This window comes from Aphis gossypii, chromosome 2 (genome assembly GCF_020184175.1).
Source record: "Aphis gossypii isolate Hap1 chromosome 2, ASM2018417v2, whole genome shotgun sequence".
NCBI lineage: Eukaryota > Metazoa > Arthropoda > Insecta > Hemiptera > Aphididae > Aphis > Aphis gossypii.
The window spans coordinates 67,466,507-67,538,595 of NC_065531.1; the positions used below are offsets into that span (position 1 = coordinate 67,466,507).

Below are 72,089 nucleotides of genomic sequence, written 5' to 3' on the forward strand. Positions count from 1 at the left end.
AAATGAAATCTTTCTGATAGTATATTATTATATCACACATAATATATCTTTGGGTTTTTGCCGTACATAATATTATAGAATAATTATATCATTATAATATTAAAACTACTGTAATTTAATATTAATTTTCAAGTATTATAAATTAAAAATCACAATAAACAGATATCTACCTACTACCTACGTATACAGTAATTACAGTTTATTCAATATTTACTGCCAACGTTTTTCTAATTTTTAAAAAATGTAGGGTATATACAAACCCCCTAAACTCCCTCCTGACCAACAGTTACGGCCATATAATACCATAAAATTGATACTGAAATGTTTAAAAAGTATAACATCATTATAAAATAAAAAATATCAAATCATTGGCATACAATTAAATACAAAATAAATGTACCAACGAACGAAACACAATTAGGCGTGGTTTTTAGTTTTTACAATCGACACGTTTAGTATGAGTAAAAAATCATCTTAAAAAATAGTGAAAATAAATAATTATAATAAACAATAGGCGGCGTAGGGTTAGGTTAGGTTCCACAGGAAGTTAAAACATAATACATTCACAATATGTATATTGTATAACTCCCGGTTTCTTTTATAGTTGGTATAATACACTATAGATATCCAGAAAGAAACAGAACGTGTGTGCGACCCCAAAACGTTCAAAGACAAACACAGTCCAAGAATATAAATATAAGGTATAATATAGATAGGTCATAGGTATAATATAGATAGGTATAATAATATGTAAAATAATAGGCTCTTAAAGTCCTAAAAAAAAATATATATAAATATATCCAATAATAACAAATCACCAAAAAACTAAATGCACACAATAAGTCAATGTTTATAGTTTATAAACACAATTTAAAATAGGTATTGCACGGATGAAGAAGTTCAGGCAGATGGATTTTTCTTCATGAGCGCTAGATCAGCTTCCATCATATCGTAGACGAGTTCCTAGAAAAATACAATCAATATTCGCATGACGCGAGTGTTACAAATTTATTATATAAAATAACATCGACATATAAAAGTCGATTGACAAAGTGTGGTCGACGTTTACCTCGAAATTTACTTTGGGGGCCCATCCGAGTACAGTTTTGGCTTTGGTGGCGTCGCCCAGCAAAAGTTCCTGAAATCGTATAAGTTTTTTGTTTTTGATTTTTAAATAGTATTAAGCCAAAGTTTTTATTAAAATCGATAAAATAAATATATTATTATAATACTATACGTAGTATAACGTGTATTTGTATACGACGACGATTGCCTTTGTTATTTTATGCCCAGCGGATGTATTTTTTTATATATAAATATAATATATATCTACAATGACAAGCGGGGACCCCACATTGCAGAAATTGTAAACAAAGCTAATGTTCTTTTATATTGCCGGGGAATAATAAACAAGTATACATTATATTCATTTGTTGTGCTGTTGAAAAACCGAACGATTATGTTATTTGAATAAACACATGCCAAACACAAACATTCTACACTACCTATATATATATATATATATATATAAATACGCCAGACAGACAATGAACGAGATGAACACCTTTGCAAACAATGCATTTTTTCTTGTTCAATTATATAAATTGAAACATGTAATACAAAAAAATCTACTATACTGTAAAAAAATAATACAGAATATAATCGTGGATAATAACAGTATAGTTTTGTGCAGTTTTATCCAATCCCCAACCCTTACCTCTCTATCATATAAAATGCTATTAGTTATTCAAACAAATATTCATTGATGTATTATAACAATAATTAATAACGTTAAAATGTATAATTTAAATTTAAAGCGTTAAACATTTAAAAATTTAAATCTATGAAGCATTGGATCTAGGTCTTTAAAATTAATTATAGGTACGTTACTTGAAATATTTAAATACAAACCTAACAATACGTCAAGGTATCAAACCAATATCATTTACATAGATGATGAAATAATAATTTTTAATCAAAAAAAGGCGGACATGCTAATTTAGTTAAACCTTAACTTGATTTCGAGAACACTAATAATTTCCATTTTTACTGTCTATTATTAACAATCAATTATAATAAATAAAACATTCTCAATCAGTAAAACAAACGTAAGGTTATTGAAATATTACAAGTCATAAGGTATTATTAGGTAGGTACTTCCTATACTACCTAGTACCTACATAATATTATATGGGTAATAATATTTGATTTTAAATTGAAATTAATTAAATTTCACAATATAAGAAAATTTTTTTTATATAATCTCTGAACATAGATATTATCTGGGGTATTTAATGACATAATGTTTACGACATTTTTGATATTTTTTAAATAAAGCTGAAAAAAATTAAATTAATAATAAGAAAACATTATTACCATAAAAAATATATCCATTATACATTTTTTATATACCTATATAATATAGTGGGTGATTCTTTTAACACTCAACAATCATATTATTTTTTTGCCTCAAAAAGTATAAACGGTTTTGAAAGTATTTTTTTTTTTAAGGCAGAACAAAACAGCATTATTAAAAAAATCTATTTTTATCTTGTTTTTATCATAATTTAAAAAAGAGAGTTTTGAACTTTAAAAAAAAATAAGCTTTTGAATTTTTGAATGAAAACAACATTTTAACTTTATATTTCTATCTACATTAGCATAATAAAGGGGATGTGCTTATAGGCATTTACTAATAGCCACCAATAAACTGTAAATTAACATCGGTAGAATATACTACAACTATATTACTCGATATAAGGTAGTAAGTACATAGTATAAGAAAAATAAAGCTATAAAAATAATTAAATTGATTAAATTTCCATTTTGTTTTTTAATTTATTATTTAATTACCAACGCTGTAAATGTATGAATTACAAAGATATATATATTGAAAAAATAAATCGTATAAGTTATAAATAATATTGATTTAAATGAATGCATTGGTAATTATTCACCTGTACTTTTATTTTATTGAACATTTTTTTTATGCTATAAAAAAATATATGGAGTGTGATTTTTGATCTTCATGCTTTTTCTTGGCACCATTAGACATTTTATTCACATTATTTCTATATCTTAATGTTTTCTCGAAGCAATTTTCTGATAATGATGTATAAAAATCGAATTAATTAAAAATTACGGTTAAAATAAGCGGAGTTAAGTGCTTCACAAAGTGTTAGTCTATTACTCTCCTCATATTTTGCTTTAACATTATGTATACTTATAAGTAATAACTAACTACTTAGTAATCAAAATTCGATTATTATACATCAAAATTCTCAAAAAAATATTCTGCATCGGAATATAAAATTAAAAATGTTATCATTAAAAATAATAGTAAAAAGTGTAGTTTTATAAAGACCTCAAAAAATGTAATAAATATTTTTTCAGAAACATTTATATTTGCTGAGATATTGAATGTTAACCACAAAATAATCACCCTATATAAGCTAGTAAATAAAAATTAGATAAGTTTTATTAAATTATAGTTTGAATTTAAATTTTGAACATAATAAGATAAAGAAAAAAAAACAATACATTTTATTCATGTTTATTATAAGATAGTAATACTTAAACATTTAAACTTGGTTTTTAATTTGAGTTTAATTATATATTATCTCTATATTCAGTCTAAAATTACTATGATTATTAAAATTCTTCTTGAAATAATAATAACAAAATATTTAAATTAATTAATAAGTAATAAATATTTCAACTACCTATATTTAACTACATTTTACTAGGACTCTATACTAATTTATAACAATTATAACTATACAATAATTAGTAAGAATAGTAAATAGTTGCAGATAATGTATTTAAGATTTATTATTATCAAAAAGACGTGGGCATATATTATTATTCATAAATAATATATTTCACATTTTAATATTTATTCTTATCATACACAAAAAATGCATAATTGTAGAATCAATACATTCATCACTCCGTTCAAAATCTAAAAAGTAAGCAAGTGGATACCACTCTGCAGTACATTAGGTGCTTAAGAGAATGTCGCACCTAACCCGAATGTGTTGTATCTGTCTGATACATACGTAACATAATTAAATACTGTTTTACGTGGGATGACTTTTCTCCCTTAATATTTATAACAGAATTACCAAAATTATAAATCGCATTGGAAAAAATTTTATTAGTGTCATAGAGTCTTAATTATTTTAATAGTAGTAACCAATAATTTTTAATAATTAAATGTAAAAAACCCAAAAGTTCTCAAACCGATAACTTTAATTGAATTCATATTATTAAAAAAACTAAAACACGGCAACACAAATAAAAATCTTCGCAATGCGATTTAAAACTTTGCTAATTCTGATATAAATATCGAGAGAGTAAAGAAATCTCACATAGGTTATACGTAATAAACAGGGATAATGCAAGCGCGTTTGAGTCTCTGTAATAAATGTTTTAAATTTTGATTCTATGATCTATTATTGCATATTCAAAAAATGATTCTTAGCGGAGACAATCTATCATCCATAGCCCATAATATCAACAAGTATTTTTGAAAGTTGAATTTAAACTTCAATCAGTCATGAAAAATTAATTTTACTTTCAAATAGAAATTTATTCTTTTTGAAAAACCTATAAAGAACCATGTTTTAAATTTTCAAATCTTAGATAAAAACAAAATATGTTTTATAAATTTCTAACTATAAAATAATTTGTTATTATCGAAATTTTGTCAAACTAGCATGAACTTTAAATTCTTGTAAAAATTATAGCATTTATACATTATTAATGGTTTTCAATTAGGAAGAAGCATTTTTACCTATTTATAAATTTCTTTAAAAAAAAAAATAAAAAATTTTAATTGCATATATATAGCTCAAAAAATAATCAAAATAATACCATGTATAGAAAACGATGAATTGATGAAAATTTTAAGTTTTTTTAGATTTTAACAAAATAAATATATAAATTTTGTTAAAAACTGGTTTAACATAAAAATTCTTAATTATCAAGAAATATGTACCTGGAATTTTTTAATTTTGACCTCCTCCCCCCCCCACAAAAAAACATCGAAAGTTGATCTAATTTACCAGAAACCACTCTTAAAGTTAAAAATTGCAGCATTTTTACTGCCAAAAATGATATGATAGCAAGAAAAAAAACATCATTGTAAAATCAATGCATTCATCTCTCTACTAAGTATATAAAATAATCACTAAATGAAGTATTGGATAAAAAATAATACCTATGTTGTTATTTTATTTTCTTCAGCATGCTGTATTACCCCATTACTTCATACTTGTATCACACAATTACCGTATTATTGTTATATATTATTATAATACTTGGTTGATAATTATCATGTTTATTTATTACATACAAATAGTTTTAGATTCAAAGGAAAAAAATTTTCATGTCCTTCTTAACTAAATTTAATGCATTTATTAATCAAAATAAGGTTTTAGCAAAATATAACTACTCATAAATGATTCCATATAACAATACACCCTATCTATATTAATATTTTTAACCCTATACCAATAAACTGTATTAATGTATAAATGTATTTATTTTAAACATACAATAGCATTTATAATGTTATACAATGCATAAATATTAAAGTATAGTAGTAGGTACAATAGATACATGCCATATGATTGTAATATAATAATAGTTATAACAACCTCTTAAATTCTCAATTGATGCATGTAGTCTGAATAATAAGTAAATATCATAATACAGTAGTTAATATAAAAAAAAAAGTTTAACTCCCATACCAAGGATATCAAAGATAATACAATTTATACTATTATATTTTAGAATACACATTGCTGATAAATTTAGTACTTACAAATATTTAGTGGAATAAACATTAACTAAAATCAATTACCTATATATATAATTGTGCACAAAAAAAAATATATGTTAACAAAGTATTCGAAATTTCCCGTGCACACACTTAATATGATTGTTATCATACATGATTTTATCCCCATACTCAAACTTCTAAATTAAATCTATTTAAACTAGAAACTTTTTTCTTTGCAAAAAATAGACAAACATTAAAGTTATTTTAAAGAAAACTTTTGTTGACTTTAGTTTTCTGTTTGTATTATTAAACAATCAAATTGATTACTTAGAACTTTAAATGAAAGTTTATTTTAAAATCTCTTATTTTGACACCACTACCAGAAACTGATCCTTGTTGCATATGCCAGTAAGTGAGTTGAGAAAATCTAACATTTTATTTAATTTTTATAAAAAATATAATAAAATTATTTTTAAATGTACATAATATTATTAATTATAAATACTATTTATAATTTATAGTATGAAAATGAGTGCCTATAAGACATGAAATACCTACTTAAATAGGCAATTTTGATTTTACATTATTACATTATAGTAGAATCAGCAAACTAGGATTAAAGATACTATTTTTTATAAAATGTAATCAATATTATCAATCTATCACATCATCATAACTATATGAGATTGATACAAGAAAATACAAATCTATTATTAAATATGAACAAAAGTATAGTAAAATAAAGTATTAAACAGTAAAATTTAAATCAGCATCACTTTTTAGTTTTTTTCCTTTATAAAAAAAAAAAAAAAAAAAAGATAGAAAATAGAAAATGTATAATCAGTGTATATTATATTACAATGGGTAAAGGAATTTACAAATTTTTTCTGGGTGTGACAGCATAAGAGGAAGGGGAATCTATTAATACTACTTCTAGATATGATAATTTAAGTTATTTTATATATATTATAGAAAATATTAATAAGATCATGTAGCCACTTCCGTTTAAAGTAACAAAGAGATATAGTGATAGAGGATAGCTTGAATATGAGAGGGATTGAGTATTTTCAGATGTTTTTATGAAGTTTAATATAATAATAGTATTGCATCCTTTGTGTTGGTATAATTAGAATATTGAAGTCATGGTATAAGGTTCTGTTGCTAACATACCAAAATACATTTGTTGGGAGTTAATGATTTATAGATTGAAAAAATTGATTGAAATATGTTTAGGTTAGAAAATTTTGTGGTTCCCAGAGTTTAATACATAGGTAGTAAGAAGTATACATAGTAATAACAGAGTGTATTAATTAGATTTATACTAATGTTTTGCCTTTTAAAAAGAATTTTGATCAAATAAGTTTGCTTAATTTATGAACTCTTAGATTTAAAGATTTTATTTTTATTTTTATGTAGGTAGGTCGACCAGGAAAGTTAGGTGCGTTTTCTCAGTTATAAGTGAGAAATTAAATTTTAATAAAAAATGTTTGTACAAAATATATACTTGACTCAAATCTCTTTACACAGTTATTACAACTTTCATTAATTTTAAACTTCTCCAATAACTAAAAATATCTGAGTATTTGTTTAAAAATTTAATGATTAGAGAACGAATTTAATGCAAATTGTATTTTTTTCTGAATGTCCTAAAACATTGCTTTCCAAGCACAGAGTTCATTTCATACATCAAGGATTTAAAAAATTTAACTTTTATTTTGCATTTTATGCATTTTTAAGACTTTTTTTTTTTTTTTTTTTTTTTTTTATTGTTTTTACTATATCTTTGTCATAGTTTTTACTTGTTTTACTTAATAATTGTTGAGCTATTATAGTTACATACTAAAAGCTATTATAAAAAAAAAAAAAAAAAAAAAGACTTTTTTTTGACTTTTTAGAGCATATTTATGTTTTTAAGTTATTTTTAAATAGAATGGATAAAATTTGATAAAAATTTAGTTAACATTCATTTTAAAAGAATAAAAATAAATATTTCTTATGTTTTTACCGATCAGATAAATGTGATGCCAGGCAAAATTATTGTTGACACGTGTAGACACTAATGTATGTACAATATACATACATACAACAGAAATTGTAAATTTTTTTTTTGGAAATAATTTTCAGAGTAAAAAGAAGATACGAAAACTAGAAGTTGATGAAAATGTTACAATTAATTAATACCTAAGAATAAGAATTTATAAAAATATAATTAACCAAATTTTTAAAGTTAAAAATAGTTTTAAGAGCATTTTCTTAGTATTCTGTTAGTAGAGCATTCGTATCCATTCTCTAGCAATGAAAATAAACAAGAGAATAAGTACCTATTAATGTATATAAGAAGTTTCATATTACTAATGCATAATACAGCATAATTGTATGATATTTATTGGATAATACTGATTTATTTTTATTTTTTTCGAGATTTTTTTAATCCCTATCTTTAATTAAAATAAATGTATAATATATTATATAATAAAATAGAATTAAAGTATTAAAATAATCTACTTACAACTTCCGTTGGACGAAAATATTTAGGATTCACTTTAACACGTACAACATTGGTAGATTCTTCTTTCCCCACTTCATTTAACCCTTTTCCTTCCCAAATAATTGTTTTACCAATGTGCTTAAATGCTTTTTCTACGAATTCTCTAATACTGTGCATTTCACCAGTAGCAATCACAAAATCTTGAGGTGTATCTTGTTGTAACATTAACCACATTGCCTTTAAAAAAATAAAAACACAATAAATTGTCAAGTATTAACTATTTGACACTATGAAAAATATAGAATTTTACATAAATAATATGTATACAAATAATTATTGAATCTACTTCTAATACTTTTAATTTCATTAAAAAGAATAAATTATCTTACTTCAACATAATCTTTGGCATGGCCCCAGTCTCTCTTAGAATCTAAGTTTCCTAATTGAATACAATCCAATGAACCAATTGCAATTTTTGCTACCGATCTGGTAATTTTTCTTGTCACAAAGTTTTCACCTCTTCTAGGACTTTCATGATTAAACAGTATGCCATTGCAAGCATACATATTGTATGCTTCTCGATAGTTTGTCACAATCCAATAAGCATATAATTTGGCACATGCTAAGAATTTAAATTCATTTAACTATTGTTAATAACCAGGAACCACATTTTGCAGAAAATAAGGCTAAATATAATTTTAGTACAAAAACATTGTCATTAATATAAAATAATACCATATGGAGATCTAGGGTAAAATGGAGTAGTTTCTTTTTGAGGTATTTCAACAACTTTTCCATATAATTCTGAAGTAGAAGCTTGATAAAAACGTACATTATTTTCTAGCTGACACGCTCTAATGGCATCTAGTAACCTAAGAGTCCCAACACCATCTACTTCAGCTGTATATTCACTTAGTTCAAATGAAATCTAAAATAAAATTAAAAATGCTATGAAAAATTACAAGATAGCTCCTTTAACAATCTACCTTAACATGACTTTGAGCAGCCAAATTATAAACTTCAGTTGGTTTCACCATTCCTATAATTTTCACAAGACAACTACTATCAGTCATGTCACCATAGTGAAGTTTCATTTTGCCTTCCATATGTGATTTAGGATCTAAGTAGAGATGTTCTATACGACCAGTGTTAAACGTGCTTGAACGCCGTATAATACCATGAACTTCATATCCTTTATCTAACAACAATTCAGCTAGGTATGATCCATCCTACAATTAAAATAACAAATGAATAATACAATATTTACAATAAATATATAATGAATTTATATACCTGACCAGTGATTCCTGTGATTAATGCTACTTTTCTACAACTATTTATATCAATGTCACCGTTTTCCATATCAATACAGTATAGTCAAGTTTAAATTAAATTCAAACTTGCCAATATACTTTTTTTTTTTTTTAACTACTTGAAATAGAAAAAATATTTATTTTTTAAAATGTTGGTGAATCAAGTTACGTTTTAATTTATCAGAACACCCATTACCTAGTAATTTAAAAAAAATAAAAAAAAATCCAACTATAGTTAATTTATAACCCAGACATCCTGTAATGGGTTAATTTATAGTAAGTTTGTTGTAATTAAAATAATTTATGATTTGTATAAGTTTATTATTAATTGTTTAAATTTTATAGTCGAGAAACATAGCAGCAGGTATAGAATACAAACAATAAATTATAATATAATGTTAATTAATACAAAAATACTATAAAAAAAATACTATAAATTATAATACATTTTTATTAATATTATTATTATTGTTATTAAGTGATGAGATACTGATGGATACTATCATGGCGGCTATAGAGATAATCATGAAGTCATCATGAGGATACTAATTTTACAAAGGATACTGATAACACCACTGCAAAATGGAAATATATATTTTGAGAAATGAGAACCACTGACTGTCCACTGTACAGTTCTGTTGTTAAAACTACTTATAAGTCCAATGTTATCTTGATAAGCTTTTATTTGGGAATAAATAGTAAATACTAATAGAAAATATTTCCTTACATAGAATTTTGACTTTTAATCACAGTAATTTTAAATTATAGTCGTTTCGACTATAAGTAGTCGAAATTTAGAACACTGTGATACTTTTTGGTACCAAATTTAAGATTGACGTGCAAAAGAACTCATTATGTGGACAACAGTTTGGCTCCATCAACAAAAGTAAGTATTAAATGCTATTGATTAACTGTTTACAAACAATAATCTATAAATTTGTCGAGTTGAACCTACTTTAAGTTTAAGTTATGTCTTATCCCTCGTTAGGTTGTTGGCGACATGATTGATTTCCTGCTGAATTTTAATATGGGATGGATTCGCCAACATCTGATGTGCTTTTGCTCAGTGAAGACGACAGCGGTCTTTTGGTCAATGGTTCGTTTTCAAACAGTTCTGCCAGTAGCAGTTCTAACAAACATTCACCGCAATTTAAAGTAAGTTTTTATGTGACTATTATATTATTATAAAGTAATGTTGTGTAGATATATTTATTTGTTGTACACAACTAAAGTTTTATTTCATTACCTGTCAACTACAATATTAAGTACAATTTTTATTTTTATAAAATTAATATTTTACCAAATTAAGTGTATTGTATAAGTTGTATGTTCAATATTATTGTAAAACTATTACTTACATTAACACAAAATGCTCAAAGTTATATTGAAACATGATCTTTATTTTAATTATTTTAAGTAGGTATCTACCCATGGGCGCCCATTGGGAGGGGCAAGATAGGGCATTTGCCCCCCCCCTGGACAAAAAATATTAAAAACTTGTAACTCAATAAATATTACCAAAATATAATTATTATCTTTACATTTGAGAATTTTTTATTTTGACCCCCCCTAAAATTTTACTTATGGGCGCCCATGTATCTACCTAATAATTATAATACAGTATTTATAAACAAGCTGATGAATAAAGATTTATTATATATAATATATAGGTATCCCTTTATGATTTACCGATTGCGATATCTCCTAAAATAATGGAAATATCCTAATTTTGTTATTTTTTTTATACAACTCACAGGAACAAGGATTATAAATATTTCATATTTTAGTTTAATTTAATGCTTTAGTAAAAAAATTTAAAAATATTTTTTTATTTAATTACTTTAAAAAAAATCAAATTCATTTTATAATTTTTAATAATTTTTCTAATTTCGAGTCAAATTGTAAATTATTTAATATCATAATACCCGTATATCTAACATGTGGCCCTTGGGCTGATGTAGCGGGCAAATGATTTCAGTGTGATCTGCAATACTATTTTTAAAACTAAAAAAAAAATAAAAATCATGATGTTAATGAAAATAAAATGTTAAAATGTCAAAATTTTCAGGAAAATAAACTACAAAATGGCTATCTTCGATTTTTTTAAAGTAATTAAATAAAAATTATAATTAACTTTTTTGCCAAAACATCAAATTAAATTAAAATATACAATATTTGTAGTCCTTGTATTATCTAGTCTTAAAAAAAAAAAAAAAAACAGAATTATGATGTTTCATTCTCAAGGAACAGCTGTATGTATATCCACATTGGTAATAAAGTAAGAGCTAACATTCAATTGATTAAAATATAAATAAATCTATAGTGAATTTAATAGTATAAATCATAAAATTTAACCTATAAATAATTTGAAATGATTCCTACGTAGATCTATTAATTTTAGTAATAAATTTATAACAAATTCAATTAAAATCTTGATTAAAGCTATGTTTGCCAGATATTTTTACTATTTTTTTAATACTTTACCAAGTTTGATATTTACTTACCATATTTTCATTTTTTACCATCTCTTATAAGTTATAATTCCAGAATATTTTCTCAATACCTCTGAATGCATTTAATCTAATTTTTTTAATAATTTTCAATGTTATTATTACACGTAAAGTATATTTAAATATTAATTGTAATTTGGTAATATTAGTATAATTAATATATTACATTAATATATGCCTATTGCCTATAACCAATTAGTTTTTATTGACCTATTATAAAAAACTTAAGTGTTTTTTTAAGTGGTTTGTATCAGTACCTAATTATACTTTTACTGGTTTATAAATATTTATAACAATTTTAAGTTTACATATCATTTGTGTTGTATAGAATTGCACATATTCTAATTATAGTATTATATATTTTTAAATTATTAACTAATCTTTTTATAAAATAATCAAAAAATAAATGCATTTTAACACTTTAATTAAATGTGTATCTAATTAAAATAACAGTTATTTTATAATATTATTGTTTAATGCCTACTTGTATTTTTATCAAAGTTCCAAACCATTACATAATATTTAATGATGTTAATACTTTTTAACTACTTCATAATATTTTGGTATTTTCAATAGAATTTCAAATATCTAGATATTTATATTTAGTGTATGTGTAATTAGTAATTACTTATAATTATTCAATATATTTAATTTAATTTTTAGTGTAAAGAATGTGATGATGAGTTATCATTAAGTCAAGAGGATTCTCTAATTGACGATTCTGACACATCATATACACAACAGTATAATACATTGAAGAAATGTCCTAATGTTCAAAAATCAGAGAATCCAATTCAGCCTCCTGTTGAATTTCAAGACCATACAAATTCTATTAATGTTTACTCTCCTCCATTTGAATTTAAAGACAATCAATGTAAACATATTCAATCTCCTGTCTACACCAATGAATGTATGATTCGTGTTGAAAAATATGCAGAAGGTTTTATAAAGTCGTTGATCATTGACTCGCTGAAACACTTAGATCCATTGCATGATACTAGGTAATATTTTATCTTTGGATATTGAAAATTGTATGTATAATATTATTATTAATAACAATACATATTTTGTTTTGTTTTAGGCACATTAAACAACAAAAACTGTATCATAATTTAGGTATTTATTGGAAAACTAATTATCGTTTACCAAATGGATCAAATAATTCTTTGTTATCAACTATTTCATCGTCTCATAACTCCTTATTTAATGTAGTTTCTTCGGATGATTCAAATTTTATATCTTCTGCTGTTTCACATGATGCTCTTAATAGCGATACATATACATTACCAATTGATAGTTCCCCATTTAATGTCGCTTTTCGACGACCGTTGAGAAAAAAAAGAAAATTTCGTGATCAGTGCCATTCCATACCAGTTAGTAAAAAGTAAGCATCACAAACCTACCATTATTATTTTATTTTAATAATTGTTTTCTAATTCAGATCAGGCGAAAAATGTGTCGATGTTCAAGAGCCCATACACATGACTGTAAAAGATGTACGAACAATTCTTCACAATATTTATAGTAATACAGAAGAGTGTAGCAAACCTGAAGTTGCAAATGTATCAAAATGCAATGATGTACAAAACGATCACAACAAAGAGAACTGTGTTAGCAAAATATCATCGTCTAAATGCAAAATCAGAAAAAAATCATTTATGGTGAATATTAAACATAAAAAAGCTAAAGACAATAGCACAGCAGAAGATATTGGTGGTCATAGCTCTAGTCATTCAACAAGAAAAATCTTTTGTTCATCTCCATTTATTTCATCGACAAAATCCAACTTTTCTTTTAGTTTAAAACAAACATTTTGTAATATTTTTCGTTCACGTAAAAGTACATCAACAGACTTGGACCCGGAATTAAACCCAACAGATACTGTCGTTCTTTTAGATGTAACTAAGGAGGCAACGTTTGAAAATCGTGCACTTCCACCTGTACCTGATGATGGGCCCAGAGATACATATGAACGTGAAACTAGTATGGATTTTGCAACTAGCATTGAAAAAGTGAAAGATGTAAGATTTGCTAAAATTTTAATACAGATAAATCGTAAATTTTATTTTATGTATGTTAAAATAATTATAGTATGGATGGTATTGGGGTCCAACATCGGGAGAAGTTGCAGAAAAAATACTGTCAAATGAACCCGATGGATCGTTTATTGTACGTGACAGTAGTGATGATCATTATATATTTTCATTGACATTTAAACTGAATGGTTTTGTTCGGCATGTTAGAATTGAGCATGATCAAGGTAATAATAAAGATAAAATTCCTAAAAAATAATTTTCATATTTAATTTTTGGTTATAGGAAATTTTAGTTTTGGTAGTTGTACAAAATTTAAAAGTCATACAATTGTTGAATTTGTTGAAAACGCAGTAGAACATTCTCGTAGTGGAAGGTATTTGTTCTTTTTGCATAGACGTCCAATTCTCGGACCAATGAGAGTTCAGTTACTTCATCCTGTTTCTCGCTTCAAACAAGTCCAAAGCTTACAACACATGGCCAGGTATATTCTTAATAAAAATATTTAATTAAAACAATGCACAATAAAAAATGAATTTGATTTAATAGAATTTTATAATGAGTTATTAATATTAAATAAAATGTATTTATTTTATTAGGTTTGTCATTTTGAAGATGGTACGACGAGATTTGATCCACAAATTGCCATTACCCAGACGACTGATTGATTATTTAAATACACCTCATTATTATTGTGAACAACTAGGTAGCTCTGACAGTAGCCAATCATCAACTCCTACTCCAGCTGTACATTTAATATCATTTACACCACCTTAAATTTATCAATTTATCATTAGAAATTTATATTATTGGTAAAAAAAAATATAAATATATTGTCCAATATATTGACTTTTAGCAAGACATATTTAAAAATGTAACAATTAAAACCAGTCATAACCATGTGTATTCATATTATTTCATATACAGTAACAGTTAAGTAATTTGACAACTCAACTATTTAAAATAACAAGTTAAAAAATAATATCATGAAACAATATGTAATACAAACCAAATAATTATTATTACATAATATTTAACATCATGAAAGCATATTAAGAGCTTAAATTAATTTTGAACCATTATTTATTTATTTTTTAATCTGGAATTCTTTACACCAGATTAGTTTGATCCTGTTAAACAGACTTTTAGTTGAGTTTATATTGTACAATTATTTATTTTTATACTTGGGCAACTAACAATATGTATTAATTTTGTAATAAGGCCCTGTACTTAATTTAGTAATAACTTTTGTCGTTTTCCTACTAGTTAATCAATTTAACTTAAAGATGAATCATTTAAATTGAATAATTACTATCTAAAATGACAAAGAAAAAATTGTATTACTCATAATACGTTCAGCAATAATATAAGAAAATGAATGAAGATGTTAGAAAATATAATATTTATATCATTCTTTATCTCTACAATTTTATTAATAAATATCTGTAGGTTATATATTATCATATTCAAAAAATTGTTTAAATTCATTGAATAGTAAATGAATTAACATTAAAGTTCAACATACATTTTAAAAATCAAATTGTTTTTGCTATACATTTATTATAGTACACAGTTTATTACTTAACTGAATTTACAACAATTTTAAAACTTTAAATTAAAATTCTCTTAAAATAATAATTCTTAATGGGTTTATTTATTCTCAATTAATTCTTACAGAATTTTAAAATACCATGATACATGTATTGTTTTTTTTTATAAAAACGCAACATTATAAACTTATAAGAATTAATTTCAAATGCCTTAAAAAATTAAAATTATTTCTTCGTGTTCTTTAATGTTATCCTTAATATTTAAGAATAAATGTTAATCAGAAAAACAATTAATATTAATTTCTATTTCCTATTTAGAACTGTATATTTTTATTTTATTTTTTGTTACCTATTTTTAAGTGATTCATTGTGATTTTAGAGTTAACTCTATTATTTTAATAATTAATATATAAATGTTTGACTACATATTTTTTTTAGCTCTATGCATTAAGCATAAGTCAAAGACTCATTGTGTGAAATAAGTGACTTGTAGATAATATAATACTAATTTATGTTTGATGATTTTAATAAAATAAAAACCCAACATGTTTTACATGTTTTATCTAGTTAAATTATTTGTTCTTTTTTTCATCGCGAACAAAAATTTTACTTTTCTCTTAAATTATCTCTGTGACATGATAAACTGAAGGATAGAAGATGTCAAAGGATTTATAACAAATCAATAATCTATTTCATAAACTGCAAGTATTTTTATTTATTCTGTTGCCACCATATGTAAACATTCAAAAACTGAACCAAATTTAATATTAAAATCCAGTATTGATTAACACATAAATATGTATAAAATATAAAACTCATAACTCATATTTCAAAATTTAACTTAATAGTGTATGTACATGTGGTTATTCAAATATCATTATTTATAACTAGCCAAATGTTTCAATTAAATTATTTTACCTATCTGACCTCATTCATTTGGTGGTATTCCTAAAGTTTTTCTGACTAACTCTTCAGCTTTTTTATTAAATTCTTCACGATTCTCACGCCACATTTTAGCCGCATCAACATTTGCCCCACTTTCATCATTTGGCTCTAAACAAAAAGAATTCAAATTAATACATAATGAAATAAATTAATAGTTTGTATATAATTACCAGCAAGCATACTAATAACAGATAAAAGAATTTTTTCAACGCTCTGTACAGGACTCCATCTTTCATTACTGGATTCGTAACCCATGGGATCATCCCCAGGTGCATGGAGAATTGAAATACATACACGCCCATCTGAATAAACTAAAATTTAAATAATCCTATTATTATCTATCCTATTAACTGATTCAAATGTTAAAAACTAATTTTAACCCTTGAATAATATTTTCTACCAAACATAAAACAAACTTCAATTATACTCGCAATAACCCTCTCAACCTTGTTACTTTACAAATCAAAAATATGTCCTTCATATTATTTTAAAAATATAAATATTTGGTACTAAGCTATAATACAAAATGTTTCACTTAGTAAATAATATTCATGATTTAAACTCTTTATTGCATACAAATAATATAATGATCTTAATAACAGATGTATAATTTAAGATTAAGAATGTAGAAAGTTATTTCAACAACAATAAGAAGTTTATATAAAAATTATACTTTCAAAAGAATTAAAATCAAAACAACAATTAAACAACATTAACTACTTATAGATTTTTTTACATTTCTTGACAAAATAATGTGCATACACTACATTTAAAAATGTTTCCTAATATTTTTTTTAATAAATTATAATTTTGTAATGGACCAATATTATATACATCACAAATTATACTTACTGTTTGGATGAAACATTTCACAAGTAAAACTCATTTTTGGTGGACTCAATGGATAGTCAGATGGAAATATAAGTTTAGCTGGAAAAACACCACCTTCAAAACATGTACCTTCTGGCCCTCTACTCATAATTAAATTATTTGTTTAAATATTGAGAGTGTACTGTTTACTGACATGATGACATTATTATAACTTACGTAATTAATGCTTCCCACTCAAAATAATTTTCTTCAGTGGTTGGTCCAGCAATAATCCCTTCCGGAGGATTTAATGTCAGCTCTAAAGAATAAATTATATTACAAGTTTTGATAGAAATTTATGTAATTTATAGTTAAGTGCATAGGTAAATAAATTTTTAATATACGTTTATATTCAGCCATAAGTCTTCTTAAAGCAGATCCAGCCATCGCAAACAATTAGATGAATTGTAGGGTGTAAAATAAAAGACACGTTTCAATTTCGAATGTTTCAATAATCACAAAACAAAATAAAAAGGAATCGTTTCGTAATAAAATGAACGGCTAGAATAATTATTATTTATTAATTATTAATCCAAACTTACCAGTTGGGCCAATTTTGATAACAGTAAAATTGATAATAAGTATTGATGACGATGGTTAACAAGCCCTATTATATCTATAACCGTGTTAACAACAAACTACGATAGAGACGAGACGCAAGAAATACTTGACAAAAAACTGTTTTGCGCGGGTAAAACCTCTAAAAATCGAAAAGAATAGTCTTATCTAATAAACTCAAAACTAAGACCCAAAATTTTAAAATATATTATTTATCTAGGTACTACTAATGTTCTATACTTCTATGTGTACTTATATTTTCAATTTACCGATTGATCTTATAACGCAATAAGAAATAAGAATATTGTAAAATTGAGGTACATAAATAAATTATAAAACATCATTAGAAATAGAAACTGAGCTGACGCCGTCTTCGCACTGGCGTTCAGAATAGTGTTTCGTGCGGATAGCATGATTTGTTATTGAATTTCATTAATTACAGGGACTTATTTCGGACTTAAATGAATGAGTAAATTCGAGGCAGTAGTATTGGAGCTTTTATTCATTAATTATTAGTATCACTCGGCAATTGATACAACGTAAAATGTTGAAGGCTCGGGAGCAATAGTAGCAATACTATTTCAAAGCTAAATAGAGCCTCAGTACAAATCGTTTGCACAGGAAATTTATCCGGAATCGTGATCGGATACGCTTAACGTCTCATTTTGAAAAAAGCTCATTTCTCGATTAATTAAATTAAAATTTTTTTTTAGAACAAAACTGTAGGTTCTTTATTTATAAATTCATCTCAAATATTCAAATCTATTTTCATATACGTATGCACTTGGACATTATAGATATTCTACAATTTTAAGTATATTGTTTTGTTTTAAGCCACTTTGGCTTTTTTTTTACCTACCTACACGAATGAAATATTGTTTTTTTCCTAATTTTATACCATATTGTGCACCCATGTTTTTGTCATTCAAAATAAAAATATTATATATATTATATAAAAATGTTGATTAAATAAAATATTTTGATAAAAAAATGTATTCTTTTCTTTCCTACTATAAATTTAACAAGTTTAATTTTTTGCGTACATTCGTTATTACTTATTAGCTATAACTGATGTTAAAGAACGATAGGTATAATATTATGTTTCTTTACCAATTTTTTTTTATAAAATTAATTTCATAAATATTGAATTATTTTTATAGTAAAAATTATTATTTGGTTATATTAAATATTAATTTAAACTAACTTTACTTATGATTGTGATTATTTCTTTTTTTTATTATTGCAGTCTATTTAAATTGAAAGTACTAAAGATATTAAACAATTTATCAGCAAATAATGCGATTTGAAAAACTTTAATGGAGGTTGTAATTAGTCATTGGCGCAACTAGGGGGGTGCACAGGGGACTTGAGCACCCCAAAAATAATTTCATTTTCTAAAAAATATTGTAGTTATCATAGAGTACGCAGTTTATTATCGTAATCATTTTATTTATCTTTGTTACTATTTTTTTTATAAACTAAAAAACACTGAGATAGATAAGATATACTGGAGCGCACACTCGGCCGTAAAAACGAGCCGTCGTGTTTGACGTTACCCCCACCACCGAAGGGCAAAACATTTCATTTTTACATAGGAAAATACGATGAATTTGTAAATAACAATTTATTTTCGTTCTTAATAGCTGAGATATTTACTTAAATGCCTATATAATCTCAAGCCTTTTCGTTAGTTTGTAATTTGTTACAATTTTGTATACCTAGTACCTATATTCAATATGGTTGTCTCGTGTTCAGCTTTTGGATGTACTAATAGGCACATTAAAGGTGGAAGTATTTAATTCCACAAGTACCTAAATATTAACATTTTATACAGTTTTATTTGTGGCCAGGGGCCCGGAGGTTTCTTGAAGCCCCGATGGTTTTATAATTTTATATAATTAAATATTTAATCAATGAGAAGCGGAAAAAATACCCACGAAAAAAAACCCAAACTACAATCACACCGGAAAAAAAGCCCAAGAAAATAAAAGTGCTATCATTGTAATCTTATATTTTGAAATATTTTATAAACTGTGGTTGATTGTTGATTATACAATGGATTTACAATCATATAATACATTTTTAATAATAAATAATAATATTTTTTAAATAATTTTATCATATAATTATTTAATAGAACATAGGAAAAAAATATTAAAAATACAAAATATTCTCGTTTGTGGTAACATAATAATAACTAATAATTATAATACGAGAGATCATAGTCATAATAATTAAATAATATAATAATAGTAAATTGTTAATTTAAAAAATAATTTTCGATAAGTAGTCTATACAATCATGATAAAATTCAACAATAACCTCTAGGCTATATCTATACATAAAAAAATTAAAATTAACTTAACTGTATAATAATGATAATTAACTATAAAAGCTAAGTTAAAACAATACAAAATTTAACTGAATAAGTTATATTATATTAATAAGTTTGATTGAACAAAAATAACTAACAAATTAAGTTATTATACCTACCTAAATATTAATATTTTATAATATATAGATTTCCACTTAATAATCCTGAATTACTTAAAAAATGGTTGATTGAAGTTAAAAGGAAGAATTTTATACCTACAATGTATAGCACTTTATGTAGTGAACAACTATTTATAAACAAAAATGTCCATTGTAAATCTCAAAATCCCTGCTTGATCACTTTCCATATGGTTATATCTTATATTATAATCATGGTAATACAATAAGGTAATGAATAATTACTACTACATTTAATTTGTTAAAGAAATAAGAAAATAAATTAAGAATTATGAACGAAAATAATCATAACTACACGTATATCGTATGTAAAAATGAAATGTTTTGCCCTTCGATGGTGGGGGAAGCGGGATTCGAGACGGCTCGTTTTTTGTATCATTGCGGGAATGGCGAGTGCGCGCTCCAGTATATCTTATCTATCTCAGTGCTAAAAAATAATTGTTTAGACGGTGATTAGATACGTTTATGATAGTAGTATCTGAAATTATATTGATAATAATAACACGTGACTCTGAATACAATACTTATTACTTAATATTAACTTATTTCTAGTTTTTAATTTAAAATTCAGTTAAAGGACATTTTTAAATTTTAAGATTTGCAATGGCATCAATTGAAGTTGAAAGCAACGATGATAGTATAATCAAAAATAAAAAACGTAAGAGCGAAAATGGTGAAAAGAGTAAAAAAAAAAAGAAACTTCAAGAAGCTGTTGAAATAGACGAAGGTTTAGAAACTGAGAAAGAAATAAAAACTGTTAAGAAGAAAAAAAAACACGTAGAAATAACAGAGCCGGAAAAAGTTGAGGTAACAATAAATAATAGTAATGAAACTTCAAAAATTACTGAAATCAGTGACAAAGTTGATAAAGTTAAGCCATCTAAAGTACGACAGTTGCCGACTGTCTCCATAGCCGTGCCTGGGTCCATTTTAGATAATGCACAGTCTCCAGAATTCAGAACGTACCTAGCAGGACAAATCGCAAGAGCTGCATGCATTTATAAAATCGATGAGGTTTGTGTCTGTGCATTTTTATTAATTTATCGCTTGACATTTTCTTACTTATTATTTTTTATTAGATCATAGTTTTTGATGACGTGGGGGAACAAACTAATGTGATGGTATCCAATAAGAAAACGGAAGGTGGTTCAAAGACATGTAAACAATTGGCTATAATCTTACAATACTTGGAGTGCCCTCAATATTTGAGGAGAATATTATTTCCAATTCACAACTTTTTAAAATACACTGGAGTATTGAATCCACTTGATGCACCTCATCATTTTAGACAAGAAGACAATGTCCCATTTCGGTAAATTTTTTATTTTTTTATTTGAGCTAACTCTTCTATAATCAATATCAACTTATACATTTCACTTGGTAAATTTATTAAGTATAATTCAATTGTTAAAAATATTAAATGTCCATCAATTTGTGTAGACATGTAATTTGCAGTTATTATGTACATTTCAAGTTATAAATAACTTTAAGCCATTTTATTAGACTATATAAATTAATAATAAGAAAAATTCAAAATTTGAATGTTTATTAATATATAATTAACAGTGTCGGCCTTAGGCCGAGACTCTGAGCTTTTTTTTTTAGTTTATAATAGTGGTGGGGGGGGGAGGGAGGATATACACTAAAATAAAAAATAAAATAAAATTGGGGCCCCAGAAGCAAATTGTGGCCAAGGCCTTATACCTGTCAAGTCGATATTGATAACTAAGATAAACTTTTGTTCCTGCCATATTTCTGTGTATAATTAATAGATATTATATAAGAAGTATTAAATGTATTGTTAAATTTACAGAGAAGGCGTAGTGTCAACACTTCCACCAAAAAAAGGTAAAGGCTGTAATGTCGATGTTGGTCTTAGAAAACAGGTACTAGTTGACAAATGTCTGCAACCATATGTACGAGTTACTGTTAAACTAATACCAAACTCAGATGATTCTAAACGTCAAAAAGGTATTGTTGTAGCTCCAAGTACTCCCAAAAATGAATCTGGTATTTATTGGGGTTACACAGTAAGGAATGCTGATTCCATAAATGAAGTATTTACCAAGTGCCCATATCCTGGTGGATATGATTTAAAAATTGGTACATCTGATAAAGGCATTGATATCGATCAAACAGATCATACACAACTTGGCTCTTTTAAACATGCATTGATATGTTTTGGAGGAGTTCACGGACTCGAAGCTGCATTAGAAGCTGATCAAAGTATTGATGAAGAAAATCCGTCTACTTTATTCGACGTTTATTTAAATACATGCCCAAACCAAGGTTCTAGAACTATAAGAACTGAAGAAGCTGTTCTTATTACATTAGCAGAATTACGTTCAAAAATGAAACTTGGATAAATTATTTACATAAATATTTACTTCATTTGATTGTGTAAACCTTTAATAAATGTATGGTTTTCTTTACATTCCTTGAAAATCTTTATTGATTATTGTTATTTATTTTATTAGTTTATTACTAACTGTAGGTAATATTTAATATTACAATACCTCATCTTAAACTGTAACATTTCATAGATTACAGACACGCTTATTAGTGACTGTTTTTTCTAAAACGTTCAGATTACATTCAAAATTATTAACAACCAAAAATTTTGCTCATCTTGTAGCTTAGTATACACTATACAGAATAATTATTAAATAATACATTTTTTCTTATTTATTCTGTGCTGAAATTAAACCGATTATTTCCATACGGAGTAAGTAGCCAGTTTATATTATGGGATATTATGGCTGCACTGGACTGTTAACAGGTCTTTCATTTTTTTATTATCTATAGAAAATCCGAAAACATTGATATTAAACTCGTGGAATCGTGGTTGTTGTTTACATCAAACTCATCACAGAATATATGAATTAGCATATAATATCTGATATATATTAATTACTAATAAATTTGTGATAATATTTATTCTATTTCTGTTTTTGAAAACTTTAGTCAAAAGTCTTTAACTACAGTAAACTGTATTCAGTCTACTGTCAATTTGTCTAGTCCTGTTAGTGTATAGTTGATGGATTCACGTAAGACGTATTAATATCTACTTCATAAGCCAATACAATGCGTATTGACACTTGTTATTTTTGTTCGTCCAAAATGTACCCAGGACATGGAATGCATTTTGTAAGAAATGATTGTAAGGTATGTCAATTACATATAATATATAATATCCATTTAGTACTCCATTAGAACACTTTTACTCACAACTTAATTGTGTTTAGGTATTTAAATTTTGTCGCTCGAAATGTCACAGAGCATTTCAAAAGAAGAAGAACCCGAGACGTGTACGATGGACCAAAGCATACCGCAAGGCTGTTGGTAAAGAATTGGCTGTTGATCCATCATTTGAAATTGAAAAGAGACGTAATATACCCATGAAATATGACAGAGAATTTTGGCAAATGTCTAGTAAGTAAACTATGTACAGTAAACATAGTTATGAAGTAACTTCAAATTATAAATTCTAGAAACATTCATTATACTGTCTGTTATATGATCAACAATTATGTAATAAAATTAATGTAATAATAATTGTGTAGTGGAAGCAATCAAGAAAGTCACTGAAATTCAAAAGAAGCGTCAATCTACCTATGTAATGCAACGATTACGTAAAGGACGTGAAGTTGAACAGCACAGAGATATCAGAGAAGTCCAAAGAGATATGTCACTGATTAGATCACCTGCTGCAGGTAATATAAGATTTATTATTTAAAATCAATATGACTATCTCATGTTTTATGTAATATGTGATATGTCTATTCATTCTGAGGAGTTAGTTATTGTCTTACATCACTGTTATTGGAAAATTGTAAATTGTGTTACCAATAGTATAGATTTAACATTAAACAGTATTAGTACCAATGGCAACATAATTTACAACATTCTAGTTTAAAAATCTTAGTGTATTTTAAAAAAACTGAAATGCTTCAGAAACCTCTATGAAAATAATTTTTATAGATATTGAATTGTTATTTTTAAAATTAGGTATTAATTAATTTATTGGTGCATGAATACCTCTGTAGGTAAATAATAAAAAATATCCGAAAAGCAAAAATTGTTAAGAACATTTTATTTGTGATTATTATTATAGTTATTGTGAATTCTAAACAGTTTTTTTAGAGAACCTAGAACTTAATAATCTTTACTGCACACCATTCTTTTATAAGTAGGAAAAATGTATCAAGATTCTTTTATCTGTAGGATTTATTTTGGTGTTGATCATCAATTAATTTAAAACATTAAAAAATCTTGTCTCAATATTTATGATTTTGCAAAAAAAAATATTTAAAATCGTATAATATTTAAAACTTTTTTTTATTATGTATGATATATTAGAAATTTCAAATAATGGATAAACTCTAGTATTTAATATAAAAAAAAATGTTTAAATCCGTCAAAAAACATTCATTAATACTTCTAACTTATCATTTTTATATAATTTAGAAAACTAAAAAATTAGCATTTGTATTAATTTTACATTCAGTTCAATGTGTTAGAAGACCTATTATAATCTGTATTATGTCAATGTATAATTGAAAAATAATAATGTAAGATTAAAAAATACTTGTTTGTTTTAGGATTGAAACAACGTTTGTTAACTGAAGAAAAATTGCTAGAAGAAGAACAAGAAAATGATGTAGAAATGATTACTGGAGAAGATGAAAATAATATTGATCATAGTAAATTATCTTACATTAAAATATAAAATATTTTATATTTGTAACCTGTTTAATGAAATTATAATATGAATCTTGCACTAGTTACCATTCTTTAGATGTTCTTTTTTTTCTGCCCACTGTCGAGTAGATTAAACCAATAGCAGAGACTTCTTATGTCTGAAATCAATTATACATTTTAAATTTACGAGCCTTTTTGAAATGCCTAATGTCTCAAAGAATACTTAAAACTAGTGTTAGTGTATTCTATACTTTCAAATCCTGTCAGAACAACCATGAGTAAAATGTGTATTGCATGTATAATTGGAAGCACACTTGTATTCATGTTTGACTTGGGATGACAGAATATGTATAATTATTCTATGTTTCAAGTATGAACATAATGAATAGTGTTTACAGATTGATCATCGGGGAACTCAAAGACTGAGAGTCATTCAAAAGGTTTCTGAGTTTTAAGAAAAATCTTAGGTGTAAGGATAAAATAATTAAAATTGATACGTAAAATGTATAATCATGTACTGTTATCTAACCCTAAAGTATTAAAAAGATTCAATACCAACCATTTTTAAAGTCCAGTGTAGATAATATTCTTAACGTTAATAATATAATAAATGTAATGTATTATGACATTATGTAATAATTTAATATTTTAATCTAAAGTAACAAAAAATAATACATATTGTTAAAATAGCAATAGAAATGTATTATTAAAATATTTGCTCAAAACCGTATCTTATAGATTTTTCATTGAATTCAAATAACACCTTCAAGTATATGATACCTATACACTATATCAGGGGCGGTCAAATAGTCGTCTCTGACAATTTCAAAGTTGATCATGTTAGAATTTATTTTTAGGGCCACACGCCCTATATACTTCTTAATAATTAATAATATAAGTTATTCAATAATAAAAAAATTTACTTTGAAATTCGATTCTCAGAGGTGAAGTATATGTTTAGTGGATTGTGACCAAAAAAAGTTTAACTACCCCTGCACTATATCATATTGTTGTTTCTTTCTTAAGTAATGATAAAGTACCAAGCAACAACTGACACCAGAACAGTTACCTATTTTTCTCCTTTTAATCAAGGTACTTATAGTTATAATACATATTACGACAAATATGTTAGTATTACATGCTACAAATATCGTTCAGCAACTTTTGATATAAAACATTATGTATTGTGTGATTAACAGTTAATATCTTTTATTCTCTTTACAGAAAATAAGAATACAAAAAACAAATACCTACTCTGAGTAAACTATTAAAATACATAATATTACTTGCATAATCTAAACCTAAGTTGTTGTGTAGCTCCATAGTAGGTAACTCAGATCGCAAGAAAACAGTATTCATAGGTACTGATAAAATGATTAACAACATTTGAAGATCTAAATACAATGCAATACAACAATTACCTACTTTGTATTAGTTATCAAATTTATTTTTAATACTAAATTGTAAAGAATAGTCTATAATCTATATAATATGAAAATATACATTTATATAATAACAGCAGCTGGCAACAATAGTACCTACAAGACAAGTCAAGTTAATATTCATAAATAATAAAAATATTGATACAAATATAAAATAAGAAGTTGACAACAACACTTAAATTAAATACATTATTTCATTATACAGGTTATGTTTTTAATACATTTTATGTGGCAATTATTCAAGGAAAAAACAAGTTAATTTATAATCTAATAACAAAGTATTAGTCAAGAGGCATAACTTATTATTTACCTGTTTCTAGTGCAACAAAATATTCTACCACAACATAAATACTTTAATGTGAGTAGGTAATAACATATAATATTTATACTACTTTACATTATGATCTTTTTTGTACATGATCTTTCAAAAGCTTCATTATGTCATTGTCAAATTCTTGTGGGGCCGGTTTAGATCCAATAGACCAAGCATATAAGTCCCATTCGTCAAATTTACTGTTAATCAATGCATCATACTTTTGTAACTGATCACAATTGAATGTCTTTAAATATTTGTCAGCAAATGAGGTAAAGATTATACAATTTTCTAATATTCCCCTTTTTCTAGATTGATAAATAAGACGGCTTCTCATCAAATCTAGTTCGGAATCTGAAGATATATTAGTATTACCAGTTAGGGCGTAATTGCGATTCTTGATGCCCATTAAAGGAGAATATCTCTGTAATTATAAAATAAATAACTGTTTTTAATGTTTTTGTATTCATAAAATATGAATTATTGATTAAACCAGTAGGTATACAAACCATCAGGGGGTATCTAAAAAACAGAACAGTTTTATTTAGCATGTTTCTTGTTTTTTTCTTAATTTGGTAGTTTTTAATTTAGCTCAATTGTTCAAAAATATTTTTCCTTGAACAAAATAAGATACATTTAATTCATTTGTAGCACAGAACAATGTTTGTAGGGACGTAGATTCCAATTACACCATTTTCCGTAACTTAAAACTTTGTCTTTATCTGAATTCTGAATTTTATCATGAAGGTGACATCCATGATATCACCTATCACTAAGATTACTACATAGAGCATATAATATATATATAAGTGTGTATTTTATTTTTAAATATCCACGATTAAAGATATTAAATTGTATACAACTTATTACGTATGTATTATAATAATTAATATGTACAATAGTCAATTAGACAATAAACATGTTATTTTACATTTGTGCACATCTATATTATTATATACAAAACAGTGAATAATAAAGAATATGCAATACAACAGAATAAATTAAATTTCATATATTTTATGGCTCGGCTTTAGATAATAGATTCTTTGATCTTGATTAAATATTTTACAAAAATTTATATTTCATAATATCAATTGAAAAGTAAATTTCACGAAGTGTTCAGAATTGTTTACATTTTTTCACTGTTTTCAGAATTATTATAATACTAACTTTTAATATTATTATATAATAAATTAACTTCTCATCTCATAAACATTCATAATATATTATATGAATAAATATTAAATAAAGTTTCCCCCGTGGATAGTTTTAATCATGAACACTTAACAAGTATAATAGTCCATTAGTTCATGGTTTAAAAATTAAAATAATAAAATATTTACATTTTTCATTTCACTTTAACAATATAACATTAATAAAAATCCACTAAAATATCCTATTCCCAAATCCTAATGTTGGTCACAATGTTTTAAAGGTGATTTGATAAGGTAAAAAATATTAACTGATTAAAGGAAGAACTTAATATTTTACGTTTTTCACAAAGTTAATTTTTTTAATTTTGCTCATTGTAATAGTTTCTTAAAAAAATATTTTATATTTTTGAACGTTGAGTTAGAAAATTTAAAATGGCCCACGCGGCTCCTTATAAAACTATAACTGATCCCGCTATAATTCGGAAAAAAAATGAATTACGAAAGGCTGTATCTGAAGAATACATAAAACATACATCAAATCCTTACCGAAATATAAAAATGGAAGGTGGAACTTTGGTATGTATTCGGTATTCATAACTTATTTCTCAAACTGTTTTTGTTATTGATATTGTTTAATTCTTTAATTTTAGTTTGATGTCGGTATTCAAAGATACATGTCTATGAAAGCAACACAACATGAGTTTTTTAGGCCTACACCTAAGACTTCACTTTTAGGTGTACTAATGATAGTAGTGCCGTATGTGAGCTTGACTTATTTCATTAAAAAAGAACGCGTAAGTGTTAATTTAAATATTTTTATTATTATTTGTTTCAATAAAATTATTTAAACAATCAATTTTTCCTATAAGGATCGCCGAGAAAATTTAATTCGAACTGGACAAGTATCTTACAAGGACAGAGGATTCAAATTTGCATAACAAGATTTACATTTATATGAATATTTTTAGTGTTATTTTGGTAACATTGCCATTGTTGTTTAGATTTATTAAAATAGAAATGCCTGTAATAAATAATTAACTTAACAATTTAATTTCAACTTTTATCATATTTATATACTTTTTTTAATGTCTGTAATGTAATCATGTAAAAAACAGATATTCATTTGAGTTCAATGAAATATATAGAAAAATAAATTAACAGTAAAAATGTTGTAAGAAATGTTATTAATTAATGTTTTTATTATTATTAAATATACCTACATAATTAAAATAAATCATCAAAAAAATAAAAATGGGGAACTCTTATAGGTATACTTGGTTTTGAGTATACCTTAAACATTGGATGGGTCACTATAATCGATAAATATTGTATATGAAAAACGATTCTAGTGTAACTTATTTGTTATCCTATATTTCTAAGGATATTATAAATTTATATTGATATAAGTCAGTGGTTTTCAAACTTTTATTATACACTTCAAAAAGTTTTCACGACATTAACCTTTTTTAGATGAACAAAATTGTTTTGAATTTATCATTAATTAATTTTTTTATATCACAATTCAATGCAATCGGTAATCTATAGAAAAACCGCGGCACACTAAGCCGATACTCGCAGCACCCAGTTTGAAAACCACTGATATAAGTATCTAATTTATTTTCCAGTCATAGTGGAATTAATTTTATTCGTCTGCACAAGAATTTATTTGTTCACATACATCAAATTTAAATGGCTTTATTCAGGTAAACGTAATTATTTTTTTTTAAACATGTTTCCAATAAAAACATTTGTTCAAAATAAAACATTTATATGAGTTTTTATGGTATATAAAAGTATGTGGTTTTTAAAATAGAATTCTTTTAATATGATTTATTAAAAATGTTGCATAAAAACAGTTTTGTTCTTTTAATGGTTTATTTTTTGACATAACTTGTCAATAGTTTTTGACTTAAATGCCACATCACAGATACTGCATGATGATAAACTTCAGTATGAAATTTCTTATGAATATGAAGTTTATAAGAATTATAAAATAATATTTTACCTACATTTCATGTTTAAGACATATCTAATAGATATCTTGACCAACTTTCAATGAGTGATGAATTCTGAAGAGTAGTCATTGTTAAAAACTGTTCCTTTAAATTTGTCACTATCGATAAAATATTTTTTAACTCATTTCTATATAAATTATGTTCACTTTTTTCCAGTTAAGCATAAAATTCTAACTAAATTTTTTTTTTTAATTACTTTATAATAAAATAATTAAAGAGTTTCCCAATGACTTGTATTTGTTTAAATATGGTAAACAGGGCCCCCACATACAATTTTGGGCCCCTGTACTAAATGTTTGACCGGGCCCTTTATAAGACTTCCAAAAATACAATTAACCATCTATCACAATTTTTAGAAAAATATTAATTTTTTTATTATACCACGGGCCCTTAAAATAGCCGGGCCCCTGTACTCAAGGTCCATCAGCCCCCCCCCCATGTGGGGGCCCTGATGGTAAATGATTTTTGATAAATGTTTTCAAAATACAACTAACACAAAACTACAAGTAAAACTTAAAACTCTTTTAACACTCCATACCCTCCAAGATAGCTTTGATTTAAGTAACATATTTAAGTTTAAAAAGTTTGTATGATTGAACTCTAGCTGGATAGTTAAAAATGTAAAATTTAGATAAATTGCTAAGTAAACATGACTGTATAAAGTATAATATCATGTCGTTTAAGCCTAAAATTATTCAAGTGGTCACTCAAAAATAGTGTTAAAATAAAAAAAAGATGCAGAATTGAAAAAAATAAAAGGTTTATTAAACAAGTTTTTGAACAAAATTGATTCTAGTAAGTACATACTTCATACTAATAAATAATATATAAATCTTGGTATTTAATTATAATAAATTGCATTGATTAATATCATTGTTCTTATTTAGTTTTATTTGATACCTACCTAACTATTTATTATTGGTGCAAAAATATAACAAAATTGACATCTATTCTATATTGACTTACTGTTCTCTATGCCTCGATTCCCAGATATGGTGATTGCTAGAGAGTCTGTATAATATTTTCTAGGCTCTCTAGTGATGGCTGTTGTTGACAGTAATCAACAGTTAGACTCATCTGTTTGATGTTAGTTTTCAAATTATAGATTATGATTTTGAATAAATAGATAAATATTAAATTATTCATATTTTCTTTTTAGATAGCTGAATATCTGAACCATTGCTTAATATTTAGTGCTGGTGTGCAGCACAAGTATACAACACTTTATACTTATCATCCATCAGAACATATACTAGATATTTGTAAATATTTGTCCAAATTTTATCAGTCAGATCCAAAAATTATTAAACTCATGAGTCATGATGCAATTATTGTTACAAATCAAACCAAGTGTAATACCCCTCAATAATGATATATTGATATGTGTTGTGGCATTACCAAAAAAAATTAAAAATCAATACACCAAGGATTTAAATATAATTCATGTAAATATTGATTTTCTTCTACAATTTTTGATTTGATTGCTAGTAAATGAACAGAGACACATTAAAATAGTTCTTTAATAAGTTCAAAGAATGCAATCCAGCCTGTTCAAATATGAGAGTATTTATTACAGATAAAGACATGAAAGAGCGTTCTGTTATTAAATCATTGTTCCCAATCATCCTGTGATACCCCTATTCGACACTACACACTTTCAACAGAGAAATCACCCGTGAAAAATTAGTTATAACGCCAAATGAACGAGATAGTAGTAAAAAGTTGATAGAACAGTTATGCTACTGCAAAAATGAATACCAGGAGATACATACTATATTTTTAAGTCAGGCCCCACATTAAGTCAAAATGTATTTTGAAAAGAATTGGCATGATATCCGCGAAAAATGTGTTACCGGATTAATATTTCAATATGGTAACTTCTTAAATACTACAAATAATAGGCTCGAAAGTTTTAGTTTGAAATTAAAATCGGTCATACCATTTTTCACCAAAAATCTCTAAATTTTTTAATCAGTTTTTTGTAGTTATTAAGTGTGTTCGGTTAGAAAAAGACAGTAAAACAATTAATTTAATACAAAAACTATCAACTAAAGTTGCGTATGTATAACACAGAGCCTATTGTTAATCTGGTCGTATAGAAACTATAAAAGTTAATTAATACTTTCTCTAGTAAACAATATCATTTCAAAAATTAAAATAGCTGACCAGCCCAAGGAAATCTCAGAAATAACAATTATTGAACTACTGAAATAAAAAAAGATAAGTATGATAGTGGTTTGACTTGGTTTAATGTAAAATATGATTTAAGTATTAAATCTAAACTTAAGAAATCAGATTGGTATTTTTTTTAATGTTGAAAAAAAAAATACTGTTAACTGTTAATCGACTAAATCAAATTTAAAATCTTAGTCAGTTTGTCACTTTTAAGTAGATGACATGCATTACACGCTTATAATATATCATACTTTTCTTAAAAATCGTGCAAAAAATTAAATTTTTAAAATTTTTTTTCAAAAACATATTATAAATAAACCTTTGGTTATATTTTATAAACTAAGTTTTTTTTTACAATATTTTTACATTTAAAATAAATACAAAAATAAATTAATTTCACATAATACATATGATACAAAAAAAAAAAATAATAATAATAATAAAATAAATAAATAAATAAATCCAAAAAAAAGGTACAAAAATTATTTTAGATTATTTTCTACGAGCATTTTGTACTGTAAATTGCAATACGTTTGCATATTATAATCATTCATATTATTCTACATAAAATTAACAATGAATTGTGTGGTTTCAAAAATAATCATTTCATTAAGAATGATACTTTTATGAATTATCTAGGATTAATAATTAATGTACATCAGTCAACTGATCAATATCATTTTACAAATCATAACACAATTGTTGTCATACATTTAATAAATTGTATAAAATATCATGCGAGGAATGTATACAAATATTAGTAATCTATATGTATTCTTAATCAACGGATGACGCAATAAAAACGATTAGGAACAATTTGTACATATATAATAAATATACATATTATATATATTGAAAACAGAAAAAATAGTTGTTTCTTATTGTCGTAGTGATAAATTGTAAATTGTTGTTTTTGTTGATTGTATCATTAACTTATTTTTTAAAACAAAATAAATAATGCAATTTTTTGTTAAGTTGACTAGAATTATTTGAATCTTAACAAAATACAATTTGAACCGAGCATCGTGTTGCGATTATAATGTACTAGGGGGGTACACACAATTAAATCGGGACAGTATTTTTTCTAAGGTGTAAGGAGTATGAAGGATTTTCTTCATTTAATTAACTTAAAAACTACACATTATATAATAATAAAAATAATATTTAAACCATACAAAACAATTTTGGTTAAAAAAAAACATAAAAAGTAGTTATTCAACAATAAGTCTTAATTAAGACTAAACTCATTATTCATCAGTCTTTTAAGCTTACAAAGAGAGCTACCCAATCACATAACTAACTCTGAAAGTCAAATTATAATTGTCATTATAAAATATCTAAAATATACAATGAATTGAGCGTTTTACTAGCAAAAATAATTAATCAATTTGTTAAAATTAAAATTAAAAAACAACACAAATTGCACTATTATATCAGTACCTAGTATTATGATGGCGTTTATGCCTTTTTGGTTGACGGTTGTTGTGATGATGTTTTGATGACGATTTATGCACACAAGGTTGTGCAGATGCGCTCATCATATTACCGTCGAGCTCAAGTTCAAATTTGGCTGTCACTATGCACCTGGTTGGTGCAGAAGTCTGAGTTAATCCTGTAGGTACAGACTGAGTTCGTTGTGGTGCATCAATTTCAGATCCACTGTCTGTACTATAGTCTGATTGGCTTGATAGAGATGGTGATATTGATAATGACTGCTAAACAAATTAAATAAATATTACATAAATTATTTATAAATTAATATTTAATGATTTTAAGTAAAGAAAATTTCAATAATTTTATTAAATAAAATGTAAAGTATAGACAGGCATGTACACAGAAAAATATTATAGGAAGTTATACGTTTTAATGGATATTCATATCTAAACAAATTACAAATTAAAAGTTATGTATAAGTAAAAAATATTTTTGTAAATGATTTTGAAGGAGTGTGAACCCCCAAATTATATACATACCCGAGTATGGATAGTAAATTAAACAATTTAATGGAGTTTAAACATTTTTTCAGATTCAATAATATGTAACTTTATCTAATATTATAAGTAGATATACGATATTAATGAATTTTGCCTTTTTTTTCTTTTATTCTATATAATACTATTTTAGTTAAAAATTTGTTTCATGGTCCCTTTATTCAGAATATGCTGATTTTATTTTGCATTTTTAGTCATTAATGTATTTTTAAGGGCATTAAAGTATTTTTTGGGGTCATTTTAGATATACTTTTAGATTATCAACATCGTATCTCTAATTATAAGCAATAATGTTTTTCCCCGTAAATGTAAAATATCGGAGGTCACAGGATAATATTTTAATTATATCACTTATTTCTGAGGAATTTGAATTTTATTTTGAAATTTTCAACGTTGCAAGTAATATGTGTCTCCAGCTTAAATTTAAAAATTTAAAATAGATTCAAAGTACAAATACCAGGAAGGGAAGACAATTTTTGATACATATATTATCAATGCCTGATCAGTGAGAATCTATGGAACTTACTTGTGACTTGGTCTTTTCCATATGAGCTATAGATGCAGAATGATAGGAACCAGATTCTTCAGCAATGGTGGACAATGATCCATCTCTAGGCACATAATGTAGTCCACCATGTGCTCGAGACGAACTATTTCCTTGGTGTTGTTGATGATGTCTGTGATGATTCTGCTGTTGATGATGATGAGTTCGATTAGATGGCGGTGGAGGTACTGATTGTCTGATGCTGGTATAACGAGCCCGTTTTTTGATTGGTTCTGGTGATGGTGTGCTTATACGGTCAGCATACTTCAATGGTTTTATCTGTGTAACAAGTTTAAATAGTTAATAATTAACAATTATTAAAATGTCTTATTGTTTTTTGTATAAACATTAAACATACCTCTGGTGGTGGTCCATACATAAATAAGAATACTGGTAAACACACAAGGCCATTAAATAACCCAAATACCGTATTAGCAATTAATATGAAAAAATATAATCTGAAATTAAATATTAAAACATTAAATATTATATATTTATAATAAAATAAATCTCATTTTACCTTGATACATAATTATTTTGGAAAACAAGCATTATAACAGCGATAACTAACGTAACTCCAGATTGAAGGATGATTTTAGACATATGATCTACAGAAAGATGTATTCGTCTGTGTCTATCGCCTATACTTGTAACAAAACTCTGTTGAATAAGAACACATGATTAATATCAAAATGCATTATTAATGAAAATATTCTGATTAACTTACCAAACAAAGGTGTATTGTGAACGCTGCGCCAGTACCTAAAGTACCAATTACTAATACAACGGGTATGGCGCTGAATTTTATGTAGGCAAATCCCATAAAACCCAAAATTTGAATAACTTGTGTAGCAGACATAAATAATGTTATAAGAGCGGCTTGGATATTGCATAGGAACAAACCACAGATTAAAAACAAAAAAAAAAATGCAAATGACATGGCCACTAATAAATACTGATTGAGTTCTTGATATTGTTCCCAATAAACAAAAGGGATGCCTGATGGATAATTGGGCAGTCCACGCTCGTCAAAATTTTTACATATGCCACGTACTGTAGATATAAATTTTGTTATTACAGAAGTTTCGTACAAATAACTGGCATAGAAGGGCATTTGAGCATAAATTATTGGAGATGATTTTACGATCTGTAAATCAAAATCGTTGGCTACGTGTGTCCAACGACGAGGTTCTGGACGGATATTAGCTTGAGATGCACCATATGCTAGTATATCATTAGATACCCATGCAGTCAATAGATTATAAAATGTTTCTTCATTAATGATGCCATTTTCATTGACCAGCCTGGCATTCATAACTAATGATTTATCAATCGGATTATCACTGTTGCCTGTTTGGACAAGTAACTTATAACCGAGAATACCATTTTCAGTAGCACATGACTCCCATCCTTCTTGACTTATGCATTTTTTTGCCCAATCTTTATCAAAAGCTTTTTGTAATCCTACAGAATAAATTATGTTAAATACAATATTCTTATAACTAGAAATAATATTACTAATGGGTATAAATTACCTAATAGCCATTCTTTGAATAATGTAAGCCACATCTGAGGTAAACCACCGTTATCATTTTTTAATATGTTAGGAACACGCATGAATGCATCGTGATATTCATACAATAACTTTTGATTCGTTGGATACTCAAAATCACCTCGTGTTACTGCGTGCATATTATAAAATCCAAACATCTGACCATATGTTCCAAGAAACTTTTGCTCATTAGTACCATTGGGCACCATTTCAGGTAATGTCAACCCAGCTTGAATTCTGGTAATTCCCCACACACTAATTCCCAATACCGCAATGAATAATAATATTACACGTATACGACATGCCCCGGTTGTCAAATACTGAACATATTTTTGAGCAATATCTTTAGGCTTCCAATTACAAAGATATGTTTTTTTTGTTATTGGAGTGTCCTCACAATCTGAATTTGGATCTTTGAATTCTTTCTGATGTACGATAAAAAAAAAAAATTACAAAATATTAATTAATAAATATAAACACAATTAAGTACTTTAGTAACTAACCAGTAATAAATTTGAAGATGCTAGAGTAGGTTTTTCAGTAAATTGACGCATTTGTCCATCAATTGTGCTTGCTGTTCCGAGAGAATTATTATTATTGTTAAAAAATGGCCATCGTAAGTCTTCAGATGGAAAACAACAAAATATATCAATTCTTGCACTTCTTCTTCTACGCACATCAAAGCTTATAAGAGATGTAACACCAAATAGTGTGGTAACCAAAACAAACATGGTCAATATAGCGACTTGCAGGCAAAATGCTCGTAATGCAGGAATTGGCACAACAGCAGCAACAGTAAAAATTGCTATGGTGATTAGAGATGTCATTATTATATTTGTTCCAGTAGATTTCAGCACCATTCCTACTTGTTTTTTACCGACGTGACAACTATATTTTTGAGTCTAAATTAAATATAAACGTGTTAGATTATTTTTTATTTACTTTTTAAAGTAAATAACTTACAGCTTCATCAAATCCATGACTTGATACTCGTTTATAACTGAACATCAATAAAAACATATTATTTACTCCCTGGGCTGTTGCAATTGAAATAACAACCTATAAGTTATAAATTAATAAGTAAATAATCTTTATCTATTCTTATTTTTATTAATAAAATTTATTCATTATGTATAATTCTATAAAATATATATACTATACATAAATATTATAAATAAAATAAATTCTTTGACTTACAGCTATAGTAGCAGAATGTATTTGAATTCCAATAAGACAACAGAAAGCAATACCAGATGCAATTGATAAAAGAATTAGCAGGAGACTAAACAGACCAATGATTGATTGAGACCTGACAGGGTCGAATAAATTTATTTGCATAAATGAAACATAAAGTAGCTGAAAAACATATAATTTACTATGATTATTTTGATTTATTTAAAAATTATATGAAAAAATTACCATTATTGCACATCCAATATAAATAAATTTAGGGTCCAAAAAATTAAATTGGTTAAGTAAGTCTTTTAGTAACATTGTTGAAAATGTATGAAAATCATATGGAATCATTGTTGCAGATTTAAGCACTTTTTTGACTTCCTATAATCATAAAATCAAATAATTACAACTAGTTAAAAATGTAACTAAAAATTATACATTAGTTATAAATATATATTATTTCATATGCTAACCTCATTGAATTTTTTTTGCCACATTTTGAGTACCAAAGCTGCCTTTTCTTGATCCCATGAAAAATGTAATACTTTATAACTTTGTAGCCAAAATTCATATAACTCCTTTTCCCCCATTAGTTGAAACACAGACTGCAATGCTTCAGCACTAAAAATTTTTATTTATACAAAATAAAACATTAATAAAAAATAAAATGAAATGTTTATCTTATTAAAAATTACTTTTGGATGTATCCTGTTTTATTTTGAGTAATACCGCCTAACAGCAATTCTTTAGGCCAGTGCATATATTTACTAGCAAATCCACGACAACCATTGGCCAATTCTGCTCCAATATCAGGGATCTGTAAAATTGTTATTATTTTAAAAATTGTTTTTGAGATACAATCTATTAAAGTAAAAATATAATTAAATCTTTTAATATTTTACCCCTACAATAATATAACAATGTAAGGGACTTTTGTTACCTACTTAGAAAAATATAGTTATCTTAACAACAAGGATGTGGGTACAGGAAATGTGGGCATTGATCTTGTCCCCTTTCATAATGAACGCCTTGTTAGAATAATAATGTTTTAATTATATTACACGGTTGATGAACATGAGTACCGATTATATTTTATATTTTTTTTTCATTTGAGATGGTGGTGCGTGTAAACTATACACTAAATAGATTTTTACTATAAGTACACTTACCTAATGCAGTTATATACATTAAAAGTATTACTGGGACACAATTTGTACAAGTTATAGGTATAACTTGTATAAGATTACAATTCTGTTTTAATAATTTGAATTCAAATTTTAAAATATAACTTGATGGGAATCTATTTTTAACACATACGATATGAATAATAAATAAATAGTATCCAAAGATGCAAGATCAAAATCATAAGATGGAAAATGATTATTATTTTAAGTTTTTATAATAAATTATTTACGGTCGGCTGATTGTAAAATTATTTACCGAGAATTGGAAACGATAAAAGAACAAAATAACAGATGAAACTAAAATGGCGAACAAAAAGACTGTCGGCATTTTTTCAAATAGTAACAATTGCAAAATGTCACACATTATGGTTAACCAAGGAAGAACGTATAGTGATTGCAATATTTGAATGGGTGTATCCAACGATGCATTATTATTGGACATTGGCGTGTAACTCAATCTTCTGACTTACAATGTGAAATATTGCTTTGTGATATTTTTCCATTCATATGAGGTCTTGCCCAAGAATATAATATATTATGGTGTAATATAGGCTCTCCAAGAATGTGACTTAAGCAGCAGGTGAACGCGCGAACGGTTTTCGATTTTTTTTTCTGCGCGCAATGGCCGGGAGGGAGGGCGAAGCCGTTAAATTATGATCAGGTAAAGTCATGAGCTATATAGTGTTACGACTGGGGACCGGCATTCTAAGAACATATCAAAAAATATAAAGACGCAAGGATGAAACTGTTCAGTGTTCGGGTTTCAATGCACTAACACACACACACACACACACCACACACACACACACACACACACACACACTGAAAGATATGGAGACCTCCCATGAAGTAAACAGGCGCGCGCTGAGTTGCCATTTACACAGTACACAAATGCCAAAAATAAAATATAAAATATTATTGAGATTTATTATTGCAATTCCGCGTGCAATATAAATGTGTTATGAAGAAAAAATTGTGTTTTTAACAAATTAGCCCACCAACATTGAGACCACCTTAAACAGACTATACATCCAAAATCAATCCACGGAATAATATACTTAGAACGTTAAATCAATTAATTACCAAATTAAGATGCTAATATAAAATATTCTATTTATTTAGTCTTTTAAATCAATAAATAGGTATAAATGTAGTTAATATTGTAATAATTGTACATAGGTATGTACGTTTGTATGTGTTTGTACTATGTTTCATCGTGTACTTGTGGATATTTACTTATTTTTTCATTTTAGTACAAAATATTTTAATTCATTATATAGGTGAGACATGTGAAAAGAATGCTATAATAAAAATCAAAAGTAAGGTGATATTGGTGTTTTTTTTTATGCGAAGGAATGCTTGGGTGCTGTGCAGTGTGCATTGTGTATAGCCCAAGGCCTATTACCTTAACCATAATGAAGGCATCACCGACCAAGAATGATAGCTCCAGAGTTGCGTGTGTGGTCCTCGAGTTCACTGGTATACCGACTTCAATTACCCCGAGCATCGGTGAAAAAGAAAGTGGGGGGGAGAACGAGTGAGCGAGTGTCTGGTTGTGTGTGTTTGGCTATGACAAGACATGAATAGGCTCCGTCGAACACAATGCCTCCCAAGAGGTCTTTGTTATGCAAATAAGTTATATATTATGTTGTCTGGGGGGGCCTAAATGTTACATATTGGCTAGATTCCTTACCTAATATACGAGTATACGACTTATAATCAAAAAAAAAGAAAGAAGACAAATAACACAGTTAACAAATAAATAGATATTTGAGCAAGTGAAGTTTACTAACTTTTCCTTTTAAAAATGTATTTGATCTAAAAAATTATATTGGATAAGCAAAAAATTGCAGTTCATTTTTCTATAATATTTATAGAAATGAACTATCAGCCCATAACACTTTGTTATCAATGTTTATAAACGATGCTCATTTTCTATTTATAGCTATAACTATTAGTAGGTTGTAATAAAAACGTTTATTTTTAAATTAATTAATTAAAAGATTTACCTCACATCCAATGTAATTATTTAAGTAATTAATAATAATAATACACAAAATACTTAAATGACAATGTTCATCCATTAATTTAAAATTAATTGCACTTGAAATATAATGTAGATTACATGCCAATAATTAACCAGTTCAACAGGTTGAATTAATGATACTATTATGATATTATTATGTTAATAGTTACAAGGTTGGGTATCAAGGTAATTATTAACAAATGTAAGCCTAAAATTTTACTAGTTATTTCACAAAAAGTTATAGTTGACAAACTCACTTTTTTGGTTTTTTTGTTTGGGGCTGTTTCAGGACAGTCAGGATCTTCTGGATCTAAGCAAAGTTTCTCTTGATAACCTGAATTGATTCCTGCCTAAATTTAAATTATTAATATCAATAAAAATTATTTTATGATATTTATATTTTATTCTATAGTAATAATATTCCACTTAACACTTACTCGTTTCATATAAGCTTCAAGCATATCAAATGGAAAAGTGGACTCTCCCGGCATGGTTTTAATAGATTTCATTAAACTTTGGGGATTTAAATTAGTCCATTTAATACCATTTCCAACACCACTAATTACAATAAAAAAATATAAATTTAGTATAATACCAACATTTAAGGCAAATTTTAACTTGGTACTTACGGGACTGTTATAGGATTTTCTGGTCCCAAAAGTTTGGAACCTTCCCAAAAACAATCTAAAGGAGTAATTATTTCGCAAGGCATCATATTTTCAAATATCTAGAAAATAAAAAAATTATTAATAAATAAATTTAGTTTTTGATAATTGGAAAAAAAAATTACAGTATCTATATAGTGAACTTCAAAATCTGGAGGGCTTGGCGACACGCAAATGTCTTTAAGACTCCATGTCCTGTTTAATAAAAAAGAAGAATTTATTATTTATTATTTGTAAAGAAAAAAAAATAATAAAACTTCAGATCAGGTGACTTACACGTCAAAAAGGTTGACTGTGACGTGAGATGCGGCTTTAAGGAGCTGCAGGTGAGCGAGTAACGCTTTTCTATGAAGAAGCCGCTGTTGAGGCACTTCCGGAGAAGTAGCCTCTTTGGCTGTCTGTGTGACCAACAAATGTACGACGCTTTCCGTTTCACCAAGCGCCGATTCTGAATAACGCAATTCCGTTTCCAGACGGCCTCCCGCTGTATAAATTATAAGTAAATAATTTATTTATAACTATAATTATTAGTTACTAATAACTGAAATAACTTACACTCAACCCATAACTGATCAAATTGAGAGTTCTTATCGAAGGCTTTGAATCCAGCCAACAGAACTCCGAGGCCCAACAACAGTGGGAGAAAGAATACATGAGTTTTGCGATGGATTGACCTGCCCAATCGCTCCAAGCACTTTTGCTCCCAAGCTCTAAACCGCACAGCACACAAACGTCCCGAAGCTTTGCCCTGAAACCACAAATCTTAGTGTTAGGTATATTTACATTTTATATGATTAAAAGGTTTAAATTACTGATTTTAATGATAATGCCTAATAATAATTATCAACAATTGTTAGGTAATTGTTTCCGACGACAGCCGTATAATATGAATCTAATTTTAAACAGGTAAGAGTTAAGTAATAAAATACAATATTATAGTACGTAATATTAGTGTCTAAGTAAAATATTTAATAAAATATGAGAACCACTGTTTCGAGATCAGTGGGAGCAATGTGCCAGCTGGATGTTACTTCCTTAACGCTCGTGTACACTCACACACACACACATAATATATCCATATACATAGGGACAACATTGTGTTGTGTGAAATCATGAGGACCACCCAGACACCTCAATCACAGGGAAAAGGAGACTGGTTGCAACATATATAATCATTCCTGGTAGCAATAGGCCCAGTATACTGTATGTAATAGAATGACTATTTTAAAAACATATGCCGAACACTTAGGTTTTGGGTCAAAAAATAATAACTACATTAACCTTCCTGTTTTAAAGGCTAGATATACTTATACATTATTACAACTATACGTAATATCGTTACAACTTGAACATAATGTATAATTATTAACTACATTTAAAAACAGTTATTATGTTTGTAATCCATATTTAATGGGTTATTAAAAAAATTGAAATAATATAATTTTAATTAATACAAAACATTAACAGCCACGATCATATTATTATTGTAACGATATTTTTTCAATATAAAATGACCCACACAGTTTAGTTTGTTAATTGTTTTATTACTCTTATTAATATTATTCATCATTAAATATCATGCATTCAAATTTATATAAGAAGTAAGCTGTCATTTTCTTATCGAGTGAAACTTGAAACTATTAAGAAATATATAATAATATAATAAAAGACGTAAGTAATAAGTAGGTAAAATGATTTTTTCTTACGGGTAATAAGTACCTACTACTTGTATTTACAGATACCACTATACCAGAGAAATAATCAACATATATATAGCAACCATAATAAAAAGAAACCCGACAGAAGATTGAATTGTTGCATTGTACTGTAAGGTAAATATTTTACACTAAGTATATTACAATTTTTTGATAATCATTAAGTGATAATTTTTGTACTTTATAGACATAATACGTAATATAATTTTATTATGTTGTGAGTTAAAATGATATGTAGAGTTAAAACAATATGAAATAAGGATTTTCCCGATTTTTTCTTTTTTTTTAATTTCCAACGCTAAAAATGAAAAAACTGAATTATTAAAAAAGGCATGACGAAATATTTCAACTGTCAGGCCTACTTGCTTACCAACATTTATACTACTCACCTCACATTTAGTCACTGACTACTGAGATACGAATAAAAATGTGACGATGAACATTTAACTGACGAATGAACAAAACCACCAATACCAACCCTATTAAATACGCGTTATGTTTAAAGGCCGATAGTCTCCTACAAAAGGTGTCCCGTGTAATATGTACACAAACATATGATTACATCCTTGAATACGATAATACAGTAGGTATAGTCGTATAGAGGAATCAAAATCACTCCTAAGGAACATCCCTTACGGTCTTATGTACGGGTCAAAACGTCGTTTTTAATCGCTTTTTTACTAAATAATATATAATTTTATACTACTATAACGTTACCGTTAAGATAGTAAGATTTAACATATTGACTTATCAAAAAACTAAAACCACAGTCCTTAACATGCATTTAACACTTATTCAGGGTTGCATAATATATTAATGTATGATTAAATTAATAGACCATTAGCTCACTATATTAATTCATTAAATGCTTAGTGATCGTTTGTACAAGTGCAACCCGATATTAATATCTTATAGTGTAATACGATAACCGTTCATCAGTCATCACCAAGTAAATATTCAAAGTATATTATCACTCTATAAAGTGATATTGTTATATTAATATGAAGTATATATTGAAGTCTTCGTTTTTATAAAAAAAAAAAAAAAATTGAAATGTAGATGATAATAGGTACAAGGATATTCTAGCTATAATCATTGATTAATGAATGACAAATGTTAAAAACGTCATTAATTATCAAAATTATTGTAAGAAAAATTTTACGAAACACCGAGTTTTGCCCTGAATTTTTATAAATATTATAAAACGTATAACTTTTAATAAGTATAAGCATTTACCATTTTAATAATCTATTTAAAATTATATCATGTGTATAATATAATGATTATCAATTCACAATATCTTTAAGAAAACGTAAGGATTTTAAAACGCTCAATTAAATACTACTTTTATATCAACTTAGAATCATTTTTCGATTATGATTTGTAATGATTTATACTAATAGTAGTAATATGACACTGTCTTTTGCAGTGGGTAAGCCAAATGAGACGAGGGCCAAAGAAATATGAAACAGTTAAACAGTCTCTGTAAATATTATTTTTTTTAAAAATTCTTTTTATGCCAAGACATTTTATGATGAGTCTTTATGTGGGGTGGTTTGGTATACTGCGGTCGAAGTATTTGAACGTTTCAGAAGATATAGGTACCTATATTTGTATTAAATATGTTTAATGAACCGGCACATTTCCAACACAAAGGGATAGTCGACATAATAGATGGTTCATAACAATTTTAAAATTGCAATACGAGACACATTTCAAAAGACATAAAACCCCATACAAAACTAAGTAAAATTAGAAGTTAAATATAACTGTAGGTCTATAACTCGTGGATTGAACACATACTATGCAGTATGCATAGCATTTAAAATATTAGAACAAATTTAACAGAGCATTAAATCAAGAAAACACAAAGAAATTGAAATTATCAACACCGGTTCTGATTTTGTTTATTAATTAAAATTACTAATGATATACGTCATAGTTTTCTAACCATGTGTCACGTACGTAATTCTACGATCGAACTTAGGTGTCTACACATTTTTTTCACAATTATTTTTTACGTCTAAAATAACAGTAAATGACAAGGTAATGAAAATTAGTAATTACACTAACGACGGCATAATCACACAACGTCGTAAATATTTTATTCGAACGCTTGTCGTAGAAATTCGATACGGCGTACGATTTCCACATTTCACAAGGTACCTATCTGCAAACCCATGACATGAACGAACGGCGACTCCGTGGTAGGTACTGATAACAAGAATATTATTAAAACCAACATCAAGACTTGGAGATCATTAGCCTGAGAATAAGGTCAATTAAATTGAGCCTAAGGGTGAACTCAACGCAGATAATATTAGGTATAATATATTATACAGGATTGTTAAGTTAGCATTTCAGAGAGAAGTGTCGTAACGTTAAAATCTATGTGCGATACCTTGTAAAGTTGTAATGCACATCGTCACCGTAAATTAAATAACGCAAAACCACGAAGATTCGAACGTACCTTTTCAATTTGTCTACGTGCGACCTGTGCATCTTGAAATGTGGTCCTCACGTACAAGTCCACTGAAACTTGGTCGACCATATCTCCACTGCATCACTTTTAATCGAATGTATCCTCATTGGGAAATAAAAACGATTCGCGATTGTTCGTCATAAAAAATCGTTTCGGGGTAAATGATTTTTAAGACGGAGAGCGACGTTTAGTAACTACTAACACTAGATAGTAACCTAGATAGTTTTACCTACCTAGGTAATGTTGTTTATTGTGCGGTACCTATGTACCTTTATACTTTTATGTATTATATCATATTACCGACCGGACAACCACGGTGTTTGATAGAATAAGTCATACATTATTGTGCGGAAAAAAATACACTACGATAACAATACTCAATTCAACACAATCCGATATTATCGCATCAAATTACGGGAATAAACCGTCACGAACTCGGCGCACACGATATTTACACGTAGCTATGTATTATATTATTTTTTAAATTGTTAACAATTTCTCGTATTAGACGATATTACATATTACACAGACGAGCACCACGCACACGGCATAACACACGCACACACACTACGGTAAGAGAACGGCGAACAGCGGCCGTAGGCGCACGGCGGAATGTGGAGAGCTGCGTTCGGCGCGGCAGTCGGATCGGAATGGGAGAAGGTTTCCCGAAGAGACCGTTCAACAGCGCCGACGAGTGTGCCCGGCACGGTGGTCTCAAGTCTGCGGCGGCAGTGGCGCGGTGGGCTGGCGGCAGATGGCCGAATTTCTCCCACTACCCGGTAATGTTGTAACCGTGGTTATAACTCACGGTCGGCAGCACCGTATATACAACGTACAGAATAATATGGAATATTATTACGGCCCGTAGTAGTAGTAAGTTGTTCATGGTCGGGGCCGTCGTTACAGTGCCGGCACCGGACGCGACAGACATTACCGTGCGGGAACGACGGCACAACATCGCAGGCAGCTGCTGCTGCTGCTGCAGCAGGCTGCTACACACACGGCGATAATAAATACGTGCGCGGGCGCGCGCCCTTGTTTTTTCTCTGTAGATCGCCGCAGCCTCATCTGCCGCCACCAAACGCATTTTTAGTCGCCGCCGTGCGTACGAAAACACGACTTCCGCGCAAGCGGCCGCCCAGATGATTAAACGTCTCTCTCCGGTCAAGATATTCTAATATTATTTATGTTTATATGTATATAGGTTAGGTACCTCGTTAAAAAATAAAATAAATAAGTACAATGTTTTTGGTACTTGTTTGTTACGCCCCGCCACCAACCCGAACAAAATTATCAACTCGCTACCAGGTGATCTTACATCAGCAGTCTTTGATCTAAAACCTTAAATTTCGATGTCACAGTCGATCTCTATTCTCTGCATTTCTATGATATCTTACATGTAGGTTAATCTGGTAATATTTTACCTAATTAAGGAAAAATGGCAAATACCTCAAATAATATTTGGTAAATTGTATTCTATTTGTGTCAATCGTGTTGGTATATTTTTGGTTTATCACTATATGCTGTGTGTACCTAATTGTAATTTAAAGTCAACAAATAACGATATGTTTAATATATTGGAATTCGATTTTTACAACAAAAATTATTGTTAAAAGGTTAGAACAAATACAATGTTTTTTCGACCCAAACGATTATTAATTGTAACATATGTAACCACCACCTACCCATTAAACGCATTAAAGTCCTTATTCCTCAAGCCGGGTTCAGAGCTAGTTCGTCTGCGTGTCGTGTGCCTTATTTTTTTTATCTATTTTTATTAAAAACATGCTTTCATTCGAAAACCATTCGTCGTGATTTGTCTATTGGGAAATTCCCTACAGGGTTGGACAGATTGAACTTAGGAGTTGGGACATATATTATTGAACCTAGCTTTATATTATAAATTATATTAGTGGCGGATTGGAATTTTGGGCCAAGAAATTACCATGTAACAGATCCGCCCAATAGGTACATAATAAAAATTTTTTTTTTAGGAATGTTCTTATTTATAATGTAATATTTTTAATACAAGTACATCGGCCCAGAGTTATAATATGACTACCGGGATACCAGGAACTTTCCTGGTTATGGCTAATTTGCCGTTGAATATTATGCGTACTGCACAGCTATATACCAACTGTTGTGTATAAACGCATGATACATGTATACTGCATAATTTACTAATTGTTTTATAAAAACAGTGCCAAGAAATCTAAGTTGAGCTCACGTCATGATGAAATGTAGGTATGTTCACAAGTGTGTCTCCCACTCAACAGTTATTTTTGCAATAAACAAAAGTTATCCCAATTATATAATATTATACTATAGCCTATAGATACCTATATAGTTATGCGGTGACGTATTTAGAATTTTATCCAGGGGGAGGGAGGATGTACGTTGAAAAACATAATGTGTGGGTATTTTCTAATATCTAATCCATTTTATGGGTAATAATTTCAAAAAGGTTGGGAACCGCTAGTTTAAGACAAACAATTTACATCTTTATATAAGTAAAATCATATAATATATATATATATATATTATATACACGGTATATAATTGGTGTACTATGGTACGTGACACTAAAAATGTATATCGTCAATTAAAATGTTTAGGTAACTGCCTTAGGGGGAACACGAACACCGAATACATACCATTAGAATGGCACTAATTATTGCTTGATGAAACTAAAAACATACCATATACTAATACGAATCAAATTAAATACAAATAGTTCGAGGTATCGGCTATGGCATGTTGTTATTTAAAGTTGTCTAAAACACTATATTAGGCGTGTCTGTATACTCTGTTGAATGTTGTAGTGCCGTATGACAGTTTAATAATATATTTATGTATTGTATATAAAATATAAACATTATCAAAACGAGTTTTTTTTAAATTCTTATTTCTTAATAATATCAATATATACATTAGTACAAACTGCAAGTATAAACTGTCCATGTAATACATTTTCAATATTTTGACAGTCCAGCTTCGAGAACTCGAGTGTAATCCTCTCTCGAACTTCCTCTCTGATATAGCCCATTTAAGTACCTACTAAGACATTTTTATTATTGCTTTATATATATGAAATATCCTTATTCCTTATATATATAATCATATATAAATATTGTATAGGGATAATATTAACCACTTGAAGTGTTTAATAATACTGCAACACTATTTCCCTTAATGCGTACGTACAAGGATATAGGTCTAAGGCTTATTTTCATAAACTACTAACATGTGTTTTACACTTTTACTATCATTGGTGCGTGTATGCTCAAAATATAGTAATCGCGTGTACCAGGTTTATATAATATATATATTATGTTAACTAGTTATTATACGCATACTCGAGTCTTGCATTTGCATAATATATATATATAATGATCATATATACAGTCAAACTATCATTCCGGGACTAATGAAACCGCGCATTTTTCGATAAAATAATGTATACATCGTGTCAAATAAATATATAAAGACGACGATAAAAAGGAATAATATTTTACGCCATGTGATCAATACTCGAAATTTCGAGAACTCCCCGCGGATGTTAATAAAATATTATTATATTATATTATTATATGTTGTAGGTAGGTATATACTCTATCCAATAGCCTCGCAGCATCCAAGCAACGTTCGTGTAGGCTACGTGGGTCGGCGGCTCGAGCTCGCGCGCTTGTGTGTGTGTGTGTGTGCAGTCGCCGCGGCCGCTTCGGTTGTACGTGTGCGAGGCCAACGGACCGTGTCAAATGTACCGCTTTTGACGTCGGACGCCGCCGCCGATATAAATTCTTGAATTTTCCTTGCCCTTCCTCCTCTCATCACACACACACACACACACACACACACATACATATACGCGTATAATATACAACACTATATACACGGTCGTGTCTTCGTCGCCGCCGTCATTCATTGTCAGCATATAAATATGGTATATATATATATATATATATATAGTATATATGTACGGTAATTTGTGATTGTCCGTTTCCAGTCATTAGGACCGGACGCACGGATGCTGCGGCGGCGGCCTCAGCCATCTCTATATAATATAATGTATAATACACGTCGAACAGACTTAACAGACAATTTTATAAAATATATTATATTATATATATAAATATATGTATATATACTTAATACCCATAGGTATACAGTGTACGTATGTGTGTTTGTGCGTATATATACATATATATTGCTGTAGCGGTTGTCTTTGAGAGGGTGGGCAGGGCGGGCATGTCGCGTATAGTCGTCATCAAACTACCCGACCGGATCATATAATATTATCAACGTCGGTGACGCCGAATATAATATATATATTATATATATATATATGTATATAATATAATAAACGCTACTTCACATCTGTCGTACACGCATGTTCACGCTTATTATAAATGCTGCAGCGTCTGCAGTCCAAGCGGTGGCCAACCCTCGAACGTCGTTACTCGTTTAGAATGTTATCTTTTATGCGAAAGGCCAATGGGAACTGTATGTGTAAGACGTATATTATATTACGTCAATATACAAAATATAAAACGTAACATTATGGATTTTATGGAAATCTTTTATTTTTAACCCTTGGACCCTTCTGAAAATATACGTTCCAATAAATTCGCAGTAGAAGAGCTTCAATGGCGTATTAAACACATAAAACAGATGCATTTCATGTAAATGTCCTGTTTCTATGGTGGTTGTTATTGGTTTTGTCACATGGTCCAAGTGAAAGAGGAAGTCAACATCGATATATATTGATAATCCTTGACTTCATAGCGCTAATTCAATTAACATATAAACTAATATTTTTACTTGGTGCTATAATTGCTTCCGAGTTTCAAAAATAAAATCAGTAATCACTATTGACTATTGTTATAAAATAGAATAGAGCAACTGAGTAGGTACGTTCTTTAAAAGTAATACAAATTAAAAACATCTGATGTTAAATAGATAATGGACATAGGTATTTCTACTTATAATTAACAATGAAATTATTTTAAAAACCATTAATTATGTTTACGATAATAAACACAATTTATTAAAATAATTATAATAATGTAAAATTGTATTCAGGACTCAGGTATATAATATGTCCTATTTTGATATATACTTTTATATTATACATATACATAAACTATTCACAATGTTATATAACATTTAATATATCTATGTAGTGTAAACGATGACCTGAAAATAGACACGTTTTTACTGTAATAATGGAAAATAATACAGTTCCTACATATCATTAAACGTGCGTAATGCGTCCATGGCTATAATTGAAAGCCAGTGGTTGGATTCATGGGTAGAACAGATAGGTAAATATTATACGATAGGAGAAAAAAAATAATATCGTATTCTAATTTTTATATATGTTCTACAGACTACAGATTATATACCTAAAAATTGCCACAGGTAAGCACGACGGCTGTATTTAAATGAATTACAGTTGATAGCCCCCCCTAACAACAGAAAATATAATTTTTTACGAAAAATGAAACTAAAAGTAATTCTTTCATTATTATACTCAGTAGCTTACTGTAGCTTACTTGGATGAGCCATTATCACTATTATCAACATAACAATAAAGTATTATCATACAATTAATACAAATTCATTAATACATTATTATTATTTAAATATGCATTCAATTTTCACTAATGTATTTTAATAGATTGTCATTTTTGTAAAGTTATAACTTAATATTCAAATCTAATTGATTTTAGATATTTTATTAGAGAAATTTTATTCTATTAATTAAGTAATAAGTAGGTATTATACATATAGGTAACATGGTTAAATCATTTTGTAAGCAGATAAATTTTTGCACAAGTCAATTTAAAAATTAAAAATACAATACTTATATTACATTATTTGTGAATTTTGTATAGTATTTATATATACAGAAACACATGCATCTTGTAATTATGAAAATAAATTATGATAGCGATAGATGATGATAATATGTATTTAAAGTTAAAAGTTTAGATTCTAAACTTAAGTGGCTAATTAGGTATAATATGCTGCTATGTTATAGTTTTATTGTTATAAGTTTTAAGCAATAGAGGGAAAAACGTATTTAAATTGACTGCCAAAATATGATCTATAAATAGGCTATACTAGAGAGCCTATATAAACTATATAGGCTCTCTAGGCTATACCTATTACCTATGCTCAAATCATTAAATATTATTTCATTGTTAATACATATTATACAGTTACTATAAAACTATAGTACTTATACAAAAATATATAAAAACTACACGCAATGTTTTATTTCATAGTTTAAAACGTAAAATTAATTTTCTTTTACTATATATTTCCTGATTTTCTTGTTAAATTTATTTAAATTTAAGTTTTATGTAAAGTATAGGTATATAATATTATTAGAACATAAAAATCGTTTTAGAATATTTTAAACTAAGATGCGTGTTTAACCTTTAAACGACGAAAACATGAGTTATTACTTATAAGATTAAAAGTCGGCAGACTGAAAAATCACAAACATTATTTTACCTATGAAATATATACCTTAACGAAACGTGAAATTGAATATGCGAGATTAAAGAATAGAGATTAGGTTTATGGGTTTTCTCATATTTCTTGAATATTTCTTACTTCAATGGTATGATCGTAATCAAATATAGATAGACACGTAGTTAATTTCTCACGCATCTGAGTATACTCTCTTGTGATTCGTTTATCACTCCTCAAGTCTTACAGGATAGACGTTAGTGTTACATAATATAGTACAACAAATTATAAAAACGACTTTATTATGATCACGTGAACTGTAAAACGAACAGCGAAGTTGTATAGATTTTTTAAAATTTTTATTGCCAGTTATCCTTCATATTTTGGCACAATTATGAAGTATTACCAAAGTAAAAACTGTTTATTAAAATAAGGTTCATGTAACTATAATATAATTTAAGCTACGGAAGTTGTAGACATTTATGGCTCATCATTTTCGGCATTTATATAAATACTTCTTCAAGACCAGTTTTTGAAAATGTGTTTCAATTTATACTATTAAAATGTAAATGTATAGTATGATCACAATATGCCAGTGTGTGATATAAAAAATAATACATAAACAATATGAAATTTTAATAACATAATAAATTAATTTATACTATGGTCATTAATTAGAATTAATATTTTAAAATTGTTGTTTATTTATTTTAATACATACAAAATCATTATAGCTGTTACTTGGTGCCTACATCATCTAGGTAGGTACTTAAACAAATATAAAGTAGTAGGTACAAATTAAGAATAAATTTGTAAAACTACACAGTGTAATGTCTAAACTCTAAATAATTAATTGAAATGTTACATGTTTATAATTCATACTTTAGATAATATAGTTACCTTTATACTGAAGTGGAAGTAATTTTTTTTAAATTATTGTACCACAAAAAAAAAAAAATAAGAAAAAAAGCAAATTTTTATAATTTTATATGTATAAAAAGTTAAAATTTACAATGACCTATACATTATAATATACAAAACTAGCTTAAGATTTTGTATTCACTCGAGAAAATTTTTTTTAACGTTTATTAGTTATTCTTTATTTTGAACGACATTCCTATATAAATAAATAAAAAAAAGTTTCATAGAGTCATCAGATAAAAAGCCATTAATTTATAAATACCGATTTATACACGTGTATATATATAAGGATGGTAAGGATAAAGATATAAAATGGTTAACTGATATATATTATATAAATTTGTATAGGTAACATAATAAAAATGTTATATTATATGTATTATTACAGTCCGAAAAAAATAAAATAATTTTTTTCGATTATTATAAGAATATTTTATAAAGTATATATTTATAAAAAAGGTCACGGGGGACATTCATCCCCTATATCCCTCCCCCCGTGTATCAAATGATTACTAACTTGATATTTGTTTGATGCTTTTAGTACGATACAATCACTAAAAAAATATTTTATCGCTGTTTAGGTCTTTATATATAATTATTAAATACAAAGTAAACATATTTTGTTATATGTGTGTGTAAATAATATAATATAACGAAAAGATCCAAATTCTAAATAAACAAAAAATAATAAATTAAAACAAAAGTAGGTAACTACACGGAAATAATTGAAATTTTTTGAATTGTAGTTTGTTAAGTTTGAGTGAAAATAGATTTACATTATTTAGGCTTCCTATTTATATATGGAGGAAAAAATATTTTAAAAATACCGAAAATTCAATATATAGGTGGTTCCGGTACATATTCATATAATTTTGCGGAACAATCAAACTATTATTCCCATTATTGAAAAATACTAAGTAAAAGGTATATATACCTGTAACATTTGTACAAATGAATGTAGACATGTAGTACCTAATAATATAAGCGAATGAAGATATTCTTATTGCAAAGAGGCGTTGTGGGTCGCTACAAGTGCGGCGGATGGGTGGTCAATAGAGATAGCTCTATACACGCATTATATATAAATACATATATTATATAGTCATATAGAAGCGCATATATACACAACATAATGTAAACGAGGGTGTTCCACGTGTGTGGTCTTGGTCCGATAAACGAGCGCGTGTATATAGGTTTCTTCTGGTAGCTGCTGTTCTTATATTCTCAATATTATACTACGGCTATAGTGGCGCCGATGTTTATTTACATTTCCTCCCCTCTCAAGAACGAGAAGCGTCCCCGTCCATGCTCCTCCTCCGACTCGTAAACCACTCGCGGCACAAACGACATATTATACATGAATTATACATTTTAATTAGGTATATTATTAAATCTTTTTCAATAATACACGAACACATAACATCATATTACAGTATTCTGTAGATTTACGATTTAACGGAAATGCATAATGGAATAATATAAGCGAACGGGATAAAACGAAACATATAAACGATTCATTTTTAATTAGTAAAAAAGCGGACAACTTACGCTGTATAATATATCTATATAATATTATATACTATAAGTACAGTTGGCGACGACAGTGGCAATCGCAATAGCGTCAATATATTATAATTTATAATAATTCGTGTGTGGTACCTACGTTGATACCATGTATACCATGTATTATTTTACACATTTATTAGGTATATAAAATATAATTTGTTGCGTTGTATTTTTACCGCACGACATTATAATATTATATTAGTCGTAATACACTGCACATGATATTATGTAATATTATAGGTTTTCATCAGATATTTGTTTTACACAATAATTTATCTACACTGCGCACAGTAGCTCAATATTTTTGTATGTAAAACCCGTCTAAAGTGTATAATACTAATCGACTGTACGCGGTAGCTATAGGTATATCTATTGGGCGTGGCAAAGCACAACTCACGTCCAATGAGTTTTTAATTTGTATATTTCGGACAAACATTATAAGAATACCAACAAAAATATTTAATTTTCAAGTCTATTAAAAAAAAAAAATACGACTTACTAATACTTATAATATATTTTAAATAATAATAATAAAAAAAAATGATTTAAGTAAATGTTTTTGCTGACATATTTTAAATATTTATTTAGGTACTTGATGATATTTGTTGCAAAATATTAAATTTTTAAAATGAAAACACGTTTTACGACAAAAAACATATTCTTCGGTAATAAAACTAAAATACTAATAGGTACTTAATACTATGTGGCTAAAATATATGTACTAGATTTATGAATTATGAATAACTTAAAAATATAACTAAAAATCAACATGTTCAACTATAGTACCATTAATTTATAACGACGAATTGTCAGTAAGAAAAGACAGACCGATAGATTATAGATCAATATTTCTAGAATAAAACAATAAAAATTTTCAAAATTATATAAAAGGCTAAAAATGTGATAAAAATTTTTTTTTTCTAAAAATTTAAAACGACATCAGTTCCAATGTTAATTTTATAGTTATATTGTTTTGTTTTAAAACTCAACAAAACGCATAATTTAATAAAAATATCATGCTATATACAACGTTAACGAGAAGGGAATATACTATATATATATTATAGTATGAATTAACTAAATTACAAAATTCAACGAGAAAACACTGCATAGTAAAAAACCTTAACTATAGTAAATAACAGTCTAATAGGGTATAATAGACTGTTGTCAAATCTACCTTACAATTGTTACAAACAAAAAAAACGTCATTACTTACATAATTATATTGTATATTTTGTATATTAACTATTTTCATAATTTATAACTAATATAACTTAATGCATTATCGATTATATATTCATTTAAAATAACAGTAGGTATATTACTGTTTACTTCAACTAATATTAATATTATACTTTAAAATAAATGTCCAAAATAGATAGTTAATAAATAATTATTTATTTATAATAAATTGTTAATTGAATAATATGAAATTGATGCATTAATTGTTTTTTAAATAATTAAATAGCTATATTATATACACATTTAAAACAATTTACTATTAATTTTTAATTTAATTGAAAAGTAAAATTCAAATAATTTAAAAATATATATATTTCCTATTCTTCTGCAGATTAGTCAATAGTTGTACTTAAATATAGTTAAGCCATATGAATCTGACATAAAACGAATGATAAAAATAACTATAAGAGTATATATTCAAATGAATATTATAATCATTAATCACGTTAGGACGTTAGGTGTATTAGATATGGCGTTATAGGATCATTAAAGGTTTAAATATATCTAGGTACTATATAATATTTTATATATACCTATATAGCCTACAGCAGCTATAGTTTAAACTCTATATAAATTAATATACGTTTACAACATATTTAGGTAGGTATATAGATCATTTATAGCACATACAAGGATTTGCTTAAAACTATATCATGTCGTCGTCGAATATTCTTATATTTTATAATATATTTTTTATATTGGTCAGCGTTCCAGAATGAACTTATAAATAATAAAGTATACAGCTAATCAACCCAAAAGAGCTAAATTATTTCATTTTTTAACAAGCCACTTATTTTTTATAATTTTTTATCTTATTATTGTCTGTCGAGCATTGGGTATACTATCATATATGATATATATGTATATAAATATAGGCACCTACTCGAGCAGTCACGCGGCTGGTACAGCTCAGAAAGTCGGTTACTTCTACATATATAGCTATATACGCTCAGCAGACTTTATATTAGTCAATACAATAAAATCGAAATTCAAAATGCGTAAAAATGTATAATGCATATTATTATATAGAATGATTTACCAAGCACGCTTATCCTCTTTTTTCTTCAATAATGAAGTTATATTCAATACATTTTATACTTCTTAAAGAATATTATATCATGTGAAAAATCGGAATAAAAATAAGTTCGTTTTTTAACGAGAAAACGAGGGTAAATCACCCCATGCATAGATTATATCATATAAGTACCTGTTCTGTCCGGTGCTTCGGGATCGTGGCTTGCAGTAGTTGTTTGTAGTGTTCGGCGGGTAACATGTCTCCAGTAAGCGCTTTATATTATATATTACTACTACCACGGCACAGATTTACACACGTCACGTGGCACATAGGTCGAACGTCCGTACGTTTGGCACAGAATATGCTCCATGGCCAATTGTCACACTTGTACTGTACCGGCGCAACAGCGTTCGGCGGGCGGAAACGCGAGCCCGCGACGACGATGATACGTGTATAAACGCGCGCCGCGGTTCGCTATCCTCCGCGTTCACCGGCCGGTTGCGCGGGACTCGCAGCGCGCCAACCGGCTACATCGGCCAACACCCCATCGTCATTTTACCATCGGTAAATTGTACGGATTTTACCGATATACATCGCATGTTGAACTCATAACAGCTTAGTGTTTATGATAGTATGATAGTTCTGGAATACTGGAAAATTATTCAATCAGTATTATATTTAATAACTATTAAGAAAAATTGCGGAATATGGGAGTAAATTTTATATAACTATACCAGTTTTCTACAAAATCGATTTTGTATATTTTTAGTTATAAAAATAAAATAAATTTTGTCAAAAACTGGTATTGAGTAAATATTTCTGTTTACCCATTATTTTTTTCATTTTTTTCTGTATTCACCCCCCCCCCCCCCCCCCACCCACCCAAAGGCTAAAGTACCAATTAAGTAGAAAAAATTGAACATTTTAGATGAATTTTTGACTTCAATGTTGAAAATAAACTAAATCTTCTGATCCCAAACGCGAAGAAAGACACAAAACGAATATATATATATATATATATAAATATAAAAACGTAAAAACTCTACCTTAATATTCCTTGGCCCTTGATTCATTTTGAATGCAATATAGCAGTCAGATTAAGAATACTTTAAATTCATATAATCACACTTTTATGTCAAGCATTTAAGGTTAAAGTTTTGACAAAATTTAACGAAAAATAATGATTTTTTCCTCAATCAATTTATTTAATCTTCTATGATTTTTTTGATTGCTCTCTAAATAACTTGAAAACTTATGCACATTTTATCGAAAATTTGTATAATATGATTATTTTAGTTTGGGGATGTGTAAAAACAGAATAGATGATATACATAGACATAGGTATATTATTTTGAAAATATAGTCTTTGGGTTAAATTTATCTAAGAAATTGTTTCATATATTTTTAGTACCTAATTAAAAATATTCAAGAATTATTATAACTTTTACATTTTCCTTATAAGTGTAATCTACGTATGATGTGAATTGTGAGTTATGAATTTGTGATTTAAATATTTCTATTCATGGTAATTTCAATGTTATAAAATATGTTGTAGTGCTGTATTATGTATATTGTATATTATGTAGATAGAGGTACCTATAATAAAGTTTATAGGTACTTAATTCACAAAAAAAAAATATACATTTTTTATTCCATTATTCAATCATGGTCCAACCAACAATTTTTATCCTTACACTTAATATACAAGAACAAGAATAATGAATATTAAATGTATTTGATACATGCATTTGCAGTATTTCTAAATGTATAAAAGGAATACGATACCTACCTACTACAATATAGAGATTCTAAACAATCATAAATTCGTTAACAAATCTTTGCGATTAATGTCAAAAGATCCACTCAGATTTCTACGAACAAAATTCCTTTATAAAATAGCATTTACGATATGACATGGTTTATTGTTAAATCGAATTTTTGGCTTGAAAAATTGAATAAACGTATGTTGTTAAAATATAATATTGTTTGAAAAGATGTAAAAGTTGTGCATCATGAGTCAAGTACTATATAGTGACATGGTTAGGTATATAAGTTGAAAATTATGCAAAACACGTTAATATAGATTGTTTTAGATTGTATATAGATAATAAATGTAAAAAAAAACTACCTACGCTTAAATTTTACATTAAGATCATACCATTTTTTAGAATTTCAAATATTTATAAAGTACTAATTATATAAAATAGTAAAGCGGAATACGCCAATATCATGTAGTCATTGATTCTAACCAAACATGCGGGAAACCCTCTCTATCTAGACTATAAGTAGAGAAACTACCAAAGAAATAGAGAAAGATAAATCAACATATCGCTCTAGTCCAGAAAGCAACGGGAAACCAGTAATAACCACTGCACAGTATAATTTTTCTAGTTCCCAAGTTAGCTGATAGCTGATACCAGGGGCGGCTCGTCAGGGGAGACTTTGAGACTGAGTCTCCCCCTTAAAAAAACCCAGTTACTTGTAAATAATAATTAATTAAAATAATAATGCATAAAAATATTTTTATTCGAATTGAAAATATAATATTATATAATTTATATCGTTTTCTTTGTTTATTATTATAAATTGAAAGCAACCAAGTCTAAAACCTTTAAATAGTTATTTTAATAGAAATGCTATTTTAGTTTTATCGATGACGGTGACGGTCGCCGTTACAGTGAAACTGCCGCCCGACAGTCTCAATCATAACATGTAAAATGATACGGCCGGTTTGATGGAGGGCCGGAGGGGGCAGGGAGAATAAGCTGCGTATTATAGACTCTATTGAGACTGGGTTCACGACAATAATTGCCGTACCGCGCGCCGTTCTTATAGTCGCTGTCATAATTTAATGCATTTTTATGATTTAATAACTATAACACGTTTACTACAGGGTTTTATACTATCTTCTATTTGATATTTGTTATATTTCTAATTATTTTAAAAATGCAAAAAGACAATATAATAGACATATTATTAACTAGTGGTTTTAATACTTTAACTTACGAACAAAAAAATCAAATTAAACTTAAAAATATTAACTAATATGTAATACTATAATATTATTAGATTTTCAATAACAGGGTTTTTCTTGTTCGTTGTTATACGTAGTTTATGTTAAATAATTTTAAGTCTCCCCAGAATATTAACTCACGAGCCGCTACTGGCTGATACACAAAAATCTAAAGCTGTTAAATGAACATATTAATTATTAATAATTTAGTAAAAGTATATAATATCTTTTTAGTTTGCTAAGGACAACATTCTTAGAATAAATTAGACAAATAAATCCTAATGATTTAATGAAATATTTGTAAATGCATGTAAATAAAAATCATCTGTAAAAATACTTGCTTTTCTATATTTTTCTAATTAGTAATTTTAAATTGAATAATTTAATCATTTTCCGTAATTTTTATTAAACACTTTATAATTATCAGAAATATTCATATTACAATATTAAGTTCATTGATTTTATTTTATACATTTTAACAATGTTATATATTATGTTTTAAGTAAAAGACAAAATTGAGTAAATACCAGAAATGTCCCGATGAAAAGCATCATATTTTGCTTGGATTTGAAACCTTGTTATTGGTTGGAGTTTGTGATCAATCCATAATTTTAGCAAAACTGTAAATTGTGATGAAGAACAACTATAAAAATAAAATTATATTACTATTATTAATGGTTATTGATGCCAAGATCAAATTTTTTAAAAGCAAGGAAAAATAAATTAGTAGCAAATATATACTTAACGACGAAATACTACAATAATGAAATCATTGAGTATTCAACATATATTTTTAAAATATTTTTTGTGGTTAAAAATACTATGGTTCTAATACGCGTACCAACAAATGAATATAATTATTACTTCAATGTAAATAAATAAAATATCTATATCAAACTATACAAAATATAAATACATCAAAAAAATATTTTTACTATTAAATGCATCTACCTACTATATTATGAACAATTTTATAACTTTTATTATTATTTGTATTAATATTTTACGGGAAAAGCTCTTTAATTCAGAAATAATTTAAAACCAAAAACAAAAATTACACACAATAAAACAATATTATAGTTTAAAATAAGTAGATACTAAAACATAATAATATGACACATAAAATAATAGGTTTTAGTTTGAAAATAAAAATAAAGCTTTCGTTCTAAAACATTCTCGGGACATGCAAAAAAAATCGACATCATTACATATTTAATTACACAGAAAAAATGATCTCAGGAAAAAATAATTATGCATCCAAATGTTTATCTTACTTAAAAAATCATGACATTCATAAGTTATTAAGAAGATTATTAATGAATAAATTATTATCAGTTTATTTGATAGTAATAAGTTTTTAATTATTTTAAGTTCTAATTAAAAGATGAATGTATACTGTATAGATTTTACTATGTATTTGTCACCAGCTTTTGGGGTAGTAAAAATGATTCGATTTTCAACGTTAAGCCTGGGTTCCTACAACCAGGGCTTAAGAGTTATTTTTTGGTTGTAGTTGATACTTATGGGATCTAAATTGTATATTCACTTGTAAAATAACTATTCTACCTCAAAAAAATTTTGTTATTTTGTTGTAATTCAAAAATAATAAATTGTACCTATAGATACTTGAAATAGTCTCTAAATGTTTAAATTATCATTACTTAATATTTTTTACACATATGGTATAATAAATATATTACGAAATTTATTTTCAATTTATTTTGATTCTTTTTGGGTTAATTATAGACCATTGAAATTTATGGTTTTTTAAAAATTAAATTTTTAGTAGAAAAAAATTAATTAATTAATTATTTAGTCAAAACACTCAAAACGTTTAAAAATTTAATACAAGATTCCATAAAAGTTAATCTTTTATTTATATATAAAAATATAAAATTACGTAGGCCCCCCCTTTTTTTTTACTTATGCATTTCAAGTTGGAATTATTATAACAAAATTCGCCAAAATCGCAAAAGTCTGCAAATTATAGTGTAATTAAAAATTCATAAAATTTTTTTTTTATATCTAAGATTTGAAAATTCAATTCAAGATTCCTTATAAATAGTTCGTTTTGGAATCAAAATATCTAAAAATTTTATAAACATAATGTTTTTTCTTTCTATAAACAATTGAAGTTAAAATTTGAACAAAATTACATATTATTATTTATTAATTGTAAATAACGATGTTATTTATCTTATAAAAATATCAAATGTATAGCTGTTACTATTTTTCCCAAATAATCTTTGTCATAACTCATAAGTCATAACTATAGGTTAACTGAGAACAAAGAGAAAATAAAAATTTTTTCGTGACCAATACATGTTTGAAACATTTTTGAGATTTGCCCGATTTCAACTTTTGATAGTAACATAGGTACGTATTAAATGTTTCGTCGGTTGATCCTGTGCAAACATAATTAATTTTTACCTATTTTACTGTCAATAATTAATTATTGTCATGATTGTTGTCGGAATGTAAATCACTAAGACTGCCGATACTTGATAAAACATTATTCACACGTATCATAATATTATAATAATATTACATCTGTTGAATAATGTATTGCTACTTGGGAGGTGCTTCGTGTGTTGATGGAATATTTTAAAATTTATAGATTGATGTATAGATACAACGCGGACCTTCGTTTTATATGAAATAATGTTACAAATAAATATTACGTATGTTTTAAGAGTTTTTAAATTTATATAATACTGAGTTTCGATTACTTCATGCAAAAAAGACTTAGTTGAAATAATTATTTACATAGTTTTTTGAAAAGATATTGGGTTTCATTGTACACGTACACGGAATCAATGTAAAAAATAATATGCATAATATACATAAACTCAAATTAAGCTTTCAGATTGTATACATTTTCTAGAAATCGCCGGCAAATACCGAGCATTTATAGTAATATATTCTTTGGCCGTTGGTATTTCTTCGTAAAAGACGATCGAATGGCTTGCATAAATAAACATGTCAATTGTTTCGAGCCATCTGCATGGAAAACAGCATAATAAAGTTTGAGGACAAAACGATGCTATCAGTTATCACAATGGTATTTTATGTACAAATAGCCAGACAATTTTGACGTTCGATCCATGTTTATTTTCTTATTCTTCTTTTCCACTATTTTTTCTTTCAATACCGCATCTCTTTATTTGCAATTTTAAATCGTTATTAAAATACTTGACCGTTATTGTATGCAGTATGCACACCCAACACTAATACTTTTCGAAAACGGTATGTAGTATGGATCCGTTATATATTGGTGATTAATCAATTAAAAAATAATAATAATAACAAACAGATAGACGGGCCAGGATTCCTTTAAAGGTCACCCGGAATATTGTTCTGTATCGATGAAATAGCAATTTGTTTAAGTGTATGTACCATTGTCTGTTTATTACGTAGGTATACTAATCGTACAATAAAGTATCTATTATGCATACATACGAGTACAATTCAATTTAAAACTGTTGAATAATTTATTAACAACTATCTATAGATATTCAATGGTATTACGTAAATATAGATCTATAGGAAAACAAATTACAAGTATGATACAATAATTTTTATCCTTGGTATCATTTAGAAGATTATTTCAAAAATTTCAAAATTTTAAATACTTACAGTTAATATAATTTATAGAATACAACAATATTACACATCATTATTCTTTGACAACTTAAAATATTTTATATCATCTATTAATTTTCTATAATAGTCAGTATAGACTATATTATAATAGAACTCTATAGAACTAATAGCACACTATTAAACAATAAACATACAACCTATATATATGTTGTTTTGATTTATGATAAATTATTCAAATAACCAAGTTAAAATAATGAATTAAAAATCAAAAACTTTTACACCATAAATTACCTACTATGAAAAATAAAATTCAACAGTAAACAATTATTTTAATAATTTTAAAACAAGTTTTTTCTTCTGGTTCTGAAATTGTAAAATATAAAGTCGAATTTAGGTTTATGTATAACTTACTATAATATTGAATTAGGTATACCTACCATATATTAATATATTATATTATATATATATATATATATAGTTCTATCCATTTAATCATTTCAATAAATATTATTTCGGTTTAAAAGCATATGACATAATAATTAATATTCATATATGTCAGGAAATAAGTTTTGGTAATTAATAGTCGTATTATACTATATAAATGTCATAAAATGTATAAGCGTATAGCCATAATTAGGTATGAAGTAATAAATAAGTGCAGTATACATATTAAAATCAAGTCTATTATAGAACTCATTTATGTTTTTGAATGGTTTTTTTTGTGCAGTGACAGCAACATTAATACTAAAATGAAACGGTTTATGCATATTATAGTTTAGGTAATTTAGTCACTTATAGAATTCTTAAAATATATATACCATATATTTTTAACGAAACGTTAAAACATAATACAGTAAATATAAGCATATATCATCATATATGTATAGATATTGTACATTTGTACCTATTACTATTATACAATTTTGGAAGTTGTTACTATTTTTAACTATACTTTTTAATCCACACACATATATACCTACTTAATTATTTATATTAGTATTACCTATACCTATATCTAGTATTTTACCCAAATTCGCATAAAAAAAATAAAAGAACAATCATTTTTCAAAAATAATTTATGTTTTTGAAATATTTATCTTATATAATTTAAATGATCATAAAAATTTTTTTTTTAAATAATATATAATTTATATAATAATTTTTTTTTGTTATCGTCTTTTTTTTAATTATCTAACTTTTTAAAATTGCAATACACATTTTAAGTTTCTTATACCTAAACAGAAAATTTTAATTTATAAAAATTGGATAAATTAAACGAATAAAAGTTAATAAGTAATAAGTAACGAGTAGGTATTTAAAGTTAAGATAAGCGGGTAACATCTAAGGGTTATAGAAGAACCTCACAAAATGTTGGTCTACTTCGCTCTCGAAGACTCATAAACGCTCACGGCGACTGTGTGTATACTGTATAGGTATACTATCTAAAAATGAAAATGTAATGTATACCTAAGTGGCTAAGTATAGCGTATACACTATACATGTATCATGGACAATTCTAAAAGCTTTAAAAATAATATGAAACGTAATCAATTTAAAAATTAAAAAAAAGATATACGTATAAATAGACAATGGACGTTCAAATCAGTTAATTATTGTTATTGGTTTACTACGAAGAGAGAAATAATAATTTAGTGCGTTATAATACTACACCTATATGTATAGGATTTTTATAGTTTCTAGTGTTTCTACATATATACATTATGTAAATACCCCACGGTCATATATATGTATTGTATTTATATATAGTTACTGATATACTATATACATATACGAACACGATATTCATACACATCCATTAGAAAACCATGTTTCCGAGTGATGATAATATTATATGCCGCGTGTATTTGTCGTGCGCACATGTAAATACTAAATACTAAATGTAACAGTATCTGGGGATGTTGGACAATAGACGACATTGATGCTGACTGCTGACTATGGATTTCCACTGTACACTAATTATTACGTAGTGAAAGAGAGAGAGACGAAGATAGAGAGAAAGTATTCGACATATTTCACTTCCTTATGTCTCCTGAACCTTATACCATACGCGCATACATATTTAAACGTGGGTGGTCGATCATTTTACTTATAAACGGCGTTAAGACTAGTTTCTTCTATCCGACCGAATCGTTATAAATGAAACTAATTGTGAGTATACGATCTCTTGTGTTATTTTTTTTTTCGTTTTATTTTTTATTATATTTTTTTTCAATACCGAATAATGTCATGTGCCGAACGTATGGCCGAACGCTACGGGGTATTAAAATATATAATTTTGAAAACTATGATGAATTGATTTTAGAATGATGATGGTATTATTGAATGTACGCAGGTGCTCTAATATTATACCTATTATATACTATATTAGTATAGTGAGACTTACAGCAAAATTTCATTATAATTTCTTAATTCTTTATTATACAAACATTATTGTACCTACATGAAAAAATATTACGTAATTTAATTGAAGTCTTTCAATTATTTATAATTAACACCAACATTTTAAGAAAAGCAATAAAAAAAAAAAATTAAATAGAATAATTTATCTACCAAATATTAATTCATAAATAACAAATTCACAATTTAAAAAAATTACATAAATAATTCTCCTTCCTATGGATGTCTATATATAATAGTACAAACTATAAAGTGTTAACGAGTTCGATACAATTTATATGATTAAATTGTATACATATTGTGGTCGAAATATTGCATATCTGATAAAGTAATTAAAGTAAAATGATAAAACGTTAACATTGAAGCTTAAATATTTCAAAAATGAACAATTAGATACCAATGTGATATGAGTAGTGGAGGGTTACATTTGGAAAGTCGATTAAACTATTAACAATACAGTTAGAGGCATTCAATTGTTAAATTTCCTCTCGTGCGTTACAGAGTTATCATTCACACATATTTTTACGTAGAGGTATGCATTTGTCATGGTCTGTACAAATGAAAAATAAAAATAATAGTTATTAAATATCAATACTATCTTTCTGATGCTGAAGATACTATCTAAAGGCTATGTAATAATAAAAATAGCTATTATAACTTATTTAAAAATTCTATTTTTTTTTATATGAAATACATAAACATGTGAGGTAGCTTATAGAAAATATATACACGTCTTACTGTTTTAATGCCTTTTATAAAATGTAAATCCTAATTAAAAGAAATTATATTGTAAAAGAAATAACCTGTTCTTCGTTATTCCTTTCAACTATTTTCAAGTAATTAATTGTTTTTAATGTTGAATTAGAATGATCAAATACTGGTTTGTTATTAATGGCTTATGATTAATAAACCAAACAAGCCAAAAAGTCTGTAGAAAAATTATTCAAAAATTTGGATTTCTAGTAAAATAGTTCTAAATATTTCAAGAATGTATATGCGTCCAAAAATTTGTAAATTTACGACTAGCGATAAAATAATATAGCAGCACACAAAATTATAATTCACAGAAACTCAATCGAACTCTAAAATATGTTATATATTTTTCAGACATAAACTGACATTTAATCTGTAATTTGCATAATATTATAATACAATTATTTATATTCATATGTAAATTTCTTTTTAAATAAATATATTTTTTTAGAACATATTTTAAAAACTGACGGTTATAACTCGACACTAGCACAGGTATTATATTATATTATACATAGTGTTTATAATTTATTTTGTTTATATTTTACGATTACCTACCTATATGTATAGTATTATTTACACAATAATTACCCGACTAAAAACCATTTTTTCATTCGGCTTTTGCTCGTAACATAAATCGTATTGTTACGAATAAAATCCCGAAATCAACCGTACGTATAAAATATATTTATACATTTATATATTATATTTTGAGTACACTCGCAAGAAAGATATAGGTACATATTATAATATGCGAACATTAAAATATTATGATACGATTCATGAAAATAATATTGTGCACTTACGTCCTAAAATCAAAACGTAATGTTTTCAATATTTAAAATAACGTCCACGTGCGTCTATTACGTACACATAGGTATTATGAATTAAATCGCTATACGGACGTGTGCGATCCGTCGTCGTCCGTCTCTCGCAGGATGCGTCACGCGACGACGTCCGTGTGTGTGTGTGTAATATCATCATTATTATTATTGTGTTGTGCGACTTCGATTAAAACGCCCGCGAGGTCCGGCGCCGGACGCGCATAAACGTATAATAGGCCACTAATGACGCGCGAGGAGCGCACACACACACACACGTCGAATCGCACGCCGTCGTTATTTATTCGCGCGCTTCGGTGCCCACCTATGATACGCAATATTCGCGTGTACCTCAGACGTCCGCCGAGTTACGGTCGAATTTTTATGACGGCCGTCGCTACTCTCGGGGTACCTACGCCACAAATAATAATATTATTATTAATACGACGCGGCGGCGGCGGACGCAGTTATTGCTGCCCGTCATAGAGCGAGAGACCGTATAGAACGCGCGAGATCGACGTCTCGTGCCTACGTTATAATAAAATATTATATTACGTGGAATGGAAAAAAATAAAAAAAAAATAATAATAATAAACTATTCTATACGCACAACGAACAATTATTATTATATGTACGTTTGAACATACCATAATAATAATAATAATAGACGATTAAGTTGGCGTCGTCGTCGTTTAGTCGAGTTGACACGGATATATTATACACATATATAATATAATAATATTATACACCACCACCACCACATACGTACGTACGAGCATTATTATTATTATTATTACGAGATATCCTCTACTATACACAACAGTTGTCAGTCGTCGTACGTGTGCGTGTGTGAGTACGTTTTTATTCGTCAGCCGTTGTCGGGATGGCGGCCGATGGGTCGGGTGTGCGGACCGAACGCACAAGAGTAGGGTACCACGGTTGTTGCACGCACGCGGCACCGTACGTCGTCTTTGGATACGGCGAAGGCGCGCGCGCGGTCGCGTGTGTGGTCCTCGGTGTCGTCTACTTGTGTGGCACCGGGCCGGTGCCGCCGTGGGTGGGCCCCGCCGCCGCCGTCGATCCTCGGGCCAGCACTCCGCGCCGCCGTAGCAACTGCCGCCGCACGATAGGACGTATCCTCCTCGACGACGACGACGACGTCGCCGCCCGGCCGCCGCCACCACTGCCGCCGTCGCCCGTCGAGCACCACTCTCCGTTTTTTTAATTAATACGTATACGCGCTCGGATGTATTACGATATATAGGTGTATCCGCGGCCGACGGGGGCACGCTCGCCCGAATCGGCCGATATTTTTCTGTCGATGTCGTTTCCGGAGAGTGTTCGCACGATTTCGCCGTCGAAAATAATAATAATAATATTATGAAGACTCGTAAATGGGTGTATTTATACCTACATTGTGACGGTGCACGTCGTCTATGGAATTTTGACTTTCGACTAAAAATCCACACTGACTGTAACCATCACGAGGGAAATTCCGCGTCCTTACCGACCGGAAATCCGTGAAATTTGTTCTGCTGTCGTCCGTTTATGCGGGGCGTTTGTTCTTCTTGTTTTTTGACAAAAAATTAAAATACCAATCTCTTTGTCGAGCGCCCGACTCCTTGCGTGAACGCAACTAACTGTGCACGGCGGTTACACGAAATGCTGATGCGTTTGACGGTGAATCTGAGATTATGCTACGGGTTATTCGTGTAAACGGACTTGGCGGGTGTGCTGCGAATATTACGGTTATGTGCCGTTTACAATTGCATAATATAAAATTTACGATGGCATTAAAAAATTTAAACGCGTAATTATATTTGAATGTCTGACAATACCTATAAACAATTGTTTAAATGATTTTAAACTATATTCGCTTTGTTCCTAGACGTTCCCTGCCTCCGCGAAGATCAAAAAATAAATTGGTACGAAAAAGTTAAGACCGATAAAATATGATATAATAATACCCTACCCTTGGGAGCTTTGACGATTCATTTTTGATTCATCTACGTGGAATCTGCAAATGCGGTCAATGTGCGTGTTTATTTTCAATTATCATCAAAATTCATAATACTCATTAGGATTTCTACTGAAGAATCTATAACAGTATAACAATAGTCATCATGGTACGTGCGTTAACATTTCAATTTAAAAAAACTATATTTTAAACGCTGTCAACATTGTATAAATACTGAAATACAAGATTTAGATACATAATAGAGCAGATAATATGAAAATCAAAAAATCTAAGATTATAGAATTACAATATAAATGACATAAATTCTATTTAGTATATAAATATATACAATATACATGATTCATTATGAAATCATAAAAAAACAACCTCTATTCACTATAATACAGATCAGTTGTGTGATTATAATAATAATAGCTAATATAATACAATAATTACCAATTTTGTGTTTGTGTAGTAAGTATCTAAAATACAAGGATAATTTATAAATACGATTAATTACTTATATTAGTATAATATTATATCAATTAATATAATTATACATTGGTTTTAGTGTCTATCAATTAGCCATTAGTTACAGTTGTACCTATGTTATGTTTGTCTAATATATTATACAGGATATATATTGTAAATAAATTGTAATTACACATTTAAACCGTTATGGGTATAAAGAGGCAAATGAATAATGATGTATAATTTAAGATGATGGGTTATAATAATATTAAAGTAATGTAATTTAATTATTATACTTGTAAATTGTAATACAAACTTTACTAAAAGTACCTATAATATTATGCCTAAAACAAAATGAATAATAATGTAAAAATTACCTAAAAATTAAAAAAAAAATCAGGATGAAATCAGTAAAATATTATTGTATTGTAACATGGATAACCCAGCAGTATATCTTGTTTTCGTGTAGTAGATATCTATACTTTAAATCGTGTGAAGTGTTCAAAGTGACAGTTTTGGTATTGAATTTCAGGGAAATGGGTACGCAATGAAAATATTCGGTTAAACTAAACTTAACGCTGTGAAATGAACGACCACCCACGTTTGAAATGCCCTCGTTAAAAAGACACTGTCGGATTGTATAGGTAGGTACATTTTACGAGTGTATGGAATTTTATTTGTGAGCCAACGGAAATTTAAATCGTAATATTTAATTTATATTTGTATGTAGCAAGAATATACCATAAAATAACAGAAGTGTATAATTTTGAATGAGGTTATATAAAATAGGTATGTAATTAGTACCTTACTAATTTTATTATAAATAAAATCGTATTTAATAGCACTACTGCAATAAAGACCGTTTCACAGAGATATCTATATAATATCTATGTTGTAATTTGTAAGTAGTAGATACATCGTATAATCGTATACAATATACATGATAATAATATAACTTATGTACTCCGTATCGTCAGGTTTATATGTATTTAAATATAATATAACTCTATAATATTGGATTCAGGAGCGTCATTTACGGTACGCAGGGTATACATTTGCGTATACCTAAAATTCTAAATTGTAATTTTTGGCCCACAAGGCACATGCACATGGCCCGCTCGACCACATCACAAAAAAATAAAAATTATATTTATGTTATTATATTAAAATAATAAATTAATACGTAAATATTATGAAAGTTGAAAATTGATTGATTGATCACGTCTTTATAATCACAATACAACCGTTGTATGATTGTTACTAGTAACCACAAATTTTACTGATTTATTCTGTGCATATCTATTGTATTGCTTTATATTGTTAATTGTTTTTATTTAATTTGGCTGTTGAAGTTTCAATTTGTAGGTATTAAATTTAAACATTTATAGCTTTTTCACTGCTTACTGTTTGTATTATGTCATTTTACTTTATTTTAATTTTGTTAATAATTATTATTATACTACTATAATATTAATAATGTCAAATATGTCAAGAAAAAATAAATAGTGGCCTGCTCTATATTTATGCGTATCAAAAAAAAATTTAAATGACTCCCCTGATTGGATTTAAAAGCAGTAATAATTAACTGTATAAACTAATATAGTTACTATATAAAGTTATTGTAATATAGTTTGAAACATGAAATTATTCTTCTAGTCAATTTGATATTTTAAAATTGAAATTTTTGATTCTGAGCCGACTACCCCACTACTATGTATGGTTAAATATTTCAAAATCATGATTAATGATTATTGATTATATACTACATATATAACAGTATATAACATTATTGATTGTAAATATTAGTATGTGTAATGTGCATATATAATATATATTTAAATATAGTTTAGGTACCTAATTTTTATTTATTTAAAATTAACTTAAGGTGAATTTGAAAACGCATATAAAATATATATACACATACACTATTGGAGGTTAAAATACTTCATTTGTATATAAACTCAAAAAAACTCTGACCTGCAATATTTTATAAACAGTTTTCAACTTATGTAAAACAAACTACTAAGAAGTAAAAAAGTTATTTCTTATTGGTTATTTAGGTTATATAGACAACGGTATACACCAACTATTGGTAATTAAACTAGATTTACCACGATAATGATGGAAAAAT

At 27.4% G+C, this 72,089-nt stretch overlaps 8 protein-coding genes and 1 long non-coding RNA gene across 14 annotated transcripts in view; 5 read left to right on the forward strand and 4 right to left on the reverse strand.

The window, feature by feature from the left end:
• Positions 1–686: 686 nt before the first annotated feature.
• Positions 687–10,053, reverse strand: LOC114122134 (GDP-mannose 4,6 dehydratase). The gene is made up of 7 exons (XM_027984707.2): positions 9,567–10,053; positions 9,260–9,502; positions 9,009–9,201; positions 8,663–8,895; positions 8,295–8,510; positions 1,070–1,138; positions 687–963 (listed from the first exon to the last, which is right to left on the reverse strand). Exons 1-7 carry the CDS (start codon positions 9,633–9,635, stop codon positions 901–903), a joined length of 1,086 nt encoding a protein of 361 aa, XP_027840508.2. The 5' UTR covers positions 9,636–10,053; the 3' UTR covers positions 687–900.
• A 129-nt stretch (positions 10,054–10,182) lies between these two features.
• Positions 10,183–14,972, forward strand: LOC114122176 (uncharacterized). 2 transcript variants are annotated; one of them, XM_027984773.2, is made up of 8 exons: positions 10,183–10,472; positions 10,554–10,741; positions 12,760–13,097; positions 13,178–13,480; positions 13,538–14,117; positions 14,188–14,356; positions 14,415–14,613; positions 14,729–14,972. In XM_027984773.2, the coding sequence occupies exons 2-8, from the start codon at positions 10,619–10,621 to the stop codon at positions 14,904–14,906; spliced, it is 1,890 nt and encodes a 629-aa protein (XP_027840574.2). In that variant the 5' UTR covers positions 10,183–10,472; positions 10,554–10,618; the 3' UTR covers positions 14,907–14,972. The 2 variants fall into 2 exon arrangements, with proteins under 2 accessions (XP_027840574.2, XP_027840567.2); XM_027984766.2 differs by having other exon boundaries at positions 10,185–10,472; positions 10,575–10,741.
• Positions 14,655–18,048, reverse strand: LOC114122320 (ubiquitin-conjugating enzyme E2 G2). Of its 2 annotated transcripts, XM_050199792.1 has the most exons (6): positions 17,839–18,048; positions 17,672–17,753; positions 17,477–17,595; positions 16,795–16,935; positions 16,598–16,732; positions 14,655–14,901 (listed from the first exon to the last, which is right to left on the reverse strand). In XM_050199792.1, exons 1-5 carry the CDS (start codon positions 17,879–17,881, stop codon positions 16,608–16,610), a joined length of 510 nt encoding a protein of 169 aa, XP_050055749.1. In that variant the 5' UTR covers positions 17,882–18,048; the 3' UTR covers positions 14,655–14,901; positions 16,598–16,607. The 2 variants fall into 2 exon arrangements, with proteins under 2 accessions (XP_050055749.1, XP_027840749.2); XM_027984948.2 differs by lacking the exon at positions 14,655–14,901 and having other exon boundaries at positions 16,370–16,732; positions 17,839–18,047.
• Positions 18,049–21,044: 2,996 nt separating this feature from the next.
• On the forward strand, positions 21,045–22,995 carry LOC114122041 (putative methyltransferase C9orf114). The gene is made up of 3 exons (XM_027984599.2): positions 21,045–21,577; positions 21,643–21,875; positions 22,377–22,995. Exons 1-3 carry the CDS (start codon positions 21,167–21,169, stop codon positions 22,927–22,929), a joined length of 1,197 nt encoding a protein of 398 aa, XP_027840400.2. The 5' UTR covers positions 21,045–21,166; the 3' UTR covers positions 22,930–22,995.
• Positions 22,996–23,408: 413 nt separating this feature from the next.
• Positions 23,409–25,353, forward strand: LOC114122051 (probable ribosome biogenesis protein RLP24). Its single transcript, XM_027984610.2, has 4 exons — positions 23,409–23,728; positions 23,809–23,995; positions 24,127–24,276; positions 25,165–25,353. Exons 1-4 carry the CDS (start codon positions 23,648–23,650, stop codon positions 25,290–25,292), a joined length of 546 nt encoding a protein of 181 aa, XP_027840411.2. The 5' UTR covers positions 23,409–23,647; the 3' UTR covers positions 25,293–25,353.
• Positions 25,354–26,448: 1,095 nt separating this feature from the next.
• On the reverse strand, positions 26,449–27,757 carry LOC114122061 (succinate dehydrogenase assembly factor 2-B, mitochondrial-like). Its single transcript, XM_027984619.2, has 2 exons — positions 27,529–27,757; positions 26,449–27,443 (listed from the first exon to the last, which is right to left on the reverse strand). The coding sequence occupies exons 1-2, from the start codon at positions 27,568–27,570 to the stop codon at positions 27,105–27,107; spliced, it is 381 nt and encodes a 126-aa protein (XP_027840420.2). The 5' UTR covers positions 27,571–27,757; the 3' UTR covers positions 26,449–27,104.
• Positions 27,758–28,482: 725 nt separating this feature from the next.
• On the forward strand, positions 28,483–29,361 carry LOC114122115 (NADH dehydrogenase [ubiquinone] 1 beta subcomplex subunit 4). The gene is made up of 3 exons (XM_027984684.2): positions 28,483–28,749; positions 28,824–28,967; positions 29,043–29,361. Exons 1-3 carry the CDS (start codon positions 28,606–28,608, stop codon positions 29,109–29,111), a joined length of 357 nt encoding a protein of 118 aa, XP_027840485.1. The 5' UTR covers positions 28,483–28,605; the 3' UTR covers positions 29,112–29,361.
• A 3,309-nt stretch (positions 29,362–32,670) lies between these two features.
• On the reverse strand, positions 32,671–57,382 carry LOC114121827 (protein patched). Of its 3 annotated transcripts, none has more exons than XM_027984327.2 (19): positions 57,115–57,382; positions 42,057–42,249; positions 41,778–41,985; positions 41,627–41,696; positions 41,466–41,563; positions 41,274–41,394; positions 41,094–41,186; positions 38,322–38,443; positions 38,100–38,247; positions 37,870–38,007; positions 37,648–37,806; positions 37,414–37,509; positions 36,954–37,352; positions 36,434–36,875; positions 35,626–36,362; positions 35,419–35,558; positions 35,257–35,356; positions 34,881–35,177; positions 32,671–34,078 (listed from the first exon to the last, which is right to left on the reverse strand). In XM_027984327.2, exons 1-19 carry the CDS (start codon positions 57,178–57,180, stop codon positions 33,797–33,799), a joined length of 3,909 nt encoding a protein of 1,302 aa, XP_027840128.2. In that variant the 5' UTR covers positions 57,181–57,382; the 3' UTR covers positions 32,671–33,796. The 3 variants fall into 3 exon arrangements, with proteins under 3 accessions (XP_027840128.2, XP_027840120.2, XP_027840111.2); XM_027984319.2 differs by lacking the exon at positions 57,115–57,382 and adding an exon at positions 45,687–46,668 and having other exon boundaries at positions 32,671–34,075; XM_027984310.2 differs by lacking the exon at positions 57,115–57,382 and adding an exon at positions 45,687–46,646.
• Positions 57,383–69,969: 12,587 nt separating this feature from the next.
• The window catches only part of LOC114122191 (uncharacterized), a 5,549-nt gene continuing 3,429 nt past the window's right edge, over positions 69,970–72,089 (forward strand). For both annotated transcript variants that reach the window (XR_003592255.2, XR_007604500.1), the window contains exon 1: positions 69,970–70,602. This is a non-coding gene — a long non-coding RNA (uncharacterized LOC114122191). The remainder of the gene's footprint in view (positions 70,603–72,089) is intronic.

Excerpts from the sequence above, each read along its gene's own strand:
- LOC114122176 (XM_027984773.2), top strand. The coding sequence starts at position 10,619 with ATGGATTCGCCAACATCTGATGTGCTTTTGCTCAGTGAAGACGACAGC. Across the intron at positions 13,098-13,177 it reads GATCCATTGCATGATACTAG|GCACATTAAACAACAAAAAC; the intron begins GTAATATTTTAT and ends GTTTTGTTTTAG. Across the intron at positions 14,357-14,414 it reads TAGAATTGAGCATGATCAAG|GAAATTTTAGTTTTGGTAGT; the intron begins GTAATAATAAAG and ends TTTTGGTTATAG.
- LOC114122041 (XM_027984599.2), top strand. The coding sequence starts at position 21,167 with ATGGCATCAATTGAAGTTGAAAGCAACGATGATAGTATAATCAAAAAT. Across the intron at positions 21,578-21,642 it reads GCATTTATAAAATCGATGAG|ATCATAGTTTTTGATGACGT; the intron begins GTTTGTGTCTGT and ends ATTTTTTATTAG. Across the intron at positions 21,876-22,376 it reads GAAGACAATGTCCCATTTCG|AGAAGGCGTAGTGTCAACAC; the intron begins GTAAATTTTTTA and ends TTAAATTTACAG.
- LOC114122051 (XM_027984610.2), top strand. The coding sequence starts at position 23,648 with ATGCGTATTGACACTTGTTATTTTTGTTCGTCCAAAATGTACCCAGGA. Across the intron at positions 23,996-24,126 it reads AGAATTTTGGCAAATGTCTA|TGGAAGCAATCAAGAAAGTC; the intron begins GTAAGTAAACTA and ends ATAATTGTGTAG. Across the intron at positions 24,277-25,164 it reads GATTAGATCACCTGCTGCAG|GATTGAAACAACGTTTGTTA; the intron begins GTAATATAAGAT and ends TGTTTGTTTTAG.
- LOC114122134 (XM_027984707.2), bottom strand. The coding sequence starts at position 9,635 with ATGGAAAACGGTGACATTGATATAAATAGTTGTAGAAAAGTAGCATTA. Across the intron at positions 9,202-9,259 it reads CTGCTCAAAGTCATGTTAAG|ATTTCATTTGAACTAAGTGA; the intron begins GTAGATTGTTAA and ends ATTTTATTTTAG. Across the intron at positions 964-1,069 it reads CCCCCAAAGTAAATTTCGAG|GAACTCGTCTACGATATGAT; the intron begins GTAAACGTCGAC and ends GTATTTTTCTAG.
- LOC114122115 (XM_027984684.2), top strand. The coding sequence starts at position 28,606 with ATGGCCCACGCGGCTCCTTATAAAACTATAACTGATCCCGCTATAATT. Across the intron at positions 28,750-28,823 it reads AAATGGAAGGTGGAACTTTG|TTTGATGTCGGTATTCAAAG; the intron begins GTATGTATTCGG and ends CTTTAATTTTAG. Across the intron at positions 28,968-29,042 it reads ATTTCATTAAAAAAGAACGC|GATCGCCGAGAAAATTTAAT; the intron begins GTAAGTGTTAAT and ends TTTTCCTATAAG.
- LOC114122320 (XM_050199792.1), bottom strand. The coding sequence starts at position 17,881 with ATGGCTGGATCTGCTTTAAGAAGACTTATGGCTGAATATAAAC. Across the intron at positions 17,754-17,838 it reads ACTTATGGCTGAATATAAAC|AGCTGACATTAAATCCTCCG; the intron begins GTATATTAAAAA and ends TTTATTCTTTAG. Across the intron at positions 16,733-16,794 it reads TGTTATTAGTATGCTTGCTG|AGCCAAATGATGAAAGTGGG; the intron begins GTAATTATATAC and ends CTTTTTGTTTAG.
- LOC114122061 (XM_027984619.2), bottom strand. The coding sequence starts at position 27,570 with ATGCTAAATAAAACTGTTCTGTTTTTTAGATACCCCCTGATG. Across the intron at positions 27,444-27,528 it reads TTTTTAGATACCCCCTGATG|AGATATTCTCCTTTAATGGG; the intron begins GTTTGTATACCT and ends TTATAATTACAG.
- LOC114121827 (XM_027984310.2), bottom strand. The coding sequence starts at position 45,767 with ATGGTCGACCAAGTTTCAGTGGACTTGTACGTGAGGACCACATTTCAA. Across the intron at positions 37,510-37,647 it reads TACATTCTGCTACTATAGCT|GTTGTTATTTCAATTGCAAC; the intron begins GTAAGTCAAAGA and ends TATAACTTATAG. Across the intron at positions 34,079-34,880 it reads TGGAAAAGACCAAGTCACAA|CAGTCATTATCAATATCACC; the intron begins GTAAGTTCCATA and ends TAATTTGTTTAG.